Source organism: Mus musculus, chromosome 1 (genome assembly GCF_000001635.26).
Source record: "Mus musculus strain C57BL/6J chromosome 1, GRCm38.p6 C57BL/6J".
Lineage (NCBI taxonomy): Eukaryota > Metazoa > Chordata > Mammalia > Rodentia > Muridae > Mus > Mus musculus.
In genome coordinates this window covers 163,153,138-163,225,226 of record NC_000067.6, presented here as the reverse complement: position 1 = coordinate 163,225,226, position 72,089 = coordinate 163,153,138, and the positions used below count along the sequence as shown (strand labels likewise).

The window sequence follows — 72,089 nt, the reverse complement described above, 5'->3', positions numbered from 1 at the left end:
GACCTGAAGCAGAGGCATAGAAGAACTGGTTACTGATTTGCTCACCAAGGCTTGCTCCACTTGTTTTCTTGTGCATACCAGGACTACCTGCCCAAAGGTGAAACCACGCATAATAGGCTGGGCCTTCACATTTATATCCACGCACAGGAAGCAGAGAGAAGAAGCAGGAAACAGAGTGAGTCTATCATGTCTCAAGACTCACCCAACCCCAGCAATATACTTCTCTAACAAGCTATACTTCCTAGCGGTTCCATGACTTCACCAAAAGCAATCTAGCAGACACCGAGTGCTGAAATTCATGAGCATACAGGGGCCATTTCTCATTCAAACCATACTAGAAATTAAAAATAAATTAAAATCTAATTTGATATAGGTTGAGTTTGGACTTGAAAGTGATCAAATAGAATAAATAAGATTACCTCATTTGTTTGGGTAGAAATATTTATTTTAAAAGCTGGGCGTGGTGGCGCACACCTTTAATCCCAGCACTTGGGAGGCAGAGGCAGGCCGATTTCTGAGTTCGAGGCCAGCCTGGTCTACAGAGTGAGTTCCAGGACAACAAGGGCTACACAGAGAAACCCTGTCTCAAAAAACAAAACAAAACAAAAAAAAGAAATATTTATTTTAAATTAAAATTTCATGCTATTATTTTATGTGTTTGGGCATTTCGCCTGAATGCTGTATGTATGTATGTATGTATGTATGTATGTATGTATGTATGTGTCATGTGTGTACCTGGTGCCTTCAGAGGTCAGAAGAGAGCACTGCATCCCCCAGGACTGGAGTAACAGATGGTTGTGAGTGAGCCACCATGTGGATTCCGGGAATCAAACACATGTCCTCGGGAAGAGCAAGAAATGCTCTTAATGGCTGAGCCAATTCTCCTGCCCAGAGATAACATTACACTTACTCACTAATTCTCATTGTTCTCTTGATTCTCCAGTATAATTTGTGCATCATGTTAGATCATACAGGTTGAATCATCCCAGATATTCTGGTTGTTTACACGATGACATTCTCCTACTTAAGTAACCTCTAAAATCAGACACAATGCTTTGTCCTTCAAACCTCTATATCCTCCTTAACTGCCATTCAAACCATCCTCAGAGATTTCCGATGAGAGTACAAACATTGTGTTCTTGTGAGCTCCAGTTCCTGTCCCAGCCTGGGATGCTGTCTCACAATAAGGTTCAAAATAAAATTAAGCCTACCAGGAGCACTGCTTCATGGTACATACAACCTATTTTATAAAACACTTGCCAAACTCTGTTTTGATTCCTGTGCTGTGTTCACAGGGTACATGGGTGCCACTTACTCTTCTTAGTGTAGGACAGAATGCCTGGGAGAAGTAACCTTCGGGAGGATTTACTGTGGCTCCCAGTTTGAGGATCCAGTGCATAATGGGATTGAAGGCATGGCAGCAGGAACGGGAGGAACCTGGTCACATTGCATCCACAATCAAGAAGCAGACAGAATTGGATGCTGGTGCCCAGCTTGCTTTATCTTTATGCAGTTTGAAACCCCAGCCTCTGGGATGGAGCTGCTCACATGTAGAGTATGTCTTCCCACCTCAGTCCATTCTAGAAACTCTGTCATAGACATGCCCAAAAGATTCTCTCCTAGATTATTCAAGACCCCATCAAGTTGAAAATTCACATTAACTGCCATCATTTATGCATACAAATAGAAATTGAAGTTTGGAAAAGGACTGAGGGACCTTGAGGAGATAGAAACCCCATAGGAAGACAGACAGAGTCAACTAACCTGGACCCTTGGGGGCTCCCAGAGACTGAACCACCAACCAAAAGGTATACATGGCTTGGACCCAGCCCCCACCACATATGTAGCAGTTGTTCAGCTCAGCCTTCAAGTTGGTCCCCTAACAACTGGAGTGGGGGCTGTTTTTGAATCTGTGGCTTGCCTGTGGATCCTGTTCCCCTAACTTTGCTGCCCTGTTTGGCTGCAGTGGGAGAGGATGTGTTTGGTCCTGCAGTGACTTGATGTGGCAGGGTGGGTTGGTACCCAGCGAGGCTGCCTCCCACTTCTTCTCTGAGAAGGGATAGGGATGGGAGAGGTGCTGTGTAACAGGGAGATGGGAGGACAGGAGCAGCTTCCATCCAGATGTAATGTGAATAAATAAATACATTAGTGGAGACAAATATAAATTGAACATTTATTAAAATTATTACTTTATATCTATGCCTCCAGAGTTTAAACTCCTTCAGGCTAGGGATTATATTCTGGTAGAAATCAACAGTGACTCATATCCTCATAAAATGTGTTATGTTTTGTCAGTGGTCAACAAATCTTTGTTGACTTAGTCCATGGATGCAAGGACTTAAGGGTTCCTATGTAGACGAAAGCATGCTGAGTGCTTTACTGAATATTTTTAAAGGTAAATACGTGCTAATTAAAATTGTAGTAATTTAAGTTTTCCCATTCGGAGAGCTTCCCTGTTGAAATGAAACTGTGTATAGAGTAAGAACAAATGGAATTTGTCATGAACCAAGTAAAGACGGGTATGGAGTAATGGAAAGAGAAGCAGATGATGAGCAGCAACTCAGACCCAGGGCCGGCTTGTTTGCTGGCTTAATGACTTATGCCACCTCAAACGTCCCTGAACATCTATGTGAAATGAAGCATTGAGATGACATGATCTAAGGTCCCTTCCAAGGCTAACACCTCATGATTCTAAAATGCTATGAAATCATCACATGGCTGTCAGACTCAGGATCAAGTTGCCAAGGAGAGCCACTTGTGAATTTCTGACTTGGTAATAACAAAGAGAGGGGGGGGGAGAGAGAGAGAGAGAGAGAGAGAGAGAGAGAGAGAGAGAGAAAGAGAGAAGCAAATTGTAATTCTTTTTTTTTCCCTTTCCGAGGCAAGATGACTGGGTCTGCAAATCATGTTCTACTCTTAGCTCAGTCTCAGGCGAGTTTTATGCTCAGATCCACATTAGAGGACGAGGGCAGAGAAGACTCTGGACAATGCCCAGAGGCTTCAGACTTGGTGGAAAATATGTATCCAACTCTGTTTTAGGAGTCCATGTAAGTGTACATCTTCTTAATGCTAAATGGAAAATGTGACATAGTTCAGGTTGGGCTCCAACCAATGTACAGAGAATCACTTCTGAAACCATGAAAAAGAGAGGAAAAAAAAAATGACCCTGCATCACTTCAACCAAATTGGAATTGATATTTGTTGCAGAGCCTGGAGACTCACTTCTTGGCAGAAGTAGATTTTCCCAGTTGGTTACAAGTCTAATGATATAAAACAACAGCTGGCGTTGTAATGCCTAATAGATTGCATCTGCCCTGATATTTGAGAATGACCATGACAGCATTCCCAGTAGGGAGCTCACCCAGCCACAGATGATGTTCCATTCCTAAAAAAAAAAAAAAAAAGCCATCATGAACTGTCTTTTTCATCTCCAGAATTGTGCCCAGGTTGGAGAATGAGAGATTCGCAGAGAAGACACAGGAGAAACAAGGGCAAGCTTTAAATTCTTTAAAGCCAAAATTAAATGTCTTACAATTCTACTTATTGGTCCGTGACTGATTGTGGTTTTTCCATTTCTGTAAAACGGGTGATGTGGCATAATGGAAAAACCATGGTGTTTGGCAGCAGGTGGCTCTAGGCTTTACTAGTAGCACCTCGATTCACTGGCTAAGTGTTTTTACGGAAGTCACTTAATAGTTCCCCATCTGTTTATTCCTTGGTAAAATAGAACCAATTACTGTGATTGCAGTGGCTATAACACACAAACTCTCTCTCTCTCTCTCTCTCTCTCTCTCTCTCTCTCTCTCTCTCTCTCTCTCTCTCTCTCTCTCTCGTGTGTGTTTGCTTGTGTACATATATGTGTTTTGATACACATGCATGTATCTATGCATGCATGTGGAAGCCAGAAGATAATCTCAGGTATCTTTTTCAATTGATTTCCACCTTAGTTTTTGAGACCAAGAGCCTTGAATTTCCATTTTCCACTGGACCCTGAAAATCACTTAGCCCCGAGATTTAAGAAGTAGTTTCAATTCTATATGAATTCTTGCTCACATTTATAGAAAAGAAACTGTTCACAAATGGCATCACTGGATCTCATGACAAGAATAGATGCAAGCATTTAGGGAATTTAATTCATTGGATACAATTAATGCTAAATTCATTCTGTAGAATATAAATGGACTTGATCCCATGCTCACATGTAAATGCAATAAGGAGTGAGAGTTAAATCAAAGGATAGTAGCAAAACCATTTACAGTTCATACAGATCAAGACTTTCATTCAACTAAAGGGTAGTGAACCATAGTAGTCAAGAATTCTACAACTAGATTGTTGAGGCTAAACTCGTTGCTGCTTACTAACCATGTAGCTCCAAAGGAAGTTACTAAACTTTATCATAAAATGGGTGCCAGTCACCTCACTGGGCCACTGTAAAGACCCAGTAACATTTACCCAGAAAGCTCTCAGCACACTGTTGAGCACAGAATGAGCAAGCAACAACCATGACTGACTATCCTCCCCTCCAGGAAAGACCCAGCAAAGTTCACTTTCACTTGGAAATAATATATGTTACTTTAAGCAACCTTAAAAATATCCTAAAATAATAAAGATAACTTTTGGTTTTGTTGATAATACCTTAGGAGCCTTGGAATCATATCATCTGGGAATATTTTGATTCTACAAAATAATTATTACTAGACAAATTTAAGTAACGAGGGTAAGTAAGAAATATAAGCCATTCATTCCCATTTATGCTTGTGGATTTATTCTGATAGTTGTTCAATAAGTACTTGTTTTATGTCAGGCTTATGATAAATTAGTGAAGACATCTCTCTCAAGTATCTTCTTTTTTTATTTTTTAATTTTTATTAGGTATTTTCTTCATTTACATTTCCTGTGCTATCACAAAAGTCCTCCATACGCTCCCCCCACTCCCCTACCCACCCACTCCCACTTCTTGGCCCTGGCGTTCCCCTGTACTGAGGCATATAAAGTTTGCACGACCAATGAGCCTCTCTTTCCACTGATGGCCGACTAGGCCATCTTCTGATACATATGCAGCTAGAGACACGAGCTCTAGGGGGTACTGGGTAGTTCATATTGTTGTTCCACCTATAGGGTGGCAGACCCCTTTAGCTCCTTGGTTACTTTCTCTCTCTCCTCCATTGGGGGTCCTGTAATCCATCCAATAGCTGATTTTGAGCATCCACTTCTGTGTTTGCTAGGCCCCAGCATAGTCTCACAAGAGACAGTTATATCAGGGTCCTTTCAGCAAAATCTTGCTAATGTATGCACTGGTGTCAGTGTTTGGAAGCTGATTATGGGATGGATCCCCGGATATGGCAGTCTCTAGATGGTCCATCCTTTCGTCTCAGCTCCAAACTTTGTAACTCCTTCCATGGGTGTTTTGTTCCCAATTCTAAGAAGGGGCAAAGTGTCTACACTTTGGTCTTTGTTCTTCTTGAGTTTCATGTGTTTTGCAAATTGTATCTTATATTTTGGGTATTCTAAGTTTCTGGGCTAATATCCACTTATCAGTGAGTACATATCATGTGAGTTCTTTTGTGATTGGGTTACCTCACTCAGGATGATGCCCTCCAGGTCCATCCATTTGCCTAGGAATTTCATAAATTCATTCTTTTTAATAGCTGAGTAGTACTCCATTGTGTAAATGTACCACATTTTCTGTATCCATTCCTCTGTTGAGGGGCATCTGGGTTCTTTCCAGATTCTAGCTATTATAAATAAGACTGCTATGAACATATTGGAACATGTGTCCTTCTTACCGGTTGGGACATCTTCTGGATATATGGCCAGGAGAGGTATTGCTGGATCCCCCAGGAGTACTATGTCCAATTTTCTGAGGAACTGCCAGACTGATTTCCAAAGTGGTTGTACAAGCTTGCAATCCCACCAACAATGGAGGAGTGTTCCTATTTCTCCACATCCTTGCCTGCATCTGCTGTAACCTGAATTTTTGATCTTAGCCATTCTGACTGGTGTGAGGTGGAGTCTCATGGTTGTTTTGATTTGCATTTCCCCGATGATTAAGGATGCTGAACATTTTTTCAGGTGCTTCTCAGCCATTTGGTATTCCTCAGGTGAGAATTCTTTGTTTAGCTCTGAGCCCCATTTTTTAATGGGGTTATTTGATTTTCTGGAATCCACCTTCTTGAGTTCTTTATATATATTGGATATTATGATATCTGATTTAGGATAGGTAAAAATCCTTTCCCAATCTGTTGGTGGCCTTTTTGTCTTACTGACGGTGTCTTTTGCCTTACAGAAGCTTTGCAATTTTAGATGTGGAGAAAGCATTTGACAAAATCTAACACCCATTCATGATAAAAGTCTTGGAAAGATCAGGAATTCAAGGCCCATACCTAAACATGATAAAAGCAATCCACAGCAAACCAGTAGCCAACATCAAAGTAAATGGTGAGAAGCTGGAAGCATTCCCACTAAAATCAGGGACTAGACAAGGCTGCCCACTTTCTCCCTACCTATTCAACATTGTACTTGAAGTCCTAGCCAGAGCAATTCAACTACAAAAGGAGATCAAGGGGATACAAATTGGAAAGGAAGAAGTCAAAATATCACTTTTTGCAGATGATATGATAGTATATATAGGTGACCTTAAAAATTCCACCAGAGAACTCCTAAACCTGATAAACAGCTTTGGTGAAGTAGCTGGATATAAAATTAACTCAAACAAGTCAATGGCCTTTCTGTACACAAAGGATAAACAGGCTGAGAAAGAAATTAGGGAAACAACACCCTTCTCAATAGTCACAAATAATATAAAATACCTTGGCGTTACTCTAACTAAGGAAGTGAAAGATCTGTATGATAAAAACTTCAAGTCTCTGAAGAAAGAAATTAAAGATCTCAGAAGATGGAAAGATCTTAATGCTCATGGATTGGCAGGATCAATATAGTAAAAATGGCTATCTTGCCAAAAGCAATCTACAGATTCAATGCAATCCCCATCAAAATTCCAAGTCATTTCTTCAACGAATTAGAAAGGGCAATCTGCAAATTCATCTGGAATAACAAAAAACCTAGGATAGCAAAAACTATTCTCAAGGATAAAAGAACCTCTGGTGGAATCACCATGCCTGACCTAAAGCTGTACTACAGAGCAATTGTGATAAAAACTGCTTGTTACTGGTATAGCAACAGACAAGTAGACCAATGGAATAGAATTGAAGAACCAGAAATAAACTCACACACCTATGGTCACTTGATCTTTGACAAGGGAGCTAAAACCATCCAGTGGGAAAAAGACAGCATTTTCAACAAATGGTGCTGCCACAACTGGCCTGGCGGTTAACTTGTAGAAGAATGTGAATTGATCCTTTCCTATCTCCTTGTACTAAGGTCAAATCTAAGTGGATCAAGGAACTCCACATAAAACCAGAGACAGTGAAACTTATAGAGGAGAAAGTAGGGAAAAGCCTCGAAGATATGGGCACAGGGGAAAAATTCCTGAACAGAACAGCAATGGCTTGTGCTGTAAGATCGAGAATCGACAAATGGGACCTCATAAAATTGCAAAGCTTCAAGTATCTTCTATGACAGAGAATGCATTCCTGTAAAAAATGACAATTATCACATCAATACATCTTTATAGACCTATACCTCTTATGAGAGATAAGTGTCAAGCATCATGGAACCAAAGAGAGATGCCCCTGCCTCCATCCTGAAACAGAAAGGGACTGTAGATGGCTTCAAGATGAAGGAAGAGTCAAGATCATCAAGATTCACTATATGAAAAGAAGAACAGTATGAATAAAGATCTGAGGTTGGCTATAAACTCTGTACAAGATCCAGTGGGAACAATGTGGATTCTGAGGTAGAAGACTAGTGAGGCAAGACCTAAGTTAGTAGAAAGGAGATAAACTATGGACATGTTCTTAAGCCATGTCAAAGAATTTAAACTATGGACATATTAGTAAGCCACGTCAAAGAATTTAGACTTACTCCTAAACAGATACTGGGTCATTCAGTTGAGTTGGGAGAAATAATTGTTACTGTTCCTCTGACTGCTATGTAAATTCTTGACTGGCTGTAGGAAATTGTGCTCAGGAGGTGAGAATACTGTGAAATGGTAAGACTTGAACTAAGAAAATGATAGTGCTAACTATAGTAAACAGACTGTCATCAGATGACAGCATGCTAAGAAAAGCATAAGGACACCAAAAGAAGCAGGAATGATCAGAAGATTTCTGGGTTGGCTCGTGCAATGGTTGGTGATGAATCATTGACACACATGCTTAAGAGGTTGGGTAGGAATTGTAAGGGTAAGAATGGATTTAGTTTGGAAGATAGATGATGGCTTTGGAGCATCTTTGGAATAAAAGATGGAAATGTCCCATAGGCAGTCTGGGTGTCTGGTCTGAGGTCTGAGCAAGAAGTTTAGGAAAATATTTTAACAATGATTAGTATATTAAGTAAGAAGTAACATTATAAAAGGCGGGGATGTTTAGAAAAGAGAAATTTTAAAGAGAAGATGTTTAGAGAGAGAGAATCTTGTTTTACTTTGTCTCTGTCTCCCTGACATCATAATGCATTTTACTTTCTCAGATGGTATAAGCTCTGAAGTACATTATCATTATTATTATTTTTTAATTATCTTGGGGAAATTGGGAAGTAGAAATGATTTCAGGTTTGTCCATACAGCTACCACTTTCCAGTGCACCTCATTCCTTCTTTCTGGAAATGTTTCCATTTTGTGTTGTTTTCTTTCTGTCTGAAGGAGTACCTTCAACATTTTTTTTCAGTGTAGGTTCTCTATCTTTTGCATGACTAAGAATTGCTTTTATGGGGGGGGGAGTTGAGAAAGGGTTTCTCTGTATAGCCGTGGCTGTCCTGGAACTCACTTTGTAGACCAGGCAGGCCTGGAAACTCAGAAATCCACCTGCCTCTGCCTCTAAGTGCTGGGATTAAAGGTATGCGCCACCACCACCTGGCAAGAATTACTTTCTTGTCTTGAAGGAATGTATTTTGATCTTGGGAACCAATAATTTTATTATATGTAACACTCCAGTGTGACTGCTTTTCTTAGGGTCCTGGTTCTCCCACATCCTGTCCCCCTCCCACACTCCTGAGAGCTCTGACTATCTTTCTCTCTTGTCTCATTTGTAAAGTTTCTTCCTTCTTTGGATGCTTTACTGACCTTCACTGCATTACCAGTTTTGAACAAATAGATTCTCATTTGTGTCTGTGTGATTTTGATGATATTCTACAGTCTGTGAGTCCTCAGTCTTTATTAAATATAGAAACTTATTAGCAATTGTTTCTTTAAATACACTTTGTGATCCACTTAAATAGGGTTTTAATACTTAGTGTTTTTTTTCTGCAGTGCAACAATGGTCTTGAATTTTGTAATTATTTTTCCTGTGGTTTGTATTGGAATCTTTATTCTTATGATTTCAAGATTACTGTCATTGTCTCCTGTTGGGTCTCCTCTTTGTGGTGTCTTACTCTGTCTGAAACTGGTTTCCATTCCTAGAGGTTTTATTATTGTCTATATTTTCCCTATATTTCCAGTGAGCAGGCTTTTTTTGCTCTTTGTTAATAATTGTAGGATGTGCCCCTTCAGTTGGTAGAGATTTTCTTTTTAAAAGTCATCTATTTTTCATCTTTTGTGTATGTGGTCATTTCTTTAATTATTATAGTCTACCCTGTTGGGAGCTAGACATTTTTATTTTTTATAAATAGTCTTGGAGCTTATTCTGAAATACAGTTGAGTTGTAGAAAATAATTTAAGCCTGTGGAGTGTTGTTTGTCAGATGACTTAGATGGGATGGGAGAAGCGCCATGTCCTAGGGCTCAGAGACAAAGCTTTTCTGTGTACTTTATTCAGTGACCAACACATTAGAATGCTTCCCAGTCTGCTTAGTGAGAATAGGCTCTACTCGCACCCTTTTATATGTATCACAGACTGTCAGTTCTTTGGATAGGTCTTTCCTAGCACTGGGTAATTAACATATATGGCTCCAAATATGAAGGGGAAAGGTATGTTCACTCCTGTGCAGCTTAAGCAATTGAGCTGAACACTCTGCCTTTCTCTCTCTCTGCAGTTTCATCTTCTCTCTTATTTGAAGGAAGGACTGGAATGGTGCCCAGGCTGCTACTTCTGAAACAGGGTCTGGAAAGATCTCTTAAGAGAACAAACTTTGTGCATGCAAAATTCAGCCTGTTTGTTTCCCGTGTTGTGAGAAATGCTATCCCTTGTTGTCTTATATCCAAAGCCTTGAAAATTGTTCCATGTAGATTATCCAATGTGTTTTTGATTGTTTCCAGCAAGATGGTAAATCTGGTCCCTGTTAGTTGACTTTGGCAAAAATCTAAAGCTCATCCCTTTAGAGTACACTTCCTAGTTCCGCTCCTTCTGCTGACTTGAGGAACGCCCCCAGAAGAAAAGCAAAGGACTCCTTACCCAGGGTTTGGTTGCAGCTAGAATTCCTCACTAACACAGAAACAATAGTTTGCAAAAGTGGGGTCTTGGTTTGGAAAAAAACACGTTTTGTTATCTTGGGCTACATTTTTTGTTGTTTTTGCTTTTGTTTGTTTGTTTGTTTTTATGGCAGGAAGCAAGAATTCAAAGTTTAAGAGAGGTATGCCAGAATGAAGGGATTTTGTGGGCCAAATCACCATTAGAAATGATTGCTCTATGAAAGTGTATTGTGAAACAGGTAAACAAATGTAAAGGGTGAATACATACCCATCATAGAAGAGGAATAATGGCTTCTTTCTCATTGACTACATAGCATTTTCTTCACACACTAATAAACACAACAATTATAATTGAAAATATGTATCATTTTCCAATTTAGTGGTTAAAAATTTTGAGTGTGTTAAAGATTACCATATCTAAAAAAAATAAATAATAATTAAAATTTGTATACTCATATGGATCCACAGTTTACTTTTTAATAAATGTCTTTAAAAAAGAGAACACATTACAATGGAAATATCTGATTTTTACCATCTTAATAAGTGCTCAGACTGTATTAGCTAAAGCAGGACAGTCTGGGTTTTTTGTTTGTTTGTTTGTTTTGTTTTGTTTTGTTTGCCACACGATGCGACATAAACCGAAATGCATTGCATCCTCTATAAAGTCTCCATATTCAACATATTTAACCTGAAGCTAATTATTTCTTTATACCAAACTCCCAGTTTATAGGAATAGAAGATAAAAGAAACAGGGAGAATGGTACCCAGATGGAAGCAATCAGTCGAGTGAATTCAGGTTGCAGGAGCACTGCAAGTCTGGCCTGGGCACTCCACCATGTCGGTGTTATTAAGAAGTAAAGAGATATTGAAACTGTTCTCAATTATGAGAGACTAAGAAGATTTAACAACCAGCACAGTAGGGGCATTTTAATTGGAGTTTTGTTTGGGAAAATAATAAAGGAAGAGATAGTTGGTGGACAATTGGGAGGTCTTTAAATATGGGTTGATCATAGCGTGAGGATATAGATTTCATTTCTCTACAGCAATGATAATACTGTGGCTATATATTGTTAAAATCAGGTGAAATGCAGGGCTATTTTTATTTTCAGTGGTGGCTATGCTGTCTGCCACCTTCCTTGAGAACAACGGACAGTTGTTCCATCTAAAGCTTCATTCAGTACCCGAGATGCATCCTGTTATTCTTTCTAATTTTTGTGCCAGAGTTAGGTTTTCTCATGATACAATGTTTGGTAGAGGAGAGAACATGTTTATAAAATAGTTTAATATGTAGAACATTATCCTAAGTAGTTAATCATGAATGGTGGCAGAATTTTAATCACCAGATTGCTCCCAATGAAATAGCTCAGACATTAAATTTTGTAATAATTATATATACTAAATGCACAGCTTTATATGTAAATAATGTACTTGATATGTTTAAATTCTATACATACAAACTAATGTATAGATAAACTACACTGATAGTATCAAGAGCAAAAGATTAACATGCTTTTTTGAAAATTGATTAAAAATGTATGTAGACCATTAGAAAGTAAAGGTAAAAACAATCAGTTCATCTCTGGAAAGGTGGAAGGTAAGAAAACGGTTTATGTTCAAGACATGAAGGTTATAAAACTATTCCAGAGTTAGCAAGTGTGGTGTAGGGATGAACTGTTGACATAACACAATAGAACACTTACGTCACCATGGCATTGCGGTGCACACTATAGGAAGCACTGGAGAAACTAGTGCAGAGAGAAACCCATTAATACTGCAACATGAGCAACTGTAACGGGGAAAATGAAATTGGAACTCGATCTCAAGCCAGCTATAAGAAACAATTCCAGGCACAACAATAGCTGGAGGACAGAAGCAGGTTGGGAGATGTCTCCCTTGGTTTGAACAATGGGAGAAAAACAAGCTTCAAGAAAGGATCTACCCGAGATGGAGATTGAGCAGAGTTGAAGGGGTACCCCGGGCAAGCAATGGCAGTGGGCTAAGGAGCATGAGCTAGGCACTGTTCAAGTGTAGGGAGTAAGCAGCTTAGGGGGAAGGCACAGAAAATGCTTCTGAGAAGAGAGATTCTTTTTTTAAAAATATTTTGTATTCTTTGAATTTTTGTCCTGTTTACAATGTATTTTTTTGGATCACCCCCCTACCCCATACCTCACTGTCCTTTCCTAAGCTTCATCTAGGCTCCTTCTCTCACTTCCTCTTAAATTCATGTCCTCCATTTAAAACCATGTATGTATGTATGTATGCATGTATGTATGCATGTCTGTGTGTGTATGTATTTGAACTTCCTGAGCCTACTTAGTACTACCCACATACACATGATGATGGGACACCCACTGGTGCATGAATAACCTAGCAGTGCCCACAGCCCCCAAATAAAATTGACTCTCCCTTCCCCAGTAGCTACCATTCATCAATAGCTTCTCATCTAGGAATGAATCCTAGGGGTCCTTTTTCTAGCCATGCTGGAATTTTGAGTGGCTTGAACTGGTGTAAGTCCAGGTATACAACCACCACACCATGCCCAGAGGATAGCATTTCATAGCCTCCCTTCCCATCCCCTGACTCATGCATCCCTTCTGCCTCCTCTACCCAGATATTCCTTAACTTTGGTAGAGGAGGGGTGATATAGATGTGCCATGAATAACCGAACACTCACATGTTCTTATTCATGGTACTTTGAGTGGTTTTGAGGCCCTGCATTAACCACTGTGTGCTGCAATATAAAGCTCCTCTTACCAAGGCTGGGGCCGGCACAAAACCATGTATATAAACATATTTAGAAGGCAGATTAAAAGAAGTAGCCAGTTAACTCATTTGGTGAGAACATGGTGCTAATAAAAGGCAGTTTGACAACATGACCATTTAAAATTAATTACTACATCCTCCCCCACAAGGACCCATGACTTCTGTAGCCATGGATTTTGATAGACAGGTGTGAAACTGAAGGTGACCTTTCCTTACTTGTCTCTGTGACCTTTACTTTCAGGCTTCGGAAACATGTCTTGAATTAAAAGAAAACTTGGTATGTCTATAAGTCAAACACAAACTCCTCAAACCTAAAGGGTATAGAAATCATACTTGGATAAAAGATAACATGTCCTGCATGCAGACAGAAAGGTTATTTCAGAGAGAATACATTAATGAACACCATTTGCTTTCCCATGTACTGCTGACATCATTGTTTCTCTCCACCAAAACCTTGACACTAATACTTTACTTTGAAAGATGGGTATCTCACATGGCAGAAGGCAGCATGTACCAGATATGGAAGGATGCTAGTCCTCAAAGCACATCGTCTAGGTTCACATTCTGCTCACAGTGCTTTAAAGCCTAGCTCAAGTTACTTAATGTCTGGAACCTTAGCTGCTTCAATCAGGTAAGGGCTCTATCCGTTTACATTCTTCTGCTTGCAAGTCCTGAAGAATGACTGCAGCAAATGAGAACAGACCCTCACAGAGAGAACATAGTGCAGCCCACGAATTAGGGAAAAGCTGAAGGACTGGGCTTAGGTGAGCAGAAATCAATGCAGCTCTAGACATACAAGGTGGGAAAGATGGGTAGTTTCCCAGGATTTTGACCTCTAAGTGGTTAATGTTCAGAAGTTTGTGTCTCTTGTTGACATGCTCAAGATTCAAGTCCTATGAAGTTTATTTCCAAGCAGCCTTTGGTTTCCTTGCTTAGTTTCCATGCAGAGGAGTGAAGGTCATCATGATTCGTCACCTCATTAGACAGGAAGAGGAAGTGAAGAGGAAGTGCTCACAAAATACGAACATGTGTATGATCCAAGTGTGCACGTACTTATTCCTATACTTCAATCTTTAGCAAACGGTTTCTCTTTTCCAGGTCTCCCCTTCAGAAACCCCCTATCTCCTCCCCCCTCCCCTGCCTCTATGAGGGTGCTCCCCCACCCACCCTTGCCTTCCTGCCCTGGTATCCTCCTACACAGAGCCTGACAAACAGAGGTGGATGCTCACAGCCAACCATTGGACTGAGTGTGGCGTCCCCGGTTGGAGGAGATGGAGAAGGGACTGAAGAAGCTGAGGGGGTTTGCAGCCCCATGGTGGGGGAGCAATAGTGTCAACTGGCCAGGCCCCTGGAGCTGCCAGGAACTGGGCCACCAACCAGAGAGTACACATGGAAGGACCTATGGCTCTGTCCACATATGTGGCAGAGGGCTTTCCTATCTTTAAGGACATTTCCCTGCAAGATAACAATTACTGATGACTTTTCATTCAACTATCTTTATACCAATATAGTTGCTTAGTTTTATTAGGAAAGGTATCAATTGACATAGTTAGCAGGTCACACTGATGTCCGAGGATCTCACTACTGCTTTTCTTTACCTTTATATGCATATAAACAAAGTATCATTCACTAGAGATAGGACTATGGTTAAATTTAGTATTTCGGGAAAACATTTAGATTCTTGTCTAATGACGAAAGTCAAAATCAAACTGGAGAGAAAGCTCAGCAGGTAAGAGTGCGTGCTGCTCTTGCACAGGACCTGAGTTCAGTTCCCAGCACCTACACTGGGCAGTTTACAATTGCCCATCCCTGCAGTTCCAGAGGATCTGTCCCCTCCAGCCTCTGAGGGTACCTGCATTCATGTGTACATAAACACACACAGACACACGCGCACACACACACACACACACACACACACACCACCACCACCACCACCACCACCACCACCACCACCACCACCAATAATAATGATTTTTAAAAAGTAATTTTTTTTCAAAGAGGAAAATTCTAAATATGTTAAATTTTTTAAAAAAAAGTAGGAATCATAAGTTTAAAATGTAGGAGGAGACATTGAAAATTAGAGACTAGAAAAGACTTTAGAAGGTTAAAGACAATGAAATGTCCCTACTGTCCGGAGCACAGGCATGCTGGGGTGTTGCGCATGCTTTTGTGACCCAGGATGAATGGTAATAATAAGACATGCCCAGACGGCAGTGCCATAGCTCGTGTGCAAAAAAGACTGCGTTCTCTTTAAAACTTTCAAAGTCTCCTGCCTCCGTTTCTTTATACCCAGCAAAGCACATTGCCAGATTTTTTTTTCCTGCTAAGATTTATTCCCAATTTAAATCTTGGAAACCGCACACAGGCATAATTATTTTGGTCAATCAAGGAGAAAGCTTATTCTGTTTCAAAACAAGTCATGCAAGGGAAGATTTAAGGAATTTCATTTTAGCCTGAAGAAGTGAAATTCAAACTTCCTCTAAAGGACACTTGGGGGAAATGTTTAGAGAAAGTCATGGTGTTGGCTACACTCTTTCTGAGTGACTTATTCTGATGTCAGGTATGCGGTGAGGCTTAGTAAGAGCCCCGTCTTTGGTCCAGCCTAGGTTCTCACAGTGTCAAATAACAAGCTGGCCATACTTGACTTTTATTTTCTTTGAAGTGTTTACATTGTATCGCACTGTTGGCTTGGTTACCGTTATTCAATGTACACTTTAAAGATTTATCTGCGGGTAGGCACAGAAGTCAACAGAGAATATTTTTTCTTTGTTTTTCAGTTTTTTGGTCAGAAGATTTAGTACATGTTAGGTTCCAAGAGAAACAAAAGGAGATCTAAGCTCATGGCTAGAGTCACTGCTACAGAATTCAATCCCCGTGTGTCATCTCTGACTGTAATTTTTAAATTAGCGCTCATGTGATGTCACACAACGTGAGTGCTTCTGCCAAGCAAAGCAAAAGAGAGATAATGTCACAGTGGGCCAGTCTGCCAATCATCCAAATGAGCCTTGAGCAGGGAAAAAAAAAAAAAAAGCTCTGGGTGGGAAAAGCCACTATTAGATCCCAAGATATTGATCAATTCTGTCACATCTGTCTCATTTCTTGTATCTTCATCTTATTTGAAGATGACAACTTGGCTATGTTTGTCAACACAATCTGAAATTAGGTTATAGAATAAAACCAGAGCCTACAGCAATGCCTCAGTAGACAAAGCACTTGCCTTGGAAGCATGAAGACTGGATCCCCCTGACCGCACAGGCATGGTGGTTCTCTGTACAGGGGAAGTAGAGACAGGATCCTTGGGCAAGCTGGCTATCTGTACTACTCAGAACTGGTAATTCCTGGGTTTAGTGTGAGATCCCAATTCAGTGAATAAAGTGGATAGCAATTCAAAGTTTTTAACAGTAACTTTGAACTTTTTCACATGTCCTACCCTCACTCTCATGGGCAGGGTGGGAGAACCAAACCAAACCGCACCAAGTCACATTGGCCAAGAAAAAGCCTTAGCAATATCTCAGAATTACATAGAGAAGCAGACACAAATATCACAGGAGGGTGACTATGGCAGAGGTGTCAAGGAAAGTAAATGGGTAAATTACAAATTTGATTTGGAGAGCAAAATAGTTTAAGAGGTCTCCATTCCATGACATTATCAGCCAGAGAATCTGGGTAAGAGAAACCCCTCCAAAATTACATTAGATGGAAAATTATACCAACATCTGATACAGCATAGGAGTTTTAGTGAAAACCGTGGGGGCCTTAATGAGGTGCTGTTATCAGTGGTTCAAACATTGGTGTTGGGAGCTCCTCGATACAACAGAGATGGGAGTCGGTGATAGAGAATATGTACAAACCCAGGAACAATTTCATAATGAGAAAGTCAAGTTCCTGCCCCATTCCACCACAATCCAGGAAAGATGTGGGTAAGGACATACAGGCTTTGAAAAATGTCCATTGTCTCTGAAGAAGAAAGATGAAGTGCTTCAGAGCAATAAATTCCGGCTAATTTTTAGGCTAAAGCTTCTGACAGCTCTGCTTTCTGTGAGAGGAACTTCGTGGTGTGTAGACATGGAGAACGTTAAAGCAAACTCCTGCTGCCTGAAGCATGAGCTATAACGGGGCAGGCAGATGCTGTCTAACAAACCATCTCGTGTTGGGACTTGTGACTATCAAACTGACTTTCACATGAGACCCTGGGCCTTGCTGATTCTAGAAGGAAAAGCAATAACTGTAAAGCATCCTCTTCAGCTGAGGCTATGTCTAAAAGGAGGGAAAAGCGGGCTTTTCACCAACTGATCTGGGAAAGATTCTCAGGGGAAGCGTGGGCCTCTGATGAATTCCAAGGGAGCAAACAGCTTGGTTGGAGGCACGAGGCTTTTAGCTTTTGACTTGAGTTTTCAGCTTATATTCTGGTAGCCACTTGCATTCAGTATTCATGTTTCTGAATGTCATGGGGTTAACAGGTATCATGTCTTACCCCCTTCATTTCTATTTGTCACGTAGCACTCCTGAGTAAGTGACAGACTTCTTTTCTGGTCATTCCCTGGACTTATTTGTTCTCAGTAACAGTCATAAAGGATAAATGGACTGAACTCAAACTCCTACAGCAACTCTTACTTTGCCTCCTTCGTAATTTTAGCATGTGACTTTTGAATGTTCAACTATTTCTGGATTAATGATGTGACAAATCTTACGTTTCCTGGATAAGTGAGATAGATGACTTATCTTTTTATAGGGTCTTTAGGACAATGTATCTGTCCACCATCTATAATCCATATAACTCCATATTCCTTTTTAATATTTTTTATGAAGCATCTTTGGCCATGTAAATTAGATTAAATGCAGTCTATGTCTGCAACAATACTCAACTACCTATACACAGAGTGACTGGAGCTATAGGTACATAGGGGAATTGGAGACACATAATCTTCTTGTACTTTACTGGGGAAAAGAGATACAGTGACAATGTAAAGATGAGGGGATGGTTAATAGATCATTTGTGTCTCTTAAATCAACAAATATTTATCACTTGCACATATAATAGTGGCTCTGTGGCTAGAAAATTTAGAGCATACAAAATGAAACACCAATCTAGACATTAGAGAATTAATGTTTCATGAAAGAGAATGTGCACACACGACAACGTTGCTGTAAAGTAACATGTAATATGACGATATGGTAAAGACTATTTATAGTAAAGAAAAGTCAAGACAACAAATGACATCATATTTCCAAGGTCACCCTGATATCCCCGGCTTATATGCGTGTGGCCTCCACCTGCTGAAGAAATGAGGTTTGTATTTAAATGAAAATTATCTATGGAGTGGTCTGAACGTATTTAAGGTGATCTTCCCATTCCTTTTGCTCCCTTATGCATTTTTAAAACTTTAAAAAAATATTTATTTTATGTCTATGAATACACTGTAGCTGTCTTCAGATACACCAGAAGAGTGCATCAGATCCTTAGAGATGGTTGTGAGCCACCAAGTAGTTACTGGGAATTGAACTCAGGACCTCTGGAAGAGCAGTCAGTTTTCTTAACTGCTGAGCTATCTCTCTACTACCCCCACCACCCTATTCATTTTATTCTTCTGATTTACCATCTATTTATTGGAATGATCAATTTCAATTTTTCTTAGATTTTAGGATTCTAGAATTGTCTCTTCCACTGACTCCCACCCAGTATTATGTCCATTTTGTGGCTTCTGTTTTAGTGGGTCTAGAGTAGTGTCTATCTCCATCCATTTCAGATTTCATGACCCTAGCCTTCGAAGACTCTCTCAAGTGCCTGCCACTAGGTTTCTTCCATTCATTTTGAATATGTTCTCCATTGTTTTTATTGATCTAACAATCAATTAGTGTTAATTTTTTCACCAACCCAATAGACTATTATACTTGTTCCACTTGCCAACAACTCTCCTTACTTTTACAACTATGTTCTGTCTTGCACATTTATAAATCATTCTCCATAGATAGAATCCTTAAAGCATTAACAATGTCAGACCTCTATCCAATGCCAGCCATGGGAATGCCCATCATGTTTAAAATAATTTGCTTCATTTTCAAGGAGGCGTGCAGTGAAATCACTGGGTTATTGTTTCAATACTTGTCTTCTCCAAACTCAACAATCATTTTGATGATATGAAGATGGTCCTGTAAGATTCACTAAGCCAATGAGGATGAAGCCCTCATCACCCCACTTTGGCCTCCATTATTGTAGAGGTTAGTCGTTATAAATGGATGGATTTGGTCTTTGGTTCTTTCCTCACTTGCATTTACCTTCTGTTTTCACCACTCTCATGGGTGAAACTTCAAGATGGCCTTTTCGAATGATGGTCCGTTCATCTTGGACTTCCTCACCTCCAAAAGTACGAATAGTCTATTTCTTCTTATTAGAAACTATCCAGTCTGTGGTATTCAGTTACAGGAACACAAAATGGAGTAAAATGCTATGGTGTGCCTTTTAAAATAATTTCTAGTTAACATGTTTAGGTTAGCATACAATTCAAAGTGTTTCAGTATTAGGCTTCACACATGCACGTCATCATGCCCTGGTATGATCTCAATTCCAGCTCCTACTGCTCCTGCTCACTGGACTCAGTCCACGTGACTCCATTTTGCTCCTACCGCCATAGTAAATGTTATCTGTTCGCGTCTTTGCATTTGCTTTTCATTCTGGTTGAAGTGTTTGTCTAGTTATTTTCTTAGATGGCTTTCTTTTGCCGTTCAGGTGTCAGATAAACTGTCCTTCAGCTGCTCAGAGTAGAAAGGGGAAAGAAACCATGCCTTGGTAAAAGCCTTCAATTGTAGCTTCGTGCAAAATACAATAACTAATCATGAGGGGAAGGGCTTGTGGTATTCTTTTTACTTCTTATCAGGATGGAGAGCAAGGGTGCTAATTCCAGAATTTGAAAGAAATCTTCTGAAAACTGTGCCTTCAATTATCTTTTGGTTGTATGCTTGGAAGAGAGTAATGTAACCCTCTACCATTTTCGGTATTCTCTAAAGAGCACACATCCTACTAAGATTCTAATGCATATTTGAGAAAACATACCTGTGTCTTATTTCCAGAACCATGCTGCCCAGCAGCCCAGTGTGGTACCACATATGTGCTTTTCCAAAAGCCATCTAGCTGCAAACACAGGTGACCTCTTGAACTAGGGAAGAGTGACATATGTTTGTGTTGGTGAAAAAGAAGATAAATTGAAGGTGATTTGCCTAATATGCTGAAATAACCACCATACATAATTAACATTCTCCTAGCATAGTAATCAGTAGTCAATCAGTAAAAAGAGGGCTGCTTAAGAGGAAGCATGTTACATTTTAGGAAAAATTATTTCACATTTTAGGAAGTATGTTACATTGTAGAAATGCTTTTGCTGTTGTGTCACATGTGACCTATCCTCTTCTTCACACTCTCATCTTCCCATGCCTGTCCCTTTTCTGACTTACCTATCTACAGCCACACTCCTAACTATATACACACACTCATAGCTAGTCTATAGCTAGGATCTACATATAAAAGAAAAATAAACACTGAAAATCTAAACTGCCAACCAACAAAAAGGCTAATGTAGTAAAGAGACAATTCTCAAAAGAAAAAAAAAACCTAAATGGCCAGTATTTTCAAAAGCTTTGGACACCCTTGGCCACCAAGAAAATGCAAATAAAACTGTTTTGAGATTCCATTTTACTCTAGTCATGGTGGCTATTATCAAGAGAAACCACAGCAAATGCCTGTGAGCAGGTGGGGAAAGAGGAGCCCTTATTCACTGCTAGTTGAAGTGTGAACAGTAACAACTATTGTGAAAATCAGTCTGGCGATTTCTCAAAAAAAAAAAAAATACAACTACTATAGATCCCAGCTAAACCACTAAAAGGATTCTGCATCTAGGGAACTACTTGTGCATAGGTGTTTCTTTCTATATTATCCACAGGGCAAGAATATAGAACAAGCCTAAAGGCCTATCAACATAACACAAGGCAAATATTGGATGTGTGTGTGTGTGTGTGTGTGTGTGTGTGTGTGTGTGTGTGTGTGTGAACTTTAATTGTTAAGAAAAATAGAATGTGAAGGAAAACATAAACATCTGGAACATGTTATATTAAACCAGGTGATCCAGCTTCAGGGGCTTGGGGAATCTAAGAGACATATTTTAGTGGCAAAGGTGGGTTTCCAACAGGGTTTTCTGTGAGGACTATGTCTTTGGGGCTGAGTTTTTCCAGTGTTGAGTTTCACTGACAATGTAACACTTTACTCAGCGCCTGCTTTGTCTTTCTCAAAGCCAGCACACAGTGCGGGAGGCTGCTAGCACAGGGGGCGGGCAGCTGGGAGACCAGGAGACTGCATACTGCAGCGCTGATCATCAGACAGGCATCAGCTGATCACTTGGGGGTGATGGCCAAGCGTTTGTTAATAGTTTGGTTAAAAGGAGAAATAGTAATTTGGAATTACATGCTTTCCATTTAAATTGTGGGACCAGGGATTCCTTGGGTAAATGGCTTTGAGTCTAGTCTTCTTGCTGAAGATTTGATGGAGCTGATGTTGTCTTCTCTAAGATGCATCGAGAAACTATTGGGGTAGGAGGTTAAGGAGGGGTCCAAATGATTGAGAAACTGATACAAGAGTTCTGCAAGAAATTTATTTGTGTGGGTGCCTTAGAATCTTCTGTTCTGAAGTAAAGTGAAAAGATAACACATATACAATCTTTGTGTATAGAAATGAAGAGCCAAGCCTTCTGGAAGAAAATCCATATTTTATAAGCATGATGAAATGACACAAATTTAGTGATTAAAGGTAAAAACATTAAATAGAGTTGTGTATTAACTGAAATTATTTTCCAAGAGATGTTTACTAAGCTGTTTGTAGAATTTTGTAAGGCAGGAGTGTGATGTGTTAATTTTCATCCTCTCAAAAGTTACATATTGAAGTTATAACCCAACGCCTCCTAGCTATCTGCAATGATAAGGTTTTTTTTTTTCAAGTGAAAGTATCTTATTTTATTGCCTCTAAAAATGTGTTGTCCATAATATATAAGTAGGTACTTAAGACATGTATTTCAAAAGTATACTAAACTGATTGATTATAGTCTAGGCACATATAAAACACTTAACAAATATTATTTTTTATGGAACCTTTTGCTCACTGTAGAGTTGACTACGGTGTAAGATTTCCCTGGGGTATTGTACCTGTCTTAGACATTTTTTTTGCCATTTTTTATTAGGTATTTAGCTCATTTACATTTCCAATGCTATACCAAAAGTCTCCCATACCCACCCACCCCCACTCCCCTACACACCCACTCCCCCTTTTTGGCCCTGGCGTTCCCCTGTACGGGCATACAAAGTTTACGTGTCCAATGGGCCTCTCTTTCCAGTGATGGCCGATTAGGCCATCTTTTGATACATATGCAGCTAGAGTCAAGAGCTCCGGGGTACTGGTTAGTTCATAATGTTGTTCCACCTATAGGGTTGCAGATCCCTTTAGCTCCTTGGGTTCTTTCTCTAGCTCCTCCATTGGGAGCCCTGTGATCCATCCATTAGCTGACTGTGAGCATCCACTTCTGTGTTTGCTAGGCCCCGGCATAGTCTCAGAAGAGATAGCTACATCTGGGTCCTTTCAATAAAATCTTGCTAGATAAGGTTTTTAAAAACTATTACGATGAGATTTTCAACCAAAGTCTTAACTCAATATTAGTGGTGTCCCTATTATTAAAAAAAAAAAAAAACCTAACATACAGAAAGACCAGGACAGTGCACATAGAAGAGAAACCATGTCAAGATGTAGCAAGATAGCAGCCATCCACATGTCAAGGAGATAAGCTTCAGGAGAAACCGACCCTGCTGAGACTTTGCTATGGAACTCCACCTCTTTGAACTAACTATGAAAGTAAATTTCCATTATTTAAGACACCCATTGTGAGATATGCTATTGCAGTATTACAGTAGCCTTAGCAGTGTAATGTATAATTTTAGATAAATATACAACAATATGACTTTTTCACCCTATCAAACATTCTTGGTGTTGTTTGCCCCTCCTCCCTCTCTCCCTCTTCTGTATTCATCTCTCTTTCTACTTCTCATTACAGACACCTCCTTATCCCAATGCCCCCTTCATGTCATCTGTTTATACAGTTACGCATTTATACATACATGTAAAAATAATCAAAGAAAATAGCATCAATTTGAAAGGAAGGCACATGGGAGGGGTTGGAGGGAGTACAGAGAAGAGGAAAGTGATGTAATTATATTTTAATTTCAAAAATTTTAACAAAAACATCATCTGTTGACATTAACAAATGCTATTTAACTCTCCCACTTGATCAAGAATTTAATGCAACTTCAATCAAATTTCTAGCATGTTGTTGAATAAAAACCAATAATCTAATTCTAAAATTTATGTGTAAATAAAAAAGGCTTTAGAAGAGCCAGTGCAATTGTGCAAACAAGAAAAGTTAGGGGAATTGCACCACACTAAATTGAAGGCTTAATGTGTGACAACAATCATCTTTTCAGAGTGATCACCACGTAGGATACTGGAAGAGCATGGGGAGTGTGGAAAAGGACCAGCCTCGTTCCTGACAATTAGGGCAAATAGAGCCGTGAAGAGTGCTCATTATACCCTGTCACTCCACAGAAAGATGCTTGTATGCAGCTGGCAAGGATGCAGGGCAACTGAAACCATGTGTGTATGTGTGTACACATATACACATATAAGTACATGTACATATACACACACGCGTGCACACACACACACACACACACACTACTAAGGCCCATAAAGGAATGGACTTAAGATTCAACATTGAACGAGAACCTCTATGAAGAGAGCTCACTTGGCAAAATGCTTGCCATGGAAGTGTGAGACCTGAATTCAATGCCAGTCATGGCAGTACATGCTTCTAACCCTGTAGCTGGGATGGAGGAAATAGGCAGGCGCTTGAGGCTTGCTAGCCAGCTAGCCTCACCCACTTGCTAAGCTCTACTCTACTGAAGGACCCTGTCTCACAAAGCAAAAAAGGTACATAGAGCCGTAGAGGTGATACCCGAGGGTGTCCTCTGGCCTTCACTTGCGCCTGTGCACATTGCAACATTCACGTGCACGTGCACACATCATTAAAGGAATCTCAAAGGCATTATGAAAATTGAAAAGAATCATCCAGAGTAAAACTTTTACACGCTGTATTATTATACTGTGATGTTCTTGAAAACAGAACTACAAGGATATCACATTAGTGGTGACCAGTGAGGGAGTGAGTGGCACAGGGAGTATTTGGGACCATGGGACAATCCTATGTCCTGATCAAGACAGTGTTCACACAGCTCTGTGTATGTACTGATTCACAGAACTGCGCACGAAAAAGACCAATTTTACCGTGTGTTAATGAAGATAAACCATGGGGTGGGCACCCTGTTAGAGACACTGGGTCACAAAAATACAAACCCTATCCTTGCATCCTATTGTCTCATCACCATCCTTTTCAAAGGCGAGCCTCATCCCCTTCTCCCTCCTCCACAGCCTCTCTGATTGCTCTTTGTTTCCCTGAAAAGCAGTCATGATTTTATTCTCCTACCCAAGGCCTTGCCTAACAACCCAGCCTCACTCTGCCATGTCTCGACTCCTATAATTCTTCCTATATCCTTCTTGGCACATATCCTAACACTTAGATTATTCAAACAATTTTTCAGGTGCATATATTGGTCTGTCATGACCAGAATGTCTTTTCCTCCAAAAGCATGCAGATAGAGAACAAACCCAGACTCGCTGGAGCCGGTGTAATCAAAATGTTATGTCGAAAAAAGCCAATCTTATTTCTGTGAGTGTGAGACTTTAGAGAGGAAGTCACAGGATGAACCAGCAGTGCACATGGAATTCCAAGAGTCTAAGGGCACAAAACTTCATTAAGGAATATACTTAAACATAACCTCACAGGCACACATACATACAAGCACACACACGGAAGCCCCTTGCTCTGCTCGACTTATAATTATTATACAAAGCAGTTAGCTATGGTAATATCAAAGTGGTTTTCATTTCATATTATAAATGCTCACAAAAACTCATTTTTATGTTGTTCATGTGACCGTCTTCTAATTGAATTGTCATGATAACCTTTGATCACTTATGTGTTTTGTTGTTTTGGTTTGGTTTGGTTTTAATGAAGAACTGCAAAGGGCAAGAATATTTTGACACTGGTCAAGTTTTGAAACTGGCAAATGTTCTCCTCCAAACATTCCATGTTCATTCTGAGTTGTCTGTGGTTTTCTCTTTTTTCTTTCTTTTTTTTTTGGGGGGGGGGTAGGGGTACGGGGAGGGTACTCATTCCACATTCCTCCAGAAACACTAAACGGAACTTGAGCACTTAACATGTGTCAAGCATCCTGAGCAGACAAATACAGCAGTCATTGCCTTTGTGTTTAGAATCTACACATTAGTAATTGCGTGAACAAAGGAGTCAACGTTTGCAGGACCTGATACGATGTGTAGGTTTGGGGTACAAAGGAGGGGTTCTCTGACTCACATAAGGAAAGGCAGAGATGCCTCCTGAGAGATAATGATGCTTGGCCTAGTTTTCAGAGTAAATAAGACTTGGCTAGGCTGGGGAAGGGGGAAAGGGATTGACAGAAGGCAAATCTGGGACTCTGCTATGTTAAACAGGATTTCTGGGACATTTCTAACCTGGCAGCACCTCCTTCTCCTCCGGAGCTTCCCCCTTGCTTCTCAGAGACAGTGCTCCCATCCTGTGATCTCAGCCAATGCTGGTACCCAACCTTCCATACCTTCTTCAAAGCATGGCTTTTCATATGGGTGAGTTGGTCATGATCAGAGTCTGTGGAGAAACATCCTAGGTATGGGATCTGCTGTGCAATTTTTTCACTATTGATCACTCTGGACCAATAGTTAGCCAGTTCCAGTATAGACCATGGAGAGCAACATCTGGTTCTTGGGGTGCCTACAGAGGTCACATGAGCGGATCAGCACACAGTTGCTGGGTTTAAATGCTCTTAAGCACAGGGAGGGGCTTCTGCTAAGGAGCAGCCACACGCCTCCTAGTCAGCCTGTCAGAATTGCTTTATTGGATTTCTTTCCTTTCTCTTTCACTTTTCTTGTGAGTCAAGTCAATGAATACACTGTTTTAAGTGGAAGAAAATGGAGATGTTAGCTTCCCCTCTTCTACCTGGCTAATTTGAAGAAAGGAGGGGAAAAAAATCAGGTTTCAAGTTTGGGATGCTTCTATGCAGAATGGCAGCTAACTGAGATGTAAGGAAATAAGCATAGAGAGGAGGGGGTCCCGGTACTCCAGCCACCAGGGAAGGACCAAGGAGATGTCCAAGGGTGAGTAAAGAGGGGTGGGGGAAGAAAACAGATCCGAATGCTAAAGTAGGAATTGGTCCTTATGAGGGCTGAGAAAACATGGTCAGCTTCACAAATTACTTGGAGATAAAAAAACAAAAAACAAAAAACAAACAAACAAACAAAAAACAAAACAAAGAATCAAGACCTACCAATGCTGTAGACACTGATCCAAGGCCACAATAGAAATAATTAGACTAATCACAGGAACAGTCTAGAGAGGGCCAAAGGAGGACACTTGTGGTATTCTGTCAAAAAGAGTTATTCCAGAGGAAATTAAGAGTTCCAGTCCCTTTACCCCTCCCCCAAATTAAAAGGCCTGTTCAGGCTTCACATTTTCAAGCCAAACCACAAATTCCTGCCTGGGTCATATGAGCACCGAGGCCCTTTCATATTTCCTTTGATGTATGAGCACGTGTAATGGAGTGACTATCTTCCTGTGGACCCGTGTCTTCAGGGCATGGGCACACACACACACACACACACACACACACACACACATAACGGAGAGAAGAGAACAACCATCTAGCTGTCCAGAGTAGCCAGACTTAGTATTAGGTACCAGTAATGTTTTTAATTCAAATTATTCAGAGAAAGCCATGTCTTCACTAAAGGGGATGGAGTAGGGGTTTTTTCAGCACAAAGATCAAAGAAATGTTTAAAATTCATTTAAATTTCCATCTTTTGTAGACTTACTGTCAAACACTATTCAATGTGAATTTATTCAGCCCTCACTTAAAGTGAGAGGTAAACCAAATGATAGTTTCCACAGTTTAAGGAAGGAAACTGAGTCTTGTGGGTTCAACTTGTCTTACCTGAAACACACACATACACACACTTTGTCTTTGTGAATGTTCAGTACCTCTTTGCATTGCCAACCCTTTCACACACATACACACATGTACATACATACATACACACACTTACACACCAACACATAAACAAAAAATAATATAAATATCTAAAACAGCATCTCCCATATATTCCCTGGTACTAGTCATTTTCTTTTCATATGTTTATGGTTAGTTTTAAGCCAGATTTTTTTTTTTTTTGCCTAAATGGAAATCACTTTTTCATTGTTTTAGAATTTCTATGTTTAGCTTGGATCAAGAATGATCTACTTCCCAAGGCTGTTGAAATGGATAGCTTTCTTAGGTTAGCTGTAAGAGCGGAGTCCCGTGGAAGAGGGACAGCAGTGATGACTCCTGGGAAGGCAGGAAGCTTCGCCATCCACAGATGCTATGAGCAGCTTCTTGTTAGCCACGTTAGCCACCAGCTTAGTGTGGGGCCAAACAGACAGAAGGAATATTATAAGGTGGCTGATGATGGAAATGATGGAGATGGAGGTTAGGAGAGAAGCAGAGATGAGAGGGAGGGGGAGAATGAGTGTCCTGAGCATTTAAAATACAAATGATGCCACCCACTGCTACTATAACGTCTTCATAGGACACTTGCTTTTATCATACCCATTTTCTAGACACCCACAAGAACTTTAAACCACACTACTCAAGCAGGATAGCGATTGTTTCAATGCACATTTATGACTCAGAAAGTATGTGCTCTCTAGCTCTTAGGAGAATGGTAGGAGTTTATCAATGGAGGAAGGTTGCTGCCTTTGGGGATGCTTGTTCAGTGCCTCTTTGCATCTCCTACCCTTTCAGCATCCCCAATTAAGCAAAGCCTCTTGTGCATCAGTCGTGTGCACACGTTGTTCACATGCATCTATTTCTATTTCTCAGCGTCGTGTGATGAGGCAGAAGGAAACATTTTGTAATTCTTCTGTGTTTCCTTACTCCCATATATCCGAGGCTGTGGAGATCGTAGGTAGAAACCAGGAAGAGGGAAAAAGACTGAAAGACATGGAGGTTGGGTTGGAGGCTGGGAGAAAGAAGAGAGGAGGAATGAGAGGAGGAAAGGAGAAACCACAGGCAGAAATGGAACAAGAAACTCCATGAGAGGATTCTAATATTTCATTGTTATTGAAAATTACACTTCATAAAAAGTCTTGTTCATTTAAAGCTCAAAGACTGACAGAAAAATGGCTTTCATACTTAGGTCTGCTAAATGTATGATAAATCACAAAAGATGGAACAAGGAGAAACTTCAAGAAAAACAAAGCGTAAAATCAGCGTGTAGTTTAAATAACACTTCATTAGGGCTGCAGTGCCTCACAAAACGCTCTAGAAAATTCCACAGAGTAATCGCAGACTACAGCACAGAAGAGAATAATTTACTATCGCTAGGCATTTGTAATCCCTACCATAGAAAGGGGAATGTATCCGCACAGCTTTTTAATGATACTAGACCTTGCAGGCATAAATCCCTATATGATGAGATGTGAATATATTTTATAAATTTGAGTTTCTGTAGGGTAAGAAAAGAAATGAGGCTGTCTGGTTCGATTGGAGCTCTGACCTAGGTCTATCACCACCAACCCACAGAGACTTGCAGCCTTCAGGGTGCACTGAGTCCATTCTGTCTTGTGGGGGGGGGGCGCTAGCTTTGGGGAGGGGAAGGCAGGACACTGTGGTTTAGTTTCTCGTTCATCAGATACACATCGACCCTGTAAACATACAGCTCTTAGCCAGTGAGCGAGTGAGCGAAGCCAAACCCAAGGCACCAGGCCACACTGCCTCCCAAACACTCAGCAACACTGCAAGTGTTTCCTGTCAGAAAAGCTGCTGCAGTGTGACACGTTAGACACCAGCTTAGTGTGGGGCCAAAGCAGAAGGAAGGAACAGGAAAATCGAATGACTTTACTCTCTACCCTGCAAAGTGTCCTTTCCTCTCTTAGCAAAGAATGCCTCCTCAGTCTACACAGCTCTCAAATTTTCCACAGTGTCTTCTCCAAATCAAGATCTGAATCTAACAAAGACATGTAAATGAAATGCGGGAATGTAAGTGTGGTCTCTCACACTGACCATTCATTTTGAAATGAAGCTCAGTAAAATGTAGGAAAGGTCTTGAAGGGCTGTTCTATTAACAAGGGAGCATAGACATTGCATGGGAAGCAGATGAAATCCAGAGGTGGGACTGGAGATGGAGGAGGAACCAGAATGCAGGGATTATCGTCAAGGGGGGAACATAGCCAAGTAGGGACATAGCAAGAGATCGACAGCATAAAGATGAAGACATGATTTCTGGCCAGACACTAGTGAGAAGGGCCCCCACTGGGGAGTAGTAGATTTAGGAGAGCACAGCCAGGGCCTTAGGAGGAGCCCACGCACTGTATAGAGAGGCCAGGTACCCATGGGTAAATAGTGCCATCTGGGTGGGATGGGGTGGGTTAAGCCAGAGAGTTCTTTAACTGTTGGGACAAATGGCATGAGAGAGAAAACAGGGGTGTATAAGCAACCTTCAGGGGATCTGAAAACTCTCTGAACACATATTGTTTGAGAAGAATGAAAGCTTTGATTAAATTCTTAGAGCAGAATGTCATCCTAAAATCACCAAGTTCAGTGGTAACCCAAGGGAATGAGCTTTTGTGGATTCCCGATGTCCCCCTTAAATGGTTTCCACCCTCTGATTCTTTCACCACATGCAACAGGACCATAGCCCATCTTCCTTCTCTTCTTCCATCATGCGCCAAATGGTTACATTTGTACATTATTGTTACAAAATGAACTCCCCCCCCCCCCCCACACACACACACCCTCCAGTGGCCAATGGGAGCCAGGCACCCTCCTTCATGCTGGACACTTACACCAATCATTCCCACATCTCTGTAGCTCTGCTGTGGATCTGCCAGCCGGCTCCGGTATCTTGTCATCTAACTCTCTTATGTGTGAGTTAGGTTCTGAACCACCAGAGATCCTGAACTGAAAGGGTAACAGCAAACTTTCCAAAGATGTTAGTTGGGAAAGGCTCAGAGTCAGATGCAGAGTAAACAAGGCTCAGAGTCAGATGCAGAGCAAACAAGCAACTCTTACTCGAAGGGTGTTATTTTACATTCTGTTAGTACTTTAACCCAACTAATTTATGCTCTCACCTGGGTGCAAGCCTGAAGCCTCAAGGCCTGTGATTCACTATCTTGTTTTGAAAGCCCTGCATGGAAAACTGTTTTTCAGGATGCGGGATGTGCTGAAGTCCATTTTCTTGAGGCTGTGAGGAAAATCAAGACTGACTATTTTGATTCTAACCAGCTGTCATTTTTGGGTAGATGAAGAAATGGGGAGATATCCCATGTAGGAATTCCACCAGAAACAAGCACCAGCCTACTCCAATACAGTGTATTTGGAGAACATCAGTCTTGGAAGAACAGTGGTCTGTTTCTTCAAGGTCTTTGAAAAGTAACTGGACATTTACCTGACCCTTGAACAAGAGGCTGGTCTGATCTGGGTTTTTCTATTTTGAGTTGGTAAAGCTGTTTTGTATGCATATGTTGCTTTCTTTATTGGGTGCCTAAAATGACACATCCCTGTTGATGGGGTGTACAAGGCAAGAAGGAAGGAGAGGGAAGAAGGGAGGGGCTTCCAAGTGGCTTAATACAGAAAACAGGAAGCAAAGTACCTTTTGGAAAGATTACAGGTTCAGCAGCAGCAGCAATAGCAATGAACTGTCATGCAAGGCAGACCAGAGACTATGGTTAAGAAGCCTTTAGTACCCTGTCTGCAGATCAAGAACCTGTGAATAGGCTCAACATCACCAGAGAAACCTGGAGGCTTTTCTCAAGAGCCTTGAATAATTTTCTATGAAAAACAGACTCAAATGCAGTGATACCCCACATATCCAGTTCGACGAACAATATGTTCCTGCTGTGGAAATGCACTTTTCAGATGATGTTTAGGGCTGTGCTGTGAGCTAGTCATGTCTGCGAAGGGTTTCTTTAGCATTTTCTTTTAGATACCTCCTGTTTCATTCTGGTTCTTACAGTGACCCATAGACTATGCATGGAGGGTGTACTAACTCCACTTGGGAGGTAACCCAACCGGTGGTAGCCCTGCCCTCTTGTCTTCAGCCTTTCTTACCTCTGTCTAATCCAGAATCTTTTGAAATACACTAGAGAGAGGAAATTGTTGATTCTGTTTTTATTTGTTGTTACAAAAGAGCCTGCTCACAATTGAATTAAAATTATTTAGGGGTTTTTAGTACCCTTAAAGTACCAACTATTGTTTAGTCCCATGAAAGACCAGAGACACAGAGAGACAGAGACAGAGAGACAGAGAGACAGAGAGAGATTTTGTTGTTTATTCTGGATTCAATGAAACTCTAGGTTGGGATCAGTCCTGAGCAGTCGGTGGCTAGGGTGTTGCTGAGCTGTGACTAGAAGGTAGAAGGCAGGTCATAAATATGAAGGCCATGTAGGAAGTAAAGCAAGAAGGCTGTGTACACAGACTATGAACCTGAGAGCCCTGGAGAGTAGAATGTGGCCTTGAGAGTTGGACAGGCAAGCTGTGTGCACTGTCATTTGCCACCAACGCCTGGGCAGTCTCTTTGTGTATAGGGTCACCCTACTTTTCCCAGCTGTGTAAAATAGTTTTGAGGTGTCAAAAGGGTCCTCACCTCAATGTTTCCAAATCTCCTACATTAGTTTTCTATAACTATATTATTAAGCTTCATCAGTCTGGTCAAAAATAAAATTTTTATTCTAACTATGATTTTTCAGTGTTTCCCTCTTTAAAATATTTGTATTCTCCCTTTAGGGAATGGGCAAATGCTACTCTATTAAGCTTTTAAAGTGGAGGCTTGGAGCATCTGTTGTCCTTGCAGAAGCTGGAAACCAGGAACCTTTGCTGTAAGGAGGAAAGAAAGCCTGTGCTGACCTTCTAAGTCAGGAGCACCCTTTGAGCTGAGTGTCTTCTGGATAGATGGCCTCTGCCGAGCAGGCACAGCCACCCTTGGTAAGCATCTACCACCATTACAGAGATTAATTTCTACCAGCATCTCTTCTCTACTGCCTCTGCCTCCCCTCAGCCTTCTCCTGGCTGCAGCTTCTATTCTAGAGCTAATTCAGGGCTTCACTGGTTTTCTTCCAGATTCTGATGGAAAACAAGCTTTCTGGGCTTTCTTTAAAACTTTTTACAAGTATTTTTTTTTTAACCAGGAGTAAGAGCTTAGTGTGGTAAGTCTGACAAATGATCTCATCCCATAGGATGTGGAGACAGGAAGAGTGAGCACTCAAGGTCAACTGGGGTGAGAGAGAAAGACCATGTCCCATCAAAGCAAAACAAACAAACAAGGACAGAAAGATGATCCAGTGAGACAGCTCAGTGGGAAAAGACACTTGCGGTCAAGACATGGCCTGATGTGAGTTTTAGAATCCACAAGGTAGATGGGAAAAAAACAAGACGTTATCCTCTGACCTCCACATGAATCAAGCATCATGCACACACGTGTGAGCACAAAAAGCATGTGCGCGCGCGCGCGCGCGCGCGCACACACACACACACACACACACTGTTTAAAAAAAAAGACAAGAACTCCAGATGATCTAAAAGAATGTCAATGCAGTGTCAATGTCATATCAGATCTTCCCTCTCCTGTGTAGACAAACATACTAGAAGAGCAGTAAGAAAGTTAGGTATGTGGGTTTGGGTTGCATGGGTATAAAAGGAGACTGTCAATAAAACACAACCTCTTCAAATTTGATCATTGTTATATGACACATTTAGTACAAGGTTCATATATATATATGTGTGTGTGTAAAATATATATATATGTGTGTGTATATATATATATGTGCATATATAAATATATGTATATATTCTAATATGCATTTACTGTAATTTCTTGGGAATTCTTGAGAACAAGGCAGTTTCCATGGTGATGGCAAGTCATCTCCTGGTGTATTTTACCCTATTATTTGGTTCTCCTTTCACCTCTCCAGAATTGATCACCTAGTTCCTTTGAAATCCTCTTACAGCAAGCTGATATATGATTTGAGTAGGGCAGGTGCTGAATAGTGTGTGTTAAATTGAATTGAAGTCAACATCTCCACATAAGAGCTCATTTTACCCACAATCCTAGGGCAAGATCAACTCTGTTTTTCTGTCATGCGATGAAAGGCCATTGGCAGAAGCCAGCTGCTTCTCATTCCATGGGCTTGCTTTATTATTTATTTACTATTTGTAGTGTGGACATGTTTCCAAGAACCCAAGGAATCAGAATGTAGGTCCCTACGCTAAGCCAATGAATTGTACTGTTTAAAAACCACCTAGCAAGGATAAGCCAGAAAAGGGGGGATTACTGGACCTATTTTGAGGGTAGAAGGGGCCAGGTAGGGAAAATACTGACTGATGCTCTTGATGCTTACCAGATTCACAACAGCCTCCACAACCAACTCTGTCTCTGTGTCTTATATTGTTGTGTTTTAGGCTTAATGAAGTCCCATACCACAGAAACGGGAACTGGTTTGGCAAGAACATCTCAAACTATTCTTTTTTTTTTTTTAAGTGGCTTGGGTCTTGGCAAAACCAAAAAGTGTTTTTCTCTACTGCTCTTTTACTTTTTTTATTTTTGTCTTTAATTTTAACTAAGTGTGCATGCATTTCAAAGGAAATGTAACCCATCTGTTTCTTATTCTTTTGCACTCAACAAAAATGGTACTTTGTAAAAGTCATTTGGTGTCCAAGAAGCCTTGAGCACGCCTCCCAACCTCCCAACCCCCCCGAAAAAGGAAAGAAAGGGGGGAGGGAAGAAAGCCTCTCTTTTCTTTGAACCAAGAATAAGCTTTGCCAAAAGGGAAGATTTGGAACCAAGAAAGCCTGGGATTTGGTTTAATTTAAACTTAGATTTATAAATGAGAGAATGATTGCAGCCTTGGCAGAGTTCAGGTATTTCCAGGTAACTGCAGTTTAACTCTTATTTATGAGCCTTGGCCACATGTACTGGAGGCCATTGTATAGTCTCTTCCTTAAGTTGATTGAAGGGAAAATATCTATGCATTGAGAAAACCAAGGCACTGGGGAAGACACAGAAGGAGAAACAAATCTAACACAAACAGCTACAATGAACTATGATCTAGAGAACGTAATAGAAGAGGTATCAGATACAAGAAAGAGGCTAAAAGAAGTTAATATTAAATTTACTCTCATGTTGCTTATGGGCAGTTCACTAAATGCTTCTAACTTTCCAATAAAACATAAAGATGTTTATTTAGAAGAAATTTCCAAAGTTCAGGAAGACCTATTCACAATGTAGTGATTCACACTTTGACTGTAAAATTTTAAATATTCAGCAAGACATTTTACCAATATTACTTCTTGTGATGAAACTTTGTTGTCCTCATTAGAAGTTGATGAAAAACAGGAAGTAAGAAAATGTTATTTCCCTATGGGTCTTTTATAGTTTATAATTGTCACTAATAAAGAACAAACTTTTTCCATGTCTTAATTGCTCCCAATTGAACTTTATTGACAATTATAGAGATGTCAAAACAAATATTTTCCTATAAAGAATAAGTTGCTCACATGATAAAAGAGACTTTAGTGGGAATTATGTTAATGTTCTAGCACATTTTGCCAGCACTCATCATTCCTTATTGACATAACATAAGGGTACTTGGAAGTTACCCACTTCCTATGGGAAAGCTATTTGTCTTTAGTTATGTCTGATGATATTTTGATATTTATCCGGGGCGTATTTTATACCTGTTTCTTATTTAGAGAGATTTTATTCTGAGTGTGCCCACTATGTAACAGATGCTGGTAAGGGTAAAGAATCAATTAAACAGGTAGCATCCGTGCTGTAGTGGTAAGCGAAGCTTTCTCCCCTCGCTGGGATGACACTGTATCCAGGCATAGTGACTCAGGAGCTGGACACTGTGAGAGGCAAAGGTAGCTTTGGAAGAAATGCAGAGGGAGATGAGCTGGTAAGACAGTTCAGGCTTAAGGATCCTGCCCTTCTAGAGGACCCAAGTTCAATTCCCAGATTGGGTAGCTCACAACTGACTGTTACAATTCCAGGTTCAGGAGAGATACCTCTGACTTTCATGGGCACCTGCACTCACTCACACACACACACACACACACACACACACACACACACACCCCTCACACAATTTAAATATAAATAAATCTTTAATAATAATAAAAAAAGAAAACAAAGACCCAGAAAGAAAAGGTCGGCATATCCCTGTGAGTTTAAGGCCAGCCTGGTTTATTTTGTGATTTCCAGGCTAACCAGGGGTACAGAGTGAGACTTTGTTGAATGAATGAAGTAGAAGCTATTGCTAACTCCCCAGAGCTATTTTGAGAAATGGGGAGAAAACCTTCCTAGGTGAGAAATGCCTTCTAGAGCACTTGCTTTGCAAGGTGCACAGTGCCGAGGGACAGGGAAGGGGTGTGTTCCCAAGAAGCTTAAGTCTACACAGGGGCTTAGAGCTTGAGATGGTGGCAAGCACTGGCCTCCTGGCTCCATTGATCCCATGTGCTGAACCGTTATGACCGTCTAGAACTACACCAATAGCGCTGGCACACAAAGGAACTTGGAGAAAATCCTTGTCTGATAGGGAACCTTTTAAGGCTTGGTGTGGAGTTTATGATTTACACACCCAGTTTAGGCATCTATGAAATCACCAGGAGGGCTGGGAGACAGCACAGCCAGGGACCTCACAACATGATGAGCAAGCTGAATCCCGAGACGCTAGTCAAAAGAAAAAAAAATCTAGGCTTGGTGGCGTGGGCTTGAAATTCCTGAAGTAAAGACGTGAAGACAGGTGGATCACTGGGGCTTCCTAGACAGCTACCCTTGGTGAAGTCTAGGCCAGTGAGAGACCCTGTCTCAAATGAAAAGGTGGATGGTATCCTGAGTAAAATGACCCCTGAGGTTATCTCGTAGCCTACATGTGAATAGACACACTCTACAGGCCCACAAATACTGTGCAAACACACACACCATATACACAGACACATATCACACCTACACACAAAATCTATACACACATATGCAAATACTGCACATACATATACACATATACACATACTACATACACATACAAACATACTCTGTACACACACATTGTCACACACACACATACACAACATACTCTAAACAAATACACAAACACTGTACATATACACACACACCCCACAATCCCACACACCCCAAACACACACACACACACACATTCACAGATACACAATTCACACACACACACACACACACACACACACACACACACACACACATCAGGAAATTCTTCATTCTTTGTTGATTAACAATGCTTTGGGTGCTGGGAATTGAGATCTTTGAACTTACTGACTTGAAGTGCCAAAAGAGGACTGTGAGTATGTGAAGTTCAGGGATAAAGTCATATTCCTGCCTTGAAATTGCTCAGTGTCTAATGAGCAGAGATGGAGACCTACCCTCTCCCTACCCCAACATCTTGGATGTGTGCTAAGAAACCAGTTACAGAATGAACTAAAGAAACATTGCAACTCTGGGTCTACTTAGTAATTAATTTTTCTCACCTTCAAAATTTTGCTTAGAGTAAGTCAAATCTAATTTGATTTCCTTTCCCTCAGATCCAAAGGATATGAAATATTTTGGAAAATAAAATGCTCGATCAACTTTAAGGCATTTTTCAAAAACTGTGGTTTTCACTTTCTATTTCCTTATGGCTTTGAAAACAAATACTTGAGTGGAAAATTAAGGCCAGGAACTTGTACAGATCTCTGTGAACTACAACTAAAATGTAATGAGAAATTTGAAGCACTGCATTCTGGGTAACTAGAGCCTAATGGGTGTGTGGCAGAAGAGAAGGAAAAAGAGGTTCTGACAATAAGACTCACTGTCCTGCCTGCCCAGGGCACAAGCTCCTTAGAATCTATGAAGAAGGACTAGGCTGTTGTGGCCACAGGAGAGAAGATCATGTTGGTGAGAACTGGCTTGGGACAGAAAAAAAAAACTGAAAGAAAAGAAAAGAAAATTCTGGAGAGCAGTTTAGCCCGTAGGGTATCTGGCCACATTTCATGTGAGAAGCAATGAGAGCTAAGGAAGCTCCTTCTAAAATTGCATCATAGAACTATACTACCCGAGAGTCCTTAAGGCTGATTTTGCCCTCTTCTACCAAAATTCTAGTGCTCTTGCCTTTCCTAACCTTATTGATGTTTATGGTCAAATATTAAGCACTGTTTCTTTCTTGTGGTCACAACTTATTAGACAGAGCTACGTGGAGGTAGGTAGTAGATGCTCATGGCTGGAAGAAAGGATTCTAAGCGCTAAAGGAGCCTTGGACCTGTGAAACAAACACCACCCTCACAACATAACACCTTGCTAATTAAGAGTTCAGTTCATCTACCCTTAACCAAGAGGCTATTTGCAATCGATACCCACGGGCAAAGGGAAAATCAGCTTTCATCAATAGAGCGATACTGGGCGTATCAACCATGCTACAGAACAGACATCGTGCCCAAGAGGAGTTGGCCAACACAAAAAGAACTCTGTGTTGTTTTCTATTTTTGTTTTGTTTGTGGCCTTTATGTTTCATGTTTTAGTGTTACTGGTTTTTGCTTATTTTGACTTTTCTTTTTTAATTTCATTTATTTATTTATTTTTAATTAAAAAAATCTTTAGAGGGAGGGAAGGAAGAAATTGGGTGCATAGGGAAGTGGGAGGGTTTAGGGGGAGCTGGGAAAGGAGAAAACAGGATCAGAATATATTATTTAAGAATTTAAATAGAGAGATTTTTTTCTCAAGTATTTCATCTTTTTATCTGCTTATTGTCAAGAAGGAAAAATATGCATATCTTTGTGCAAGTAATGAATACTCGATAAGTGATGTCTCACTACAACATTAATACAGCAGGTCTACCATTGTTGCTATAGTCAGCTCTCTCTCTCTCTCTCTCTCTCTCTCTCTCTCTCTCTCTCTCTCTCACACACACACACACACACACACACACACACAATCTTTTACTCTTTTAACTATACGTTATTAGTATTTTGGATATTCTTTGAGGCAAATTTTCACAGAATAAACCCCAAAGAGGCATGTTAATCGCCACATTTTCAGATGAGACATGAAGGCACAAACGGATCAGGGAATAGGCCAGGGTTCTGAATCAAGATAACAGCAGAGCCAGGATGCTGATTCAGGCAAGCCTGCTCCATAGCTCATTCTCTGTGAGACTACAGGGGACTGGGCTGCCCCTGTGTCTCTCCTACTGCTGACTGTAACTGCTCTGGAGCCACTGCTCGCTGACTTGTGGGTCTCAGAACAAGCCTAAAAACACATTCTGTGACCGCGGTGTTGGAGGCCTCTAGAAGTCAGTCACTGGGAAAAGCTTGGTCTTTGTGCTGCCCCCTCAATGAGACCAGGTCAGTGTTGGGAACACTGTACATCATGTCTGGTGCTGAGTTCCTGGGACTGTTTTCATCTTTGACTGTCACAAACTGATGTGGAGTCTATAGCTGACTAATAAGAACAAGAGTGATTGGAAACATTGTTGCTGGTTCAGACTTCTGATTCTTTGTAGTGAACAGACAGACATTCAAGGAGATGCATCTGAACACAGACTTTGCCACCCCTCATACCAGTGGACGTGGCCTACCTTAGCAGACTGTCTCATAACTCTGCCCCTCGCTGGGTGTAAATCATTCTCCAATCTCAGATCTAGCACAAATCATTCTTCAAGCTTGGTACTTGCTAAATGTTACTGTGTTATTGAGACATAAATCGAGTGTCAGCTCCGTGGAGTGTCTGTGGCCTTGGCATTAAGCAAGTCAAAGCAGCTACTTAATGACTTCCAAACATTTGATTATTAAAGTTCAAAAGAGAGGCCTGAGAACAGAGCCTTGTTCAAATAGACTTTGAAAAGTCAGGCCTCACATTCATCCAGCTAGCAGTAGCCATAATGACTGTACCAGCTCCACCTCCAGGGAAGATACTGGAATGAGTGGCCTCGCTCAACAGGAAAAAGCCTTCCAGAACTTTGGGAGCCCCTCCCCCTACACAGTCTTTCATTTTAAGAGGCACAGACTAGTACCCAGTCTGTCATCTCTATGCTAACCGGTCTCGAGAGCCCCTCTACCACAGGGAGGATTCAGTCTAACTCAAGAAAAGCAGTTCCAGTCAGCAGGTTTCCAGCTCAACACCAGTACATTGAGCAAGCATCTGATAGCAAGATGCTGCCTCAGGTTTTTTGAGAAAAATCTACCAGACATTTGATTGTTCTTGTCTTGTCTCTCTTAGCACGTCCCAGGAAAACAGGAACAACGGAAGAACTGTCCTAATGTCTTGCCTTTATCTCCAGAACTGTTCACATCTTCTCTGTCCTTCTGTGAGGACAATGTGAGCTACTTCTCTTTCTATTCAAGATGAATCACACCATCCTTCCTGGAACTCAACCTTTTATCTCTCCTTTCCTCTTCTGGAACTTTTGTCTATAGAAAATGCCCCTCTTGTTGTATTTTCTTTCATAGCGGTCCCTCCACACTAGCATTTAAACGACTTTTCCTACTTATCCTACGTAATTTGGTTTGTGGTTTTGTATCAGAGTCTGACTCTGTGGCCCAAACTGCTCTAGAACTCAATAGGTATCCCAAGTTAGCTTTGAACTTTCAGCAATCCTCCTGCTTCAGCTTCTCAAAGGCTGGCAACATACTCAGCTTCACTAATTTGAATTCTAATCATTCCTCTAGCTTATTGACTTCATGTTGTTAATGTTTTTGTGTTTTTTAATGTATTTTATTTTAATTTTCATCTATACCACAGTGACTTGAATTCCATATGTTAAGTATGACCTTTAGCTTCTGACCCCTTGCCTCCACTTCCTGAATGCTGGCATTACAAGTGTTCACTGCAATACCAAGGTTACAGGGCCAGGGATTAAACCCAGGACTTCATGGACACCAGGCAAGTGTTCTATCACCTGAGCTATTTCTCCGTACCTTCTCTACCACCATTAAAAGGACAAATAAACCTTTGTCAAAACTCCACCCTCACCAGCTACTGTACTTACGTCCTTGGACTGCTGGACTTTTTGAAAGAGTCTTCCTCGCTCAGTGCCATCTTCTTCATCCCTGGGCCGTTTTTCAAGCTGCAGCTGCCTTGGTTCGGTTTCCAACCTGTCCTCTAGAATTAGCCTTGCCCGGCACTGAGTGGGTCAAAAGTTTCTGGCTCTACAGAACAGACACACAATTCAAACCAGGTTAATTGGTAAGATGTGGGGCTTACTGAATTGGAAAAGCAAGCCTACAACAACAGTAGCCTGTCAGTGCAGTTCCGTGGCTCCTGGTCTATGCTTTCCCCATAGTCCTCTGGGTGCAGCATGCTGTCCTCCGTCCAAGGTTCGTCTTGACAACTGCGTTCATAAAACGAAGCATCATTCTTTTGGAAACATATTTTTTTCTACAACACGTTGACATTCTTGGTGTGGACTGTACCCCACCTGTGCCCTTCCGAAGCAATCCTAACGCTTCCATCATCCTTGGTTGTTTTCCCTATCCATGGGCTCTGCAGCTAACCTGGCAGCTTCCTCCTTCTCACGGCCCCTTACCCAGGGTAGCCCTCCTTCCTTTGCTTCCATTTATCTTCGTTAACGTGCATCATTTTTCTGACTGGGGTGTCTAATGTTGTCACCATCTGATCCATTTAGCACCATGCATCTTGTATTTGTTAAAATCGGATTACATGAGAGAAGAGACCAAAATAAACAATTTAGGAAATCCTCTTTCCCGTGAAAGAAGCCCGCGGTTAAGAGGTCCAGAGAAGCAGAGTGCCTTGGCAAGGGCCAGATTTCTTCTATTTCGTTGCTTTACTGTCTGTCCTTAGCATCAGACTTTTTCTGCATGGTCCCAAACATTTGTTCTGAGCCTTGGCAATCTCAACCGTGTTCACTTCGAGGGATGGGGAAAAGGACAAAGAAATGAAGCCAGTTTCCACAAGCTTAGGGCGTTCTTCCCGAACCCAGCTTGGTGGGCTGTATTCGCTTCGCTGTCACACATCTGAGAAGCTGGTAAATGTAGACATCCTGTGAAGCAGCTGTGACTGGAGCTATAAAGGAGACCTTTGACTGAGGTAGCCAGTGAAAGGATGCTATGGATCCTACTAACTGGTGGTTCTTGCCTCAAAGCCAGGTTCCTAAAGGGAAAGAATAATTGATGTTCTGCTCGAATCCTCCAATGGCTGAGTATGATATTAAGGGGTTGTTTTGAACTCGGTAATATAGATTTAAAAACGGAACAAAACAAAATAAAACAAAACCCTCTTTTCACTGTTTAACTCCTGTGTCTTGTCTCTGCAGCTTCCCTCACACCACACACACAATGCTACGTTCTAGGATGTAATTATCCTGGATGGATGGGTGGATGAGTGTGTGTGTGTGTGGGGGGGGGTCGATCTATCTATCTATCTATCTATCTATCTATCTATCTATCTATCTATCTGTCCTGTCTCTCATCTGTCTCTCTCTGTCTCCTGTTTCTTCTCTTTCTCTCACTCTGTCTCTCTGTCTCTTGTCTCTTTCTCTCTCTGTCTTTCCTCTGTGTCTCTTTATGTCCATCCCTCTTTCTCTGTCTCTCTCCCTATCCCATCTCCTCTTTGTTTCTCTTCTCTCTCTTCCCTTTCTTCCTTTCTGTATCTAAATTGCTCTCTTCTCCTATCATCTATCCTGTAATTCCTTCTGCAAATCTGACCATTGCTTGGTGGTGGCTGTTGTTGTTGTTGTTGTTGTTGTTGTTGTTATTTCAGTGCTGGGGCTTAAACCCAGGGCTTCACACACTATCACTGAGTTACATGCCCAGTTCCAGGTGCTGTTTTCTCTGAGACCTCTGTCTGAACTCACCAGACTGAATAAGAAGGTCCTCCCCTGTCCATCCACAGCTCCAAACCCTCAGATATTTATTTAATACTATGCTGTCAGTTTTGTTTTCTTTCCTACATCCTGCTTCTGGGCTGTTGTTCTTATGCAATAAATGTTTGTGAGTAGATGCATTATCCTATTTGACTCTTAGAATCCAACCAGGAAGCAATATTGTTTAGCTGTACAGACAAAGGTTAAGGAAACTTGTGTATGACAAGGCCGTGGTACTAGTGAGGACCTGAGGTAGGACTGGGATTTCCAATGCTATAGTCTCTTCCTTCTCCTGTGCTCTGTCCTGTGCTATGGACTTAGGCTTCTGCAATACTTTTCAACAAACTACAAATAATTGCTCCTAAAACTTTCAACTCTCTCCTTGTTGATGTGGGTTTTTAAACAGTTACTCTCCAGTTTCTTAGAGATACAGCAAATTCTCAGGCATGCCTCAGGGCTGTGACAGAAACCACATGGGACCATGGATTTCCTAGCTAACAGCCAGTCTTTCTTTTTCAGGTATTTGCTGACCTTGTATTTTCAAGGAGGCTGAGTCCCCTGTGCCCAGAAAGAATGTCATTAGGGTCAGCAGACACTGCCGGCCACTTTCTGTTTCTGAGGGCTCATTTTAAAATGCCCATGTCAAGCAATTTGAACAAAAAATTGTGAGAAATATTCCCTAGGGCATCTTTTCTTTTATAAAGGGATACAATAGAAGTTGCAGCATTTCTGTCTCAAAATGTTCACATCAGCATATGTTCTTGAATTTGCTGTGCCCATCTGGGGTCCAAAAGGAGAGTCACTGTGCTGAGGCCGGATGAGCTTGGTTCTCAGTGACATCCCCGAGTGCTGAGTCACTACCTCAGAATTTCCTGAGGGTCACCAGTAATATACACATTGCTAATGTTCACACCATCCATAGCCTCACTGTACTTGCCTCTGTGCTGGAAAGCATCCTGAATGAATACCAACTAAAGTGTAGGAGGACCAAGATCCCTGAGTAAGATAATACCATGGCTCAATGGTTTCCTTTAAGTTTGTTCTTACATGACATATTCAATACATACCAGTGTATTAAACAGATTACATGAATCTGTATCTGGTTCTGGGGGTAGCTGGCCCAAGTACTAACTTCTCCCCATGTATTGCTTTTTCTGGAAAATATTTAAGACCTTGCAAGATGGTCCTCAGGTCTCTGTCTCTTCTGAAACACATACACAGCTTTAAAATAAAAACCTGCTGTGTGACAACCTTTCATACCCCATTTCCCATCAGAACTCTAACTCATGTAGAGTCTGTCTCACATCTTCGTCTGGAGAATAGGAAATATGTCATCTTCAAAAGCAGTGTTGGCTTGTGGAAGGGAAACCTTTTCAGGTGTAAGCCCTAAATTACACATTTAAAATGAAAAATAGTCTCTTGTCTTGGGGAGCATGCGCATCTTGACGTGTGACCTTTGGATGGACTGTAGGTTTTACTTATTTTGCATCTCCTCTGCCTATAACAGCATGAAATTGCTTGCATGGAAGAAAATATCTCTGGCTTGGAGCCTAAATGCATCCTGAGTCTTTTCAGTCTAACACCTCCATCTGGAGCAATAGTTAATGAAGTCTATGGAGAAAGAACCATGAAGAACCCTTTAGAGTTACTGATATATGGGATAGATCACTTTGTGCAGGAAGAGAAGAGAAAAGAGGAAAGGGGAGGGAATGGGAGGGAGGGAAGGAGAGAGGGAGAGGAAGGAAGAGAGGAGCAGCTTGAACTTGTGGTCTGTTTAACTCTGTACAAATGGGTTTCAGTGGGAGGCATAAGAAGTGGGAAAGATGAGGAGAGACTTAGAAAATGGGTTCTTCATAGTTAAATGCCATTCCTTTAACTCAAGGCTTTAGTTTTCTTGATTGTAGAATGAAGATATCAGTATTACTGAAGTATATCATAAAGGGCATTGCTACAGAGAATCTGAAAGCTAGGGTTTTCGGTTTTAATTCTATTGACATTTGAACAAGATAATTCTTTGTTGTGGGGCTGCCCTTTGCACTGTAGTACGGTTAGGGATAGTTCTGGCTTCTACTTAGGTAAAACTATCTCAGAATGTTCAGTATTCCTTATGGGGACATAGTCCCTGATTGAGAGGACTGCTGTACAAGAAGAGCTTTTCTTAGTGAGGTTTTGTATTGTTGTTCTTCCATTCACATAACAAACAGTTTAAGAAAGGGATCCAGAACAGTGTGGTCACTCAAAGACGACTTTAAGGAAGCATGATGTCATGTTCTTTCCCTACCATTCCAGACCTATGGTTCTGTGTCGATGAAATTGTGACTTACTGAGATTATGAGCTCATCTGATTGCCTATGCAAGAGAATCTGCTCAACTGCTCATGAGGGCCGAAATACTATCACCTCTGTACTCTATTACGTGGTTTAATACCTGGCGTTAATATATGCTTATGATGATGTACAAACCAATGATGACCCACAAGAGACATTAATTGGGGGAATTAGCAGAGAAGTACAAAACTTCTCTAATTAGTAAAGGATTTTGCTAACATAGAAGAGGAAACAAACCACCATCATGGTACCAGAGCCAACCTGAGCAAGATACAAAAATAACCTTAAAATCTAATACACTGCTAATAACCTGAGAATAAATGCTGGCTAAAACAACAGCGTCTCGTGAAGTTAACAAGTTCTTTAGGGAAAATGACAAGCAAGGAAGGGGGTCTGCACAATTAGCTCGTTTGAGAGAGCATTTGCCTTGCATGCACAAGGATCTGTGTTCCATGACAAGAATGTATTATTTGGTTGTCGTGGTGCTGTGACAAATTACCTGGAAAAAAAATTAACCACAAAAAAAAAAAAAAAAAAAAAAAAAAAAAAGGAAGAACTTGGCTCTCAGTTTTCCAGTCGTCCATCAAGGGTAGGAAAGGCACCTGGTAGGAGCATGGAGACACTGACTGTATTGCATCCTCAGTCACAGCAAAGAGAGACAAGTAGCGCTCAGTTTAGTCTCTCTTTAAGTCCCTCCTCAACCAGTGAAATGGTGCCACCCACCATTATAGTGGGTCTCACCACCACCTCAACTAATCTAATCTACATAATCCCTCACAGGCATGCCTAGAAACTAATCTAATCTAGTCTCCCATAGTCCTGCAAGCTTGTCTCAAAGGTGAGTCTAGATTCTGGTTCCTGTGGAGTTAACCATCAATCTTTTTGTTTTTGTTTTTGTTTTTTCAAGTAAATCTTCCCCCTTCTGTTCTTTTTCATTAATTTGTTATAGTGGTAGAAAAACCTTAGTATAATGCAGAAGGAAAGAATCTCATTCGTTTTAAGTATGCCGTTACTTCTACTTTGTTGCTAATCATCTTTTAGTTTAGTCAATCCTTTTCTCACAGCAAGTTTTTCCTCAATGAACAAATCATTGTGCTAGTTAAATTTCAGTGCAAACTCTTCATCATCATATGTAAGACCAGATGACAAGCACATTTTGGGCATAGTGATTCCTGATAGGTTTCTGTAGTTGTGAGTTGGCTGCGACTGTCAGAAATGAGCCCCAAAGCAAAATCTTTCCTCCAGAGAAGCCAGGTCCCTTTGTATTTGATTTCCAAACAGAAGTGTCCATACATCTGCCACAATCTGTATTTGCTAGTGTGTGTGTGTGTGTATGTATGTGTGTGTATTAGTAGTCAGTTTATAAACATACTGGCCTATGAAATAATTGGAAAGGTATTGTTACTTCCCTTCTTAGTTATAGAGTCATCTCAAATTTTCAAGCTCCATCTTTAATATTTTCACACGCTACCTTAGTGGTTATGCTAACTGCTAACAGTGTATCTCAACCTGTGGGTTGTGACCCCTTTTGGGGGGTCATATGTCAGATATGCTACATATCATATAATTACATTATGATTCATAGCAGCAGCAACATTACAGTTATGAAGTAGCAGCGAAATAACGTTATGGTTGGGGGTCACCAGCACATGAGGAACCGAATTAAAGGCTGCAGCATTAGGAAGGTTGGGAACCTCTGTGAATGTGTTAAGATTGAAGTGTGTGAATGCAGAGGTGAGTTAGGTGGTTAGTATTCAAACCATTACATCGGTACATGTGCTTTGGTTTTGTTTCTCTTGCCAACATGAAGTGCCACTTTATAAGAAACAAAGGCACAGTACCTAGACGTTTGTGTTTATAAGTAATATTTAAGCATATGCCTAGTTAATGATATATACATATGAACATAATGCACTTTATTCAAAATGTTTTTTAATTTAATAAATATCTTTAACTTAGTTTCTAAAGTTTAATGGTACGTATTCTGTAAAGGCTTATCATTTTACAAACCAATGGATCTCCATAATGCCATATCTTAACCCCAGCTATGGCCACAAGATGGGATCTAATCTACTTCTAAGTTGAGCTAACATGAATTTACCATGGCCTTCAAATGTTAAAGCATCTGCCATTGTCCCCATTCATTTTACAGCCACTGCTACATCCAGAAGAGAAGCTACTTCATGAAGCACACAGTGAAACCTCACCAGTCTGCACTGCACCCTCTTAACTAATGCTGCTATAGCTGAACTAAAACTAAGGATTCACTAAAGTTTAAACTGGAGATAAAATCAAAAACTTATAAAAGGAAACCACATGGTTACTTTAAAAAGATCACTATATATTATGTAGATCATGAACTATTAAATTCAAAATACCACGTGCTATAACATAGTCCTAGGTTGCAGGCAGGCCCAGTTTCATAAGTGTCTGGCCTGTGTACATAAGCCATGTCCATATGAAAGGTCTTTATAAGAACGTCCTTTTTTTTGGTGCATTGGTATAATATTTTTCTGCTACCATCTTAAAGTTTTAAATAATTGTGAGCAAGGGGCCCACAGTCTCATTTTGTATTGCACCTCCAAAATCATTGCCTATTCTTCCCAGCATGAGAAACACAATTCAGGCCACAGGAAGTCACCTTGTAAGTTTAATTGTACCCAAAGTGGTCTGTCTCTTCTCCATGATGTCGATCTATTTATATCTATTTATAGCATGCCAATGTCAAACTCCCATCCAAGTTATTAGGTCTCTATTATTAGGTCTGATCAAAAACTCTTAGCAACTAGTCACAGCATGGCCAGCAGACTCTTAAACAGTAAGTCAGTGATCAAATAAATGAAGAAACGAATAATCCCATTTGGATGTTGGAGCAGAAGCTCTCTGAACTGATGGAGAGAGGGTCTTTCATTCATGGATTCTCCTACTTTGATTGTCACAAATTATACAAGGAACAGAGAAAAATCCCAACAATAATTATTTGGTCAAGGAGAAGGAATTGTAATGATCTCAGTGGGAAATGGGATGAGCCACAGATGGGATACCTTGGACATCACCTTGCCCTGTGTATCAGGTCTCAGACACTCTCTATTCTCCACAGAAGCAGAGCTAATGACAAATAAAAAGCAGGCTTCACTTGTTGCTCTGGAGCTCTGGTGGAAGATTTGCTATTTAACCAAATGACCACGATGTGGAGGAAATTGTCACAGTCTCTAGACATGAATGGCTTTACTTAAATTTAGACGAGTAATAGTAGACGCTTCAGAGCCATGACAGAGCACTTCCCATTGATGACATCTCACAGGAGGGAAAACAGAACCTTTCCTCTTAAACTTCAGCTAATGAGGAGACACAGAGAGCACTTTTGTTCCTCAATGATGTGGTATTTACATGGCCCAGAGGAGCCTGGAGAGGTTAAGTGGCTTGTCTGAGGTCATCAACTAATGAGATGCAGATCTGGGGCACATCTGAGGTTAAGTTGAGCCTCCAGCCCTAGCTCCAGGTTCATCCTTTTTCCAAGCATTTAAGAGAGAGAGAGAGAGTTCATCTTTCTCAAATAACTGTCACCCTAAAGTCCCAACGTAAATCTCAAAATCTGTGGTATTTGGACTAAAACACATCAGAAACCTGGAAAATGAGATAAATCTTGGGCCTAGTTTTGGAAGAAAGGTTCATATAAAATGATGATTTTACACTCTAGGACTTCGGCATTACCAGAAGTCCCCATGAGGCTCAGGCTGAAGGCTTCCACCAGAGTTTTTCCTGCAGCAGTTGCTTGCCCATTGCTGCTTTGAACAAGTTCACTGGCACTGCTGCTATCACTTGTTAGGGACCATTTGGGCAAACTAAAACCCCATATGGCCTCTAATTAGTGCATGGAGCTCTGGTGGGGAGGAGGGGGAAGGCGTGGGTCTTCCTGGCCTTGGAAATGTGAAAACTGACATTTCAGATGGAAAAACCAAACCAAACCAAACCAAATCAAACCAAACCAAACCAAACCAAACCAAACCAAACAAACAAATAATAACAACAACAACAACAACAAAACTGTGGACTCCTGTTTATAACCCAGACTCCTGCCCACCCCCTCTCTCCCATTCCCTCTCCTTCTCTCTCTCCCTCTCCCCTCCCTCTTCCTCTTGTGTCTTTCTCCCCCCTCTCCTCTCTCATCTCCTCTTCTTTCTTGCTCTCTCTCCCCCTCTGCCCTTTCTTTCTTTCTTTCTTTCTTTCTTTCTTTCTTTCTTTCTTTCTTTCTTTCTCTTTCTTCCTCTCCTCTCCTCTCCTCTCCTCTCCTCTCCTCTCCTCTCCTCTCCTCTCCTCTTCTCTTCTCTTCTCTATTTTAGAGGAAGAAGAAATCCTGTTCCTCACTACCACAAATTATACAGTTGAGTTTCCCATATTTGGAGAAATTGCAAAGGTCAGCATACCTGGGTACCATGCTACCTCCCCAGCCAGGTAAGTATCAGTTTATAAGTGAATGTCAGGTGGAGAATTAGAAAATATAGGTGCACCACATATAGCAATTCGCTAAACATTGTTGGGGTTCATATATATGGCCCATCTGAATATTGGAAATCTGTACTAAGATGCCCTTCCAAAAAAATGCATACTGTGAAATCTAAAACAGACTGGTTTCTTCATTTTCTCCAACTTCCTCCATGTTTGGTATTGCTGAAGAACATTCAGAATCAAGCCATTGCTATGGTAACATGAAGGTAAAGCAACACAAAACAAAATGGCGGAAACATAAGGCAGGGAGGGGACACACTCTATACCATTCTCAAAAATGAAAAATTTGGGGGCTGGAGAGATGGCTCAGTAGTTAAGAGCACTGGCTCTTCCAGAGATCCAGAGTCCAATTGCCAGCAACCACATGGTGGCTCACAACCTTCTGCAATGGGATCTGATTCCCTCTTCTGATGTGCATGAAAACAGAACACTCAGATACATGAAAGAAAGAAAGAAGGAAGGAAAGAAAGAAAGAAAGAAAGAAAGAAAGGAAGGAAGGAAGGAAGAAAGGAAGGAAGGAGAGAAAGAGGGAGGGAGGGAGGGAGAGAGAGAGAAAGGAAGAAGGAAAGAAAGAAAGAAAGAAAGAAAGAAAGAAAGAAAGAAAGAAAGAAAGAAAGAAAGAAAGGAAGGAAGGAAGGAAGGGAGGAAGGAAGGAAGGAGAGAGAGGGAGGGAGGAAGAGAGAGAGAGAAAGGAAGAAGGAAGGAAAGAAAGAGAGAGAAAGGTCTTTTCTTTTAAAAAAATTAAGGAATTAAGAGAAACAGAGTATCAAAGTAAAAATCATCTATGAAAAATTGTAGGGTGGCACAGCTCCAGAATGCAAAGAAGAGAAAAGAAAACCATGAAATCATCAAGGCAACATCAATCCTGTTGCACTGACAACATCTCCTTGAAAACCTAGGGACGGGCATAGCGAATCTTCAGTGAATAAAATGGGCGGAAGGTGTAAATAAGATTTTTTTTATTATTATTTGCAGATGAGAAAATGGCAGGAGGCTGAGACAGGGAATAAAGCTGAAGAATTATAACATTCTTCAGAGGAAATTTGCCTTTAGGAGGCAGAAACTGAGACAAAGTGCTATGTTCAAGTTATTTAGAGAAGTGACCTCAGGCAATTGGGAAGGGAACAACAATATGGAGGCTTCCCAAGCCATGAACACTGCAGTGAGGACCCTCTGGCCACAGAATGGTGAGAGAGAAAACGAGAGGAGGGAGAGGAAGAAAAGGGAGACGGAGAGAACGAGAGAGAGAAAGAGAGAGGGGAAGACAGAGTCAGAGAGAAAGAGGAGAGAGAGACAGAAAGACAGACAGAGACAGAGAGACAGACAGAGGCAGAGAGACAGACAGAGGCAGAGAGGCAGACAAAGGTGGAGAGACAGAGAGAATGAGTTTAAGGAGGGAGTGAGAAGCATTTCTACACTGCCTCTTCCTATGTCTCTGACCACATGAACTCCCCTGCAGAAGGTTCACCCCCATTCATTTCTGTGTCACCAGATCTCATAGGATATGATGGTTCTTGCAGAAAGGCCAGTGTGAGAGACTATGAGGTAAGGAGTAAGATAGGCTAGATTTAAAGACAGACCAATTCCTAAGAAAAACAGGGTGGGATGAGAAAATGGAAGAATATCTCAGGAAAACTAGTGAAGGAGAAAGAAGGCATGTCAAACCATTCAGCCCAAAGCAAAGCGATGTGCTGATCATGTGCAAAGGAACAAGGTTGTGCCAGAATCTGATTTGACCATTGCTGCTGGGAGTGGTAGAAAAGAGTGGAGCAGTATCTACAAAAACCTCAGGTAGTGTACTGGCTAGTTTTGTGTCAACTTGACACAGCTGGAGTTGTCACAGAGAAAGGAGCTTCAGTTGAGGAAATGCCTCCTTGAGATCCAACTGTAAGGCATTTTCTCAATTAGTGATCAAGGGGGAAAGGCCTCTGGTGGGTGGGACCATCTCTGGGCTCGTAGTCTTCGGTTCTATAAGAGAGCAGGCTGAGCAAGCCAGAGGAAGCAAGCCAGTAAAGAACATCCCTCCATGGCCTCTGCATCAGCTCCTGCTCCTGCTCCCTGACCTGCTGGAGTTCCAGTCCTGACTTCCTTCAGTGATGAACAGCAGTATGGAAGTGTAAGCCAAATAAACCTTTTCAGCCCCAATTTGCTTCTTGGTCATGATGTTTGTGCAGGAATAGAAACCCTGACTAAGACAGGTAGCAAAGAAGAAGCAAAAACAGTTCACTGGTACATGGTGTGGTCCAGGTTAGACATCTGCTTTCAGCTTTACAAGAATTCAGAAAAGAGCCTTCACTGACACTCCCTGGAATCAACCCATGGGGGGAGGGGGGGTCAGGGTGAGAAAACCCACCACACACAGACTGTCATGACTGAGTAACTTGATTTACAAACAGACCTGGAATTTAACAGCTATGAAATTGACACCAAGGAATAGGATGACATATTTTGACATTGTGAAAATAATATAATTGGCAAAAACAAACCTGGGTGAATTATATCTCACACAAATTATAATTGAAAATCATGGTCTACTATTAAGTATCACCATTTTACAATGTTCAGACTTAACGAAATACTGAATATTGATTTTAGAGATCTGTTGACTAACTCTTTTCACATGACGGAGAATCCAAAGTTCATAATTCTTTGTTTTACTTTATTTATTTCTCTTCTGTTATATGCACACACAGGTTCTAAAGTACCAATATCTTGGCAGCTCAACTCTGTAGGCAGAATGGGCTGCTGATCCCGACCCCACAGATTGTCCCTCTTGTGTGGCTTCCACTCCTTCAGTGTCTTTCTCTGCCACTGTCTATGGTAGAGGTAGCTAACATAGCTGCTCTCTGACTATTGTAAAGCTTGCTCTGACCCACGTATTCTAGCTACTTTGAAGCAATGGGTTGGGGTGGAGGTGGACTTTGAGGAATAGTCTTCCACAGTTTTCAGTGGCTGGGGCGTTCTGGCTATAGACAGACCTCAGGGTATTTCCTCAGTCAGGGGAGCCATGGGAACATGGTTTTGGAGCAGAGATTGGTGAGTAGCAAATTTTGTATGCCTGTGTGAAATTTTTCATCCTTCGCTTTATATCCCTATATTTAACTTCATCTATAGTTAGAGTTACATTCTATAAGCTGAGATGAAGACTAAGATGTGCACATGTAAAACATCATTATTTGGGACTGAAGTATATCTACAGATGGAGACAAACAAATCCTGAGTGTAAATCTTCTGTCTGATTTTGTTGAACATATATTTTTGTTTAGTTTGAACAAGGGTGATGGTTTGCTTAGTTCCTGGCATAGTTTAGATCTTGATTGTCCTCCAAAGGATGTGGGTTAAAGGCAGGGACTAATGAGAAGCAGTGAGCCAAGAGAAAGTGTGGCCTACGAGAAGGAAGTAAGATCTTTGTGAGATTCTCCATGAGGGTATCTGGACTCTGATCTCTTTTTTATCTTTATTGTATGGCCTATGTGAGAGAAGTGTTCACTTCTGAAGATCCTGGACTATTATTCTCTGGTTCCAAGAAGTATGGAAGTAACAAAAATAATAAAAATGTATAAAAAGTAAATAGGACCCAACTCAAAGGAACTTCCAATACCTAATTTGGGACAATTTGAACAGGATGGAAGTAAGGGAAGGAGGGAGGGAAGAAGGAAGAGAGGGAGGGAGGGACAGAAGAAGGGAGGGAATGAAAGGGGAAAGAAAGAAAGGAGGAAGAATAAATAGAGGAAGGAAGAAAAGGGAGAAAAGATGATAACAGGAGGGGGAGAGAAAAAGGCAGGAGAGGGAGAGAGAATTCTATAAGAATCAAGGATACAGAAAGTTATCATCTGTCAAACACCACAGTGGTCATTGTCGCAGGAAAGAATCATAGGTACAAAAAACTGTGGATTAAAATACAAGAAATAGGATATTTTCATTTTCTTTGAAGTATCTTCCCATAAAATGCTTATTCACTACAAAGAGAAAAATAGTAATTTTGGAGTTTATGAACTTGGAGTACCAGGGTAATAACAGGTATCATCTCCTGCTCTGAGCTGAGAAGGGATCCAGACATTCCTGAGGCATCCTTGCATAAACCCAGTGCCTCCAATTAAGTAAGAGAAAGCATTAGTTGCACAAAGCAAGAACACTCTGGCTATGAAGAACATACTGAGATCTAGTCCCAGATTAGATGACCTTAAGGAAATATGACAAAACAATATGTTCCAGAGCAGAAATAATTCAGCATTTAGGAGAAAAGTAGTGAGCCTTTATATTGAGTGAGTCTAAGATTAGTTAACAGTGCTGTATCCATGTTCTTCTTGGGGTTACATAAATGTTCAATGGTTTTATAACATGTAGCATTTGGAAACACTAAATAAAAGGAGTACTGAAATATTTTGTTATTTTTTTTACAGACTTCTATGAAACGAAAATTATTTCAAAATGAAATAAATATTTAAAAACTCCACCAATCTTAAAAATTAAATAAGTACAAACAGGCATCTTAGAATACAAGCAATGGACAAGGGGCCCTAGGTACAAAACTGGACTCCCTCCCATTGTCTGAATTCTAGCAAACCCTCTTTGGAGAGTGACTTGTCCAAATGAGGAGACAGAAATGTCCAAGAAACACCTGAAGGCAGAGCTTTAAAGTGCAGTGTTTATTTTCTCCAGAGATCAGTCATGGCTTCTTCGATGTATAGCATTGCCTTGCATTCTTCTCACAATTCATTTTGGTTCATTTACTCTGTCTATTCTCCTTGGCCACAGTCTGACATTCTGACATTGCTTAATTGTTGCCTACAATTGGAGCTTCATTTCTTTGGCTTAGACAATTTAGTCCTTTTAAAAAAAATGTAAATGCATGGTTAGATTTTATTCCTTGATGGCAATTTGTATCTCAGTCCAAAGAAATGTGTTTGAGGAAGTGTTGATGATCAGAAGATGGCAGGTGACAGAAAGGTACATCAAGAATTCCCAGGGAACAAAACAGGAACTGTTGGGAAGCAGTTTTCAGAAGAGATGGGGTGACTGTCCCAATTCTATTTCCAATAGTAAAAAGAAGGAAACTTTAGAAAGTAGAATAAAAGCTCAGAGTCCATCTCAGAAAGATTGGTGGGTCTGAGGAAAAGCTCTTCTCTCTCAGGAGAGGAAGAGACTCTCATCACAACTTAAGATAGCCTCAGAAGAGCTGTTCTGTACTTTCAATGGCAGATATTTTAAGGAACAAAAGATGATAGAGCATTGAGACAAAAGTTGCATGGGGCAGAATCATCGAAGGAAGAATGTAAAGGGAAAACTGGCTTTATTTGTGGACAGTCACCCTAGGCTCTTCATGAATCACATACTGGGGAAACCTTGAAAAAAGTATCATAGATTATAAGATGAACCCAGGCCAGCAGAATATCCAGTATTGCACAATATTTAGCAATATGGAAACCTGGCTGGAGCCTGAGTCTGCAGGGAAACACAGACACAGGTTCCAAACACAAACTGGATATGGGGAAAGACCACCCAGAGGTGACAACAGCATTGGCAGACAGACTCTGGAGGGACTACCCAGAGTTGTGACCAACACTGACCCATCCATGAGACCAGCATCTGTGATATAACCTTGCAAAGGAACACCCAAGGATCTTTGCCACACTCACTCCAGTGAAGTCTGCACGGCAAGCCCAAAAACTTGGATGCAATCCTGAGGCAAAAAGTTTCATGGAAACTTAATCTCCTGGAGCCTTGGCATCCGTATCACGAATGCTCCAAACTTGTCCCTACGTCAGTCGGTGAACAGATCTGTGTGCTTTCCTTCAATATTGTTTTATTATAAGTGTCTCCAAGGAATGATTTGACATATAGCTGAGTTAGATTAGTCTCCACCAGTGTTCCAATATCCTAGGAAATTGTTGATCCAACCTTGGGCTTTGAATTTTGTAAGAATGCTACTCATTCAGACAAAAAAAAACCTCCAGTGTTGACAGAGATAGTGAGAGAAATCAGGCATTACAATTTACTAGAAAAGAGCTAGAAATCTCAGGGCTAGTTCTACAAAGTAAAGGTAGAATAACAGCTGAGTCACTCCCATATACAGGAAATTACAATGGCCTAGGAAGAAGGAAAGTTGTTGTCTAAGAAGGAACTAGAGTAAATACTTAGAATAACAGCTGAGTCACTCCCATACACAGGACTTTACAAAGGCCCAGGGAGAAGGTGGATAAGACAATAGACTAGAATTGGAACTATGGCAATGGCATAAAGCCCTTGCCCCTGGCTTCTAAGAATAAACTGACCTTAGGTGGGGCTGCTTTTTATCCCAGTTGTAAACACTGATTTTTATCCCAGTTGTAAACACTGCCTGGTTTCTGTTAACTTTTGTGTATGCATTTCTCTGTCTTGTGTAAAGAGTCATTTTGCATCAGGTAACCACAGTCTACCTTAGATGACCTTAATGTATCACTTAACTTCCTTGTTTTCTTCTGCAATATAAATCTGATGCTCACTTTGAGACATTACACTCAGATTCAACACTCTCTGGTGTTCATGTCTGTTTGTCACCCCGCCGACTCCTTGCCCACCTGAGTACCAGAACCCTGATTCTCTGAGGGTTGATATTGAGTCCAGTCCATGAGTCCAGTCCATGGCAGATCTTGTTTCTCGGAGCCTAGGGGTGGGGAACACTAAGAGTCAAACACTGAGAACCAGCAAGCAAACAAGAGACCTCATCAGACTGTGCCCTATGTGCTCTCCCAACTTTACATTCATTACTCCTTCATTAATTAACCAGTGTAAATCTAGCAGGACAGCTCTGTCCTGCTGTGTTCTCATACTTTCTGTTTGCTTTATTGCTTTTTTTTTCCTTCTCCCTTCTTTCTTTCTATACTCTTCATTTTTAACATTTTTCTTTTAATAGTCTTCCCCCTACCTCCAAAAAAAAATATAGGCTGGCTTGGTTTGGGGGTTATATGGCTTATATTTTTCAAAACTTTCTTTTAATAAAGGTTCTTAAATACTTCAACCTCCCTTCTAGCCCACCACCCACCAGAGGTAGCAGAAAGGAAAGATCAATAGGACAAAGAAGGGTGTGGGACCTGTTTAGAAACAGTTCTTTGGAGCTAATCCAATCTGTATTGTCAGGATATCAGCAGTTCAGTTCAGCAGTGGCAGCTCAATCACTTGCAAACACTATTCACAAATCAGCAATGGCAGTTGATCCAGAAGAAATCGAGAGGCTCTGCCAATCATCCAAAGTCCAAAGAAGTGGCAAGAAGCTGCTGGAACACGGCCTGAAGTTCTTTGGCACGTTTCTCTCTAAGAATTCTTGACAATGACCAGTAAAGAATGGCAATGCGAACCAATACCATACAGCATCATCAGGAAAGACCAGCATCAGTAAAGCCCAATGATGACCAGCAAAGAATGGTAAGGCATACCAATGCCACACAGCATTGTCCACTGTCTGTTGGGCTGTATTTATACCCTTTCCAAATATCACATGTTCTCTCAAACATCTGTTCTTACTTAGCAAAGCATCACATGCCCCCTTTTCAGGCTACTTCCAGAAAAACACCACATCCCTATTCTCAACAGAACATCCTATCACATATCTGCTTCAGCACAAACATCCTCTCATAGGACAGTTTCCAGAAAAACATCACATGACACAACTGAGTCTCCAAAGAAACCAGGAATTTCCACTTCAAATGTCTTTGTGTTTCAGCTTCTGAGAGCTGCGTTATTGTGAGTTGTCTAAAAGACTCCTTTACCTCTCCTTTCCCATTCTGTCTTTATCGAGCTCTTCCTCCTCACCCGTTTGTCCACATTTTACCCTCTCTATTTGCTTTTGCCACCTCCATTTTTCTCTCTCTGATCCAGTTTCTAATGACCACTCTTACTTTGAATCTGTCCTTTCAACTTATTCATATGTAACAAATACCTTAGTGCACACAGTACAATCAATAATCCTTTACTTCCAAAAGCTGATTCCAGATAATTTTTACTTGGAAGTCAATGCAGTGTATGAAAGTAGAATTCAGTAAAGGGAAATACTGTAAAACTTCAATGTGAAATATTGAAAAGTTTCTTGAAGGAATTCTTTAAACTCAAGAGAAACATGGGCACATTTGTGAGGCCCATGGAAAAGAATCCACACTAAAGCAATAATTAGGCAAATGAGGAAATGGAGACTACCAAACACTTAAAAAGCCATCAAAACAATGGTAATTTATGCACTTTTCAACAATGGCTCAGAATACTCATCCAAAGAACAGACTAGCAGATTGGATTTAAAAACAAGACCTAGGAGTTAGAGAGATAGCTCAATGGGCAACCCCAGCAGTGAGGAGTTATCTCACTGTTCTGGCTGCAAGGATGAAACTGTGAGATCTCTGCTTCCAGCAAAGGATTGGTGGAAAGTCCAATTCTTTTTGCAATTATTGAAAGTCCTATGATGGTCTCAAAGGCTGGTCTACAATTTGTTTTGACATTTATGGTGTCTGGAGGTTGCAGTCTATCTGGCTATTTTTCTGGTTTGTTTGTTGAATTCTTTTGATTTTCTGATGAAGGAATATGGGACTTGGAATGACATCCTCAGAAGGCTCAGAGAAACTCTCTGCCAGTCCACTCAACTACAGCTCCGAGTCAGTGTGTTTCCAACATGTAGGCACTGGGATTCCAAAATTAATATTTTGAATATTCAACATGTCCCTGAGGGATAGTAAAGGCCCTTCCCACTTTTGTTTCTCCTGCAAAACAAGTCAGGATGAGGTCTTTGCTGATGAGACTCTTGGCTTCCTCCTGTCCAGCTGTGCTCCATCCCTGTGGCTTTCCTCTTAGAAATCCCAAAATAGTCAAGAAGGCTTGTTTCCAAGCTAGACTTGACCTGGCCTGGCTGGCTGGCTTCCAAAGGGGATTTTTATGAAAATATTAGTTTTTCTCTATAGAGATTTTTTTATTAGAACCCTCAGAAAGCTGTGCCTCTCTTCTTTGTCAGTCTTTCAAAATTCTAGCATCTTCCTTTGCTTACTTCATCAAGGATATGAGCTTTCTCCTTTGGGCCTAATATTAGTTTCTGAAATGGACAGAGGGAAATAGACAGGCTTGGTGTCTTTGCCACAAGAATGAAAAAGACATTTGAGGAAACTATGGGAAAATACTTAAAACCTTGAACTGTCCATACAGTAGTCATTCTTTCTTGGCTTCAGAAAGAACTTGATTATACATACATATTTTTAACGTTTTTTTTAATCTTATTTTTTATCATGTGTCTGTCTCTCTGTACACATACATGCATTTAGGGGTCTGTGGAGGGCAGACATATTGGACCCCCTTATAGTTGAAGTAACAGATAGTTGTAAGCCACGTAATATGGGTTCTGGGACTCTGATCCTCTGCAATAGCATCACAAGCTCTTAAGTGCTGAGCCATCATCTCTCCAGCCCTGGTTATATTTACTTTTCATAGATCACACACCCACACACACACACACACACACACACACACACACACAGAGTTACTTACTATTGACAAAAGCTGGGGTTAGTAAAGAGTCAAGCTTACTATTACTGTCTTAATTATTTTATTAAGTAGGACATCTTTTATAAGTTCTCTATTGGAGCACCAGTTGGGTGCATTTACAATGGGCTGGAGGCCCCTTGAAACTAGCATTATTCTTGCTGTGTGCTCTCAATCTCTATCACAATGCTTAACATATAAGAGATAAAATCTGGAGAGATGGGTGGGCTAGTGATATATTTCAAATATCAAAACTATGCCCTTCTTTGAAACTTAGTTATTGTTGTAGAGGGACTGAATTAGCTTTTCTGAGTCTCCTTTCCACCAAAAAAAAAAAAAAATGGAAATAGCGTTACTAGGTATCTTTGGAAGTTACTTGAGACTTAAATGAGATAACTATGTCCAAAAAATTATTCAGTAACTACAAAGAACTATAGAAATGCTTGTGCTGTTGTATAGTCAGGAGGATAGCTATGGGTAACTAATGCCCATTCTGCTTGGCTACACTCTCTACAATAAAAGCAGGTGTTCTAGGAATAATTCTAGAGGCCACAGGTTTGGAAGGTGAGCATGTCATCTTGTTGAACCCATAATCCCTTCTTTGTGAACTACAGGATAAACTAATTGCTGTATTTTCCATTGTAAGCACAAGGTAGTCAAAGGAAGAAGTCGGAACAGTGTGGTAAAAGAGATAAACTTTGAAACTTGACAGGCATGAGTTGAAAGCTCTGATCTGTCGTGAAATAGCAGGACAATTTTGGGCAATTTATGTTTATTTTTAAACCCTGTTTTCTCAAAAATAGGGCTAACTTAATACCACTAATCAGAGATTATTGGAATGACAATATGAAATAATGCACACACCACACTGAGCACACGTGGAGCAAATGGTACAAAAGGTTTTGTTTTCCAGTCTCTGACTTGTTGTAATCCTCCAAGCCTAGACTGGGAGACTAGTATGCCCACTAAAACACTCCAGATAATTAAAAAGAAAAATTGATTCTGCCTACTTTAAAAGGAGAATTCTCAAGCCTAAGGTTAGATATTCAGCAGCATCTTATGTATCAATCCAAAGACCTTATCTACAATTTATCTATTATCAACCATGCTGCTTTCTTTTGGGCTAAATTGAAGAATATGGCTTTACCACCATCCATCCAAGTAAATTTCCCCTTGTAGAGACCAAGTCCCTCACAACCATGAGAGATCCTGGTCAGACCTTTTAGGCTGATGGTCATGTACATGACAAGAATAATCAGCACTGCTAGTAACAATTGGCCAGGATGACTCTGTAAGATATATGAGATGATGTTACTCTTCTGTGAAAAACCTTCCATTCTTTTCCACATCACTCAACATAAGACTCCACTTATTCATCCCAGCTACATGCCTAGTCCTTTCTGCCTCCACACTATCTTTGCATTAATTTTCCATGTTCAACTTTACTTAGATTTTATCTGTTTGAGTCATTCTTGCATCCTTGAGGCATATAGTTGGTATTTGATGAATACAATGAATAATACCAAATCCTAGCAGACTGGTGAAGCATGCCTTTTGCTGGCATAGCCAGGGAGATGAGAACATGGCAATAAGTAAGCAAAAGGGAGTGTTTTTTCTCCCTCCTTTCATTTATATTTTCCCATGTTCAAACAAGAACTTAAGAAATCTGTGTGTATGTGCTTTTAATTTTTGCTTTTTTGTTTTCTTGTTTGTTGGTTGGTTGGTTTGGTTTGGTTTGGTTTGGTTTGGTTTGGTTTGGTTTGGTTTGGTTTTTTTGAACAGCATTTCTTTGGTTTCCTTCTCAGTGATTCTGGCCATCTCACTGACACTGGAAAGAGGGAGCCTGAAGAGGCAGATACTGTGACTATTGCTGGAGTACAAAGAGCTACCACAGATTGGGTTGATTTCTTATTGTCTAATACCATCCCAAAGGCTTCATTATATCATATTTGAGGTCTTAGTTAGAAATGAAGAAGAAAATGTAAGGATTTAGTGACAATTCCTCCCCAAACAGAGACTATAAAATCACCTAAGACCAACTTACCTTGGAAGCCAAGAGCAAGAGCCCTAGGTTTGGCAGTGCTACTAAATAACATGCACATCTATTTCCATTGGGCAATAATTTACTTGTCCAGCAAATAGAACACATATTTTTTCTAGAGTGCTTACTGCTAGAACAATTGTAATAAAGGAGCTTCATTTTCCTCAAGGTTATTTGCCCTCCCCATTGAGGAGCGAACTATCTCTTTCCAACTCATTGGGTGGAGATAAAGAGAGGTGTTATGCTTTGACTGGCCAGTAGCAATGCCTGCAAAGAACAGTCACAGGGAGTGAGTGAAGGGATCCACTTAACCCTTCTGCCTGTTCCTCTGTATCCTAGTCCTCATTAGCCCATATGTAAAGAGGCTGATGGAAAGATTCCTGTATCCCCTTTATCCACATTTTATGTTTTATGAGTCTGTTGTATTTCCATACATACATTTTAGAGGCTTTAGGTCAACCTCCATGTTAGCTGTCCAGTAGCCAGGGATGAACTGGGTCTACCTGAAAGGGAGGCTAGAAATAAAAAAGGAAGGGTGGGCCAGAGAAGGATGAAGGCAAGACAAAGGTTTCTGATCAAGGCTCAAAGTTTAATTTTCAGCTCTGCGTTTATATAGGCAAACCCCACAGACCCATCCTTTTGTTTCAGCTGGATTGAGTTGCAAAGCAAACTCAGCATGTGGTCAACTCCTCAGAGATCTGGTAGGGAATTGCAAATGCAGCAAGGCCAGGCAAAGATTCCAGCCAGGTTGGAAACCATGGGGGGTGAGGGGTGGGTTGTTTAACCTACTCTAAGCTGGGAAAAGGACACAATTCCTCCTTTTTTGTTTTTTAAAGATGAGCTGAACAGGGGCGCAAGATTTACTTGTTTTCCATGATCCTGTCTAGGGAATAGAGTGGCCAGGCAGCCATGTCTGTCTTAGACCTGTGTCTATATTGCTCCTTCTTACCCATTCTGGAGAACAAACACAACTTTTTGGTGTTTGTCTGGAGGACAAACACACCTTCACTGTAGTTCCCCATGATGGCAATCCATGTTGTTGTTGTTGTTAATCCATGTTGTTGTTGTTGTTGTTGTTAAACAAAGACTGCTGCTAGAACCTGAAGCTCAATGTGTGTTAAGCAGTGTGTTCAGAAGTACCAAGGACTTACCTGTTCTCAGTCCTTAGTGCTAAGATCAGAAGCATACACCATCACACCTGCCTTTTCCCACAGGTCCAGGGAACTTTATTCAAGTCCCCATGCTAGCAACTTTTGATTGAGCAACTTCCTTAGCTCCCTTAGCCCAGTGTAATGCATATGTATTGATTGTAAATTGTAAGTAACTGAAGCTTTGTCTATAAATCCAAAATCTGTAGGCACTTAAGAGTAATATTTGGCAAGAAATATGGCAAGAAATTATTTCCCCCACTGTAGTCATGCTGTTACCCTTGGCTTGCTCTGCTTCCTATCTTTATTCTGTCTGGAACCTCAGTTGTCTGTTGTGTGAGGAAACCATGATATGATAATAATTGCTAGTACTAAACACCAACTGTATGACATGTACTTCCTTTAGCACCATATTATCCAATTTAATCATCACAAATCCACTATTATGCTTATTTAGTCCACGAGAAATGGGGATTTTTGAGAAATCAAGTAAAGTATCCAGCTCATAAGTAAGTCATTAAGACAGTGACCAGAGCCACAGCTATTAAGGCCTCTTCAAAACCATGTCATGATGCTACAACTGGATAATGAGCCTGGGAGACAAGGCAGATGGAAGGCCAGGAGTGGTGTTGGAAGCACAGTCTTGCTTTGAATGACTACAAAGTCATAGCTCAGATTTTATGATATCTAGCAACGTTCATGACAGCAACATCTTATACCAAATAGAAGAGCACAATCATTCAAACTGAGGCTATTTTGCATGCTGCAGGAATGAGTTCAATTAAGCAACCTAGATTCCTCTGACAATAATGTCATGATCACTTCAGCACCAAAGAGGGGGAAGGCCTGAATATATGAGGCCATAAAATGAATCCCAGTGTGGCGGTTGGGATCGGGAATCAGTCACAAGCCACCAGAGACAACCTGACACAGGAACCCTCCAAGTTTCTTCTGAAAGAGAGCTACCACTCTCCCTGAATTAGTTATGGCTCTGGTGATAAGTGTGTTTGCTAAGTTGTGGCAGGTTACAGTGTTTACAATAGATGATATCAAGGTGATAAAAGAATCAGCAATTCTGCCTCAGGTATCCCTAGGAGATAGGGTAGTTATACAACAGAATACACAGGACTCCCAAAATATGAAGAAAAAAAAAAAAAGAATGAGGAGAAACCTGGGAGCTGTAAGGAAGAACACTAATTTTTTTCCTTGACCTCTCGTACATTAGCCTACAGAAATCAGAATTTGATAGGCTAGAGTCAGCTTAGTAAAGTGTGAAGGAGAGGAGCAGCTACCATACGATGCACTAAATTATGAATTCTTCCAAAGGGAAGCTGTTGGTTATATAATTCGAACAGCCTAGTTGCATTGGCTATGATATGGCATTAATACTGTTTCATGAGGTAGTTACAGGACAATGCAAACACATACATAAGTTACATATTTCAGAGCCTGGCACATGTGAGTAATGGTTTAATTGTGATTTAAAATAAGTTAAATCATATTTTATTTGTCTTCTTCCTTCACTGTGTGTGTGTGTGTGTGGGGGGGGGTGCCCATTAGCCTGCCACTGCACAGGTATGAACGGCAGAAGACAGTTATTCCTCTAGTTAAGGGGAGAACGAGAGAACATGTGCTGTGGCTACCACCTTATATAGACTCTTTCCCAGGATAGCAAGCTCTGGATGGGGGAGAAAGAGGACTGGTTCCCCTCTCAGTTATTTTATTTTTTTTATTTTTTTATTTTTTTTTTCATTTTTTTTTCCATTTTTTATTAGGTATTTAACTCATTTACATTTCCAATGCTATACCAAAAGTCCCCCATATCCACCCACCCCCACTCCCCTGCCCACCCACTCCCCCTTTTTGGCCCTGGTATTCCCCTGTACTGGGGCATATAAAGTTTGCAAGTCCAATGGGCCTCTCTTTCCAGTGATGGCCGACTAGGCCATCTTTTGATATATATGCAGCTAGAGTCAAGAGCTCCGGGGTACTGGTTAGCTCATAATGTTGTTCCACCTATAGGGTTGCAGATCCCTTTAGCTCCTTGGCTACTTTCTCTAGCTCCTCCATTGGGAGCCCTATGATCCATCCATTAGCTGACTGTGAGCATCCACTTCTGTGTTTGCTGGGCCCCGGCATAGTCTCACAAGAGACAGCTACATCTGCGTCCTTTCAATAAAATCTTGCTAGTGTATGCAATGGTGTCAGCGTTTGGATGCTGATTATGGGGTGGATCCCTGGCTATGGCAGTCTCTACATGGTCCATCCTTTCATCTCAGCTCCAAACTCCGTCTCTGTAACTCCTTCCATGGGTGTTTTGTTCCCAAATCTAAGGAGGGGCATAGTGTCCACACTTCAGTCTTCATTCTCCTTGAGTTTCATGTGTTTAGCAAATTATATCTTATATCTTGGGTATCCTAGGTTTGGGGCTAATATCCACTTATCAGTGAATACATATTGTGTGAGTTTCTTTGTGAATGTGTTACCTCACTCAGGATGATGCCCTCCAGGTCCATCCATTTGGCTAGGAATTTCATAAATTCATTCTTTTTAATAGCTGAGTAGTACTCCATTGTGCAGTTATTTTAATTAGCTAAGTTTCCTTAACCAATGACTTACATTCTGACATCTTTCGAACCCAAGATCAATGCTACCTCTGTATTTGTCCACTATTTTCTCCCACCTTATCCTAAAACAGCTGGACTCTACTACAGACGGCCTGCTGTCCTATGAAACTGTTTATGAATTTGAGATTAAAAGAGCACGCAATAAGAGAATGTAGCCCAATGCTGATTTCCCGATATGATTTAAATTCAGAAGCGGTATTCTGAGGCAAGCCCGCCTTGGGACAGACAGCTTCCCAACTGGGTGAAGGAGTTTACAGAAGCCACTGGGGGTACATACACACATGTTCACCAATATCACCATATTGGTGCTATTTCTAAAGCTGATCCTTATCTGGCCACCAAGCGTTATCTCTGTGCTCTACAACCCATACAATAAAAGAATCCTTTGCTGGTGTTTGAGAACATGACTCGTATAAAGAGGACTGTAGCAGAAGGGGAAATTAGGAGTTCAGCAATAGCACACATGAAAAACATTAACCATGCAGTAATAGAAGTGCTAAAGAATGACCTAGGTCTAAATATCTGTATTTCTATTTAACTTACATTTCTCTCCCATGTGGCTTTCATTAGTTAAGTAAACAAATGTTCATTTAGTTTCAGCTCTGTTCAAGGCTCTCCATGAGGCACTATGAGGGACTGACACAAAGATAAATCAAATAGAGACTGCCTTCTCCTCAAGGAGCAAGCAGCTGATGAGGGGGCAGAGGGTAAATGCAGGAGTAATTAAAACAGAAGAGAAACACTCTGTTCCCTCAGGGAGCGTCAAGAAAAGCTCTGGGTATGTCTGTAGATGGAGAGAATCATTCCGTTGGGAAAGTTAGGGAGCAAAGTGTGAGCGGTTTCAGTAGGGTTGAAATGGATGAGAAGAAAAAAAAAGGCAGCTGGTTTCATGTGTTTGGAATGTAGGATTAAGAGATAGCAAAGTACTAGGAAATAGGGTTAAAATGTCAAGTGGACGCCACATCGTGACCTTGAAGGGCTAGTTCAGGAGCTTGAGCTCATTCACTATGCAAGAAGAGACTTCTGAAAACATTTGGACCTGAGGATTGCCAACTGTGTAGTTAGGCATTAGAAAGATGGCAACAGAAAAGCAGGAGAGACAAGAAGCCAGTGGCTGGTCAGAGGCATTTGAACAATCTGCAGAAAGCTAGCAAGCAGCTGAGTTACAGCAAAGCCAAGGTATCCAGTGATGAAATCAGTACTTAGAGACATAGGAGCTCTACCTGGAATTATAATTACTCTACTTTTATCATTGATGGTCTGAATTAATCACTTACTATGCCTAATCTAACTGTTAAACATCATCACAGGTGAATATTAGAACCGATTGCCAGTCTATATTGTCATTGGAATCTTGTGGAGAGTTATCCGCTACCTGTGGATGGAGGAGAAGTGTATAGACCTGTGTTTAAGGAGAAGAAGTCAAAAGAACATCCTAAGAGAGAAAGAGGAATGATGTGGAGACGTTACAATGAGATTCAGGGTGCAAAGAGCCCTAGGAAGAGCAGGACTAATGTGCAAAGAAAGGCTAGGAATAATAAACAGTAGCACGGATGCTTCAAAATTGATTCTGATCAAACCAGATTCCAACAAGACTTCAGGGAGGACTGTGATAAATGTAATTATTGAAAGTCATTATTAAAATAACACTGCAAGCAGCTCCTCTGGTCTGTCCATTTTCCTGTTTTTAACATGTTTGTGATACATATGTATATGTATGTATACATACACACACACATATAGAGAAAGAGAGGACAAGAGAAAGAGAGTATATATATATATATATATATATATATATATATATATACACACACATATATATGTGTATATGTGTATATATGCATATATTTATCTTATGCATTTCTCTGGGGTAAGTATGTTGTAATGGAATTCTGGGGTCACACTGCCATGCAAATTCAGCCATTAGAAGAACCTAATGAAAGACATGTATCAGATTGTTCTCATTTGTCTTCAGTGTGTGTGTGTGTGTTTTTTTTTTTTTTTACCTCCTGGGAGCACTAGCAGAAAATGCTCAGACCTTTCTCACCTCGCGGTACTTCATCAAAACTGTTTCCCAATCTCTCTCCAGCTGTCATGCCGCTGAATGACAAGAGAATCAGATAAAGAGTTCTGTGCAAATGTTAGCCAGTGGGCATTGCCAAGGCAGACGTGTGCTCAGCACTGGAAATAAAGTATAGGACAAATGCAGTTTTTACTTTAACTACCTGTCTCCACGTGTATTGTGTGATGCAGCAGTTAACAAAGTACTCTGCTAAGGCCATTTATTTAGCAAATGACTGTTAACGAGTCTCATATGCCAAGTGCTGGGGCTGCAAGAACAAACAAAACAAGCATATTTATGATTCTCAGTGTAGACACGGGGAGATGGTAACCAAAGAACCACACTAACAAATGTCAAATAAGTGCTCCAGAGAGACGAAATGCTGTTTTAGGAAAGCATGGGATAAATCCAACCAAAATGTGGGCTCGAGATGGGCTTTCCCGATGTATAATGCATGAGCCACAATATGAAGGTCACGCAGAGAGTACATAGGCAAGTTTGCAGAGGTTTCATTGCAGAGATAGAAGGATGAAGGTCTGTGCCTGGAGGGCAGCCACGGAAAAGGAAAGCTGACAAACCCAGACCGTGGAGTTGAAAGGATGGGATTAAAGTCTGAAAGCAGACATGAAACTATGTAGGTAACATCTATGATTTCCTCTCTATGGAAATACGCCTGGGAAATCACTGTAGGGCTTTTAAGTATTGGTGAAGCAAAACAGGGCTGGTGTTTTGAAGCATTTTCTCTAGACAAAAATTAAAATATAACCACTCTTCAAAAAGATTAAAAATAACCATTTTTTTCCCAATCAGACTCCCTACCTCAGAGCTCCCAGGGACTAAATTACCAATCAAAGAGTACATACAGAGGGACCCATGGCTCCAGCCCCATATCAATGGTAGGAGACGCCCTTGGTCCTGTGAAGGCTTGATTCTCCAGTGTAGGGGAATGCCAGGGTGGGGAAGCAGGAGTGGGTAGGTGGGTGGGAGAACACCCTCATAGAAGCAGGGGAACAGGGATGGGATGAGGGTTCTGAAGGAGAAACTGGGAAAGGGGATAACATTTGAAATGTAAATAAAGAAAATATCCAATAAAAAAATAACCATTTTTCTAAGGTTACCATGAAGTAACTCCCTAAGATGCAATTTCATTCTTCAACTGATGGCACTCAACTAACACCAAGGTGAGAAAGAAATTGGCTTAAGAGCTATTAAAGAGCAAACCAAAAAGACTATGAAGACAGATCATGCAGTTCCTGGTTTCTATTTTATGCAACGCCTGTGATACAACTGATTTCAACAACCCATTAGCAACAGTAGCTGTCACTGGCTGTCACGAGCTGGCTGTACTATCGTTGACCTCACTATTAATAATGACCACTGGCTAGTCCGAGTGAGTAGGCTGTGAGGTAGCCTAGTATTAAAAACAGAGAAAGGGTTTTACAATTAGAAACCTCAGATTTGAGTCCTGGTTTTGCTGGCTGTAAGTGAGAAGTTAAGGAAATAATTGGAATCAGTTATCCTGGATAGCCCTAGTTCCCAGAACAGCGACATGAAATTTCATTGTCCAAGGAGCATTTAGACATTTAGAGCACAGCTCTGTATTCAGTAACTCGGCTGTAACAGCTGTGGTACTTGGAGAGTTTCAGTGTAGGTGGGAGCCAGGGACTCCCATAAAGCAGGTCTTCCCTTTTCCCCCTGAGGACTCAGCTTCTCAGCTCTCGTTTTCTGGGTCCTACTGGGTACAGTATTCATCCTAATTTCTCCAAGATGCCTCATCTCAGTCTCCTTGAAAGCTTTTAAACTGGTTTTATTCCTTTCCCTTAGCCCAAATCTCTTTGGCTTGGGGCATTAGAGACAGTGAACACTGATGAGTTAATTTGTGTGGAAGTCTAAGTTGCTCACAGTGTTGCAGCATTCAGTTCAGAGTTCTTTCTGGGACTCAAAATAAATAAATTAATATATATATATACATATACATACTTATACATATATATATGGTGTGTGTGTGAAAATCTTTAATGTACTCATTATAATGAAATGATTGGATGTGACACACCCTGACATGATCATCAACTAATACATATATGAATCAAAACATCACATAGTGCATTCTGAGCAGAGTGTGATTATCAAGTGCTGTATAAGGTCAATTGCAGAGAGTTCTGGAAAGGGGTAGTGTCCTTGTTCCAAGAGTAGATGGCACCCGCTGCAATGGCATTCTCAGGAGGTGGACAGCTACATGATACACTATGTGGCCCAAGTCCTTGTGGAAAAATGGAAACAAGTCTCGTTTTAGAAGAGGCCTGCAGAGAAAGACGTGCTAATATTCAGCCTTTCAAAAGTCATTTCAGATGCAAATGGAAAATCAAGGCATAAAATATTGAAAATTAGATTTTATTTAAAAACACAAAGAAGCAACACCCTGGAGAGTGAACACAGAATATTCTTGCATTAGAGAAAAACCTGAGTGGGCTTTATCCAGTGTAAGGTGCATATAGGATCTGAGCATGAAGTTCAGTTTTGATTTTGCCTTTTGGTACAATGGATCAAACCAGTGCTCTTGATGACTGAGTTGCATCCCAACCCTCAATGGGTTTTGACAAATATGTACAAAAATTGTCCCCACCATCATTGAGAAGCCAGGGAAACCTTTCCCTGCCTCTTTGTAGCATGGGTTGGCTCTGAATGAATCATATTTCAGATGTTGTTGAAGAAAAAAAATCAGGCTTGATGATGGATTGGATTTTAAAAGGAAAAATGTAGGAGAGAAAGATAAACGTTCACTCCAAGATTTTGTCCTGAGAAACTTGGTTTGTACAACAGTTAGGTAGAGATGGCCAGAGTTCCGTGGTCAATATTGATGATGTATTTCTGGATACTAAGGAGGCATTTATTTTGCAAGATAAAGTTTAATGCATAGATAATCACTTAGAATACCGATCATAAAAGGACAAATATATGCTTACTGAAATAAACACAAGACCAATTTTATGGCTGAGGTCTTCAACCATGGAAGCACGTGACTTTACCCAATAGAGTGTTGGAAGGATCTGCATATGCCCAGCTGCGGATGCTCATTCAGCTCTGAGCTGCCATGTAAGAAACAATCTTCATAGGCATGAATTCTCTCATTGCTTTAACTCTCGAATCCCGATTCTGAGAATTTATACTTAGTGAATTACATGTAAAAGTTAAACCCAGCAATCTAAAACACAAAACTTTTCATTTGTACCAAATGTTTGTGACCAATCTCTCTATAGTAATAAAGGAAGGCATAGTTTATATGTCTAGAAAAGGTGACTATATAAGAACAGTAAGGTACATCTGCATAGAATATAACAACTGAAATGCTATTGGATGTCTGCTATATGCTTGTGACTATCCTAAGGTTTATCTTGCATTACCTCTGTCATATTTCTGTAGTTTTAGTTAGCACAAAGAATAATAGGGTTTGTTATGAAATTCTAAGTACATATATATCATTGTATTCTCCCCAATTTCACCCCAGTACTGTCCTCCAGCCATTTTGTCTCATTGTGCTGGTGCCTCTCCTTCCCCAAGAATCCTTCAGATGTTTTATCATATATATGTAACTTGTTAAATTTAGTCTCCACAGATAAGAGAAAATTGGCAATATTTTGTCTTCTCCCTATTATTTGTTATTTCCCCACATAGTCACTCTTCTGTTTCCAACATGTTCACATCACATATGCAGTGTTTAAAATTCAATATATACATAGGTAAAGCCTGACTTACTTACAATATGAATTTTCATATAGTTCTGTCTACTTTATTCAGATGAAATAATTTCATTCTTATTTATGGCTGAGTCAGGCTCCATTGTGTGCTTGCTCATGTCTGTGTGCATACCACAACTCTTAGCCATTTGTCTGCATATGGGTTTTTAGGCTTTAATGTATATTTGAAAAGAGACCAGAAGAAAATATATAAAAACATAAGCTTTCTGTACTTTTTAGTTACAAGTTCATTAGCTGTTTTGTTTGTTTATTTGTTTGTTTGTTTTTTCCCAGAAAAAAAAATCTGTGATTGTGAGGAACAAAAGCATGTTGGGTAAAATGCTCCTACACACATTCATGATGCGTGCAAATGTGTGTGCTTTTGTTTTTAAGGAAGAAGTGCAACCTGAAGCAAGCTAGGAGACATTAGTAGAAAACCAAGAAAAGGGTGAGTTAAAAAGGAGCTACATGGGAGAAGAAAAAGAAGGATGAGATGAAGTGCAGAAGATGGGTAGAGAAGAGAAGAGTAGATAGGAAGAGTAAAAATGCCAAGACAAAAAGCAAATCAAACAGCAAAGAGTACTGTAGCTCCCGTGACTCAGTCATTACAAACATTAAAACTAGAAGCTAAATGGATTGTTGGAAAGCTTAGGTGACCAGAGTATAGTTATTATTTAAGGGGCTCTTTCTATTTTCTTTCTTTTTGTATGTATAAAATAAAGCCTGATTTTCTAAGTGTGTGTGTGTGTGTGTGTATACACATATATATATGCTCAAAAAGTTTAATAAGTAATAATGAATAAATTAAAGTAATCTTTAGCATGCTCTGTGAAACTATGGTTAACTTCAAGTTAGGCAGAGCAGCCCTCATATCTAGTCCTGTATGTATGCATACCTAAATTCACATTTCTTTCTACAAGGCATCAACATTTGCAATTCTCTTCCTGTCACTTAACAATACGTCATGGTCATTCTCTAAGTTAATAAATATCTTCTTTTGAATGATTGCATAGTATCCTGTTGTCCAGACGGATAACCATTTATTTAATCAATCCTTGATTGATGGGCACTGGGTTATTTTGAATTCTGTTTCATTACTATAAACAACAAGGTGATGGATATCCATATATCCTTGTAAAAATATCCATTGGTTTCCTTCATATAAACGCAGGGCTGAAATTGTAGAGTCAAAAAGAATACATACTTTAAAAATGTTTTTGCTTTTTTTGCCTCATACAAGTTACTCAGTGCCTTCTAGAAAATGTGCAAACCATGTCTCCTCCCACTAAGAGTGTTCAAGTCTCAAACTGAGCTAACTTGGGGTCCTGGCATTCTTTCTAATACTTCAGATGACCATGTTTAAAATACACACTCTAAATACAATCTGTTTTAGAAAGTATCTAGATACTTCTGTAGGATATCTGTAATGGTCCCAGTTAAGCTAGATTTGTTCTTAGGGTATCTCCAGAGAGCAGAGGAAGATGAACACCATCAAGACAAACTTCTGTGAGCTTGTACACCCCGAAATCTGTGTTTTACTCCCTTGTATGAGAAAACTAGTAAGCAAACCCTATTAATAATACATAACAAATGCATGAAAAACTACTTTAAACACTCTAAAAAGCCACATATTTTCCCTTTTGTAAGTTGAAAATTATTTTAAAAGATTTTTTTTTCAATTTTACTTTTTAAAAAAAATGAGGAATTGCCTCTCAGTCCTTTGAAAATAAGCATGGGAGCACAAGAATATTTTCCATAATTTGAATGCTGCTTTGAGAATTGAATAAACACTTAGCTATTAGTTCAATCCCAGATAAATAAACCAGAACTCTAGC

The 72,089-nt window shown here is 40.5% G+C and overlaps 1 pseudogene; it reads right to left on the bottom strand.

Annotated features, from left to right (window-relative positions):
- Positions 1-48,976: 48,976 nt before the first annotated feature.
- On the bottom strand, positions 48,977-49,098 carry Gm51850 (annotated as a pseudogene).
- Positions 49,099-72,089: the final 22,991 nt, after the last annotated feature.